Source organism: Marmota marmota, unplaced genomic scaffold (genome assembly GCF_001458135.2).
Source record: "Marmota marmota marmota unplaced genomic scaffold, marMar, whole genome shotgun sequence".
NCBI classification, from domain to species: Eukaryota; Metazoa; Chordata; class Mammalia; order Rodentia; family Sciuridae; genus Marmota; species Marmota marmota.
This window is the reverse complement of record NW_026000005.1, coordinates 32,998,176-33,070,264: the sequence shown is the minus strand read 5'-3', so window position 1 is coordinate 33,070,264 and position 72,089 is coordinate 32,998,176. Positions and strand designations below refer to the sequence as shown.

Below are 72,089 nucleotides of genomic sequence, written 5' to 3'. Positions count from 1 at the left end.
TGCATGTCCGCTGTTAGAAGTAATTGATTCTCTCACTAAAACCCCATCCTTTAATTTGTCCCACTGGCACAGTTTTCAAAAATGACTATGTTGTGGGAGATTCCTGAGCTTAGAAACCTGAGTTTGAGGATGTGCCATTGTTTTAAGGACTCTGTATTGTGTTGTGGTCTACTGCCCACTGTGCATGGCCTGCCTGTCTCCACAGAGAGCAGTGTCTGTGCTTGATGTGAAAGGATCATGCAGGGCTTCCATGGGCTTCTACAGAGCCACATCTAGTAGGATTAAGAGGCGGCTAGTCTCGTCGAGGGCTCCTGCTAACTATGGAGCACATAGGCAGACTTTGGGTAGGAAAATCTGAGAGATGTGACTGTTCCTTGCTCATTCCATTTCTCTCCTTGGCCAGTTGGGACTCCTATATACCCCTGGTCTTTATTAGTTTCCCTTTGATTTGTTTAAACAGTGAGGGTTAATGATAAGGGACCAGGGGAGCCCACATCTGTTCTTTACTATAATGCTCTCTCCCCATTTTGGCTGTACCAATAATTGCAGTTCCGAGTTCCTGGAACTTCCACCAGTGCCACTCTGACAGGCCTTACCCGAGGGGCCACCTACACCATCCTAGTGGAGGCAATGAAAAACCTGAAGAGGCACAAGGTTCTGGAGGAGGTTGTGACTGTGGGCAACCCTGGTATGTAAATTCACATGTGGTTTAGGCACATGCTCCTTGTTGGACTGCACCAGAGAAGGCTTTTCCTAGTGACTGTTCCTTTGTTGCTTGTTGCCTTGCAACTGTGGGAAGTATGCCTACCATCAATATGAAGTAAATGAACAACCTTAAGTTCATTTAACTTTAAGTGTCCTCACCAACACACATGCAGTGTTAGGATAACAGGCCTGGGAAGGGCTTCAGTTATTTAGCCCAAAAGTGTTGAATCCTTCCCAGTGTCTTGAGTTGATATGAGGCACTGGTTTCCTGGTATACTTTCCCATATCCCTTCCTTCCCACCATGCTGTGGTCCCCTAGAGTGATTCTTAGTACCAAAACTAATGGGAAGTTCTCCTCTGCAACCCATCTTTATCCAAAGAGCTTCCTTATTCTAAAGTTATTTCACTTTTTTTCTCCTGATGATATAGGTGTAAAACCTTCATAAAGGTTAAATGATCATTGACTTTATTGTGGGGTGGGGACAGGTATTGGGGATTGAACCCAGGGGTGCGTAACTACTGAGTTACATCCCCAGCCCTTTTTATTTTTTATTTTGAGATAGGAGCTTGCTCAGTTGCTTAGGGCCTTGCTAAATTGCTGAAGCTGGCCTACCTTAGCCTCCCAAGTAGCTTGAGTTTCCAGGCATGTGCCACTGTGCCCAGCAACCACTGACTCTTCTTTGTAGCACCTTGCAAGTCCTTTCAAGCCAGTAGCATGCCACCTGCGTTTTACTTTGCAGCAGCTGATGATATTCACCCAGGAACATGAGATAGGATATAATCAAAATCATGAATCCTGAATCTTCCCACTGGAAGGGTCTCCTCTCCACATCAACAAGGAGTGGTAACTCCTGTCTATGCCATGTGACAGAATTTCATCCTAGGGTCCAGTTATGTAATTTCAGCCACCTTCTTCATCTGACAGAAGACTACTATTTTACATGTGTAAACTTTGGAGAATTATAGCAGCTAACTGCTGGCAGGCTGGGGAGAGGTTCTTTTGTGTTTGTTGTTAGGTATTGCATTTTGTGATTTTAATGGCAAAATTGTTGTGTGAAAGGAATTTTTGAGAACATAAAGGTTTTTGTGCTTTTCCACATCTTTTTTTTTTCTTTAAAAGATTCCATCTCCATAACATTAGTTACGGTGGAATTTTAACTCCTGAATATTTTTGGAATAATGAATCCCCATTTAACAGTCTTAAGTTCTTCCTGTTTTTCTTTCCTACTCCTTATTCCTGGCAGTGGTGTTCTTCATGATAGCCAGGGTCTCTTGACTTTGAAACATTTCAGAATTTTTAGCTCTCTAAAATATATTTCCTTCTAGAGTGATGCCTTTTGAAATATTAGGCACTTCCAATATCTACTGGATTTGATTTTACACTGTTAAAAAAAATACACACAGTGAGATTTAAAGTCACAGTAAGTTATCATATTCAGTTTTTAGAGAAGAACTTGAGGCATGCTTTATTTGCAGATTGTTTATCTATCTATCTATCTATCTATCTATCTATCTATCTATCTATCTATCTATCTATTTATCTATCTATCTATCTATCTGTATCAGGGACTGAACTCAGGGGCATTCAACCACTGAGCCACATCCCCAGCCCTTTTTATTTTTTATTTTGAGACCGGGCCTTGCTATTTTGCTGAGGCTAGCCATAAATTTTCAATCCTTCTACTTAGCCTCTTGAGTTGCTGGGATTACAGGCATGTACCCAGCATGCCTGGCTTACACAAATTATTTAAAACAAGTTTTTCTAAAACATAAAGAGACAAGATCTTAGGTCACATGATGAGACTATTGCTTATTCCTAACTCATGTACTTCCCATTTGATTTCTCCTAGATGAAATAGTTGGTTTTATTAATAAAATCAGTTTTACTATCATAATAACTATTTTGCAAAATCTAGGATTTCCAAACTATTATGCAAAAAAATGCAATAATAAAAGTGAAGACTGTATTATAACAGTATATAAAAATGCTAAGACCTTTGCATTATAAGCAGAAGGTAGCCTCTAATAATATTTCTTAGTTTAGTGAGCACTTTCTACAGGTTGGCAAAGGGACAATGTGTTGGCTTCTTGGTCTTGTGAGAGAGATGCTAAGTAATTAGCTCAAGGTCACTCAGGTCCTGATGGAGAGGCATTGCTACCCTTGTTCTTACCTAGCTTAAATTGCCTCAAGGTCCATTCCATGTTCTATAAAGTAGGTTTACCAGAAATGATAATTTTTACAATTGAAGACAAAAGTGAAAGATGGGCTCCTTTTCAGATGCTGGTGGCAAGTGTCCATTGGCTACACCTTTACATCATTTATGAGACTGGCTGATGCATCCATAGAGCAGATGGAATTTTAGAGCTACCGGAATTTTTCTGTTAGATTAAGTCATTGTATATAATGTTCTGGTTTCTTCTTCTTCTTCCAAACCACCAATAATATGTCTCTTTTGCTTTTTCTTCCTTTTGCTCATAGGCCCAAACCAACCTATTGATGACACCTGCTTTGACCCCTACTCGGCTTCCCATTATGACATTGGAGACGAATGGGAGCGAATATCTGAAACTGGTTTTAAACTCACGTGCCAGTGCTTGGGCTTTGGCAGTGGGCATTTCAGATGCGATTCATCTAGTGAGTAGCTTGCTCTGATCATCCACTCTTCCTCCATCTCCTCCAGTTCCATACATTCGCATTAACGTACCAAGGAGTCATGTTTGGTAGACACAAGCTCTTCCAAACATTTGAGAAAACTGTTGGACTCAAAGTAACATTTTGCATCATTGAAAAATGATGGGAAATTTTACTTGTTGAATATTGCTTCATTTCAAGTCATATGCTAATACAACTACTGATTAAAGCAAGTTGTTGGTGATGCTTTTGAAATTTTCTGTTAAGTCAAACTCAGTGGAGTCAGTTCTCATTGAGAGTACCAGTCAGAGAAACCCCAATTCTCTTTTAATCTTTCGTGTTGAATGTGGTTCAAGGTGATGATTCATACTCATACTCATTTAGCACAGATCAAACATACACATGTACTACACACACACTCTCACATTATACACACACATCACAAATATACACATTGAATATATGCACACACACACACACACACACACACACCAGCCACATAGTTTGAATATTGCTAGTAATGTAAAGGAAAATGTACAGATATTCTACTTGTCCGTAATTTAAAAGCCACTTCACCAAAAAATATTTGATTTTCAAATTATAGAGATTTTAAAATTTCAAATTACAGTGATCCTAGGATTTATCTATTGTGCTTTGAGAGTTAGTATTAGAATTTATAACCTTTCACTTATCCTTTGATTTTAGGAGATATAATCATTATTGACCATCGGTTCATTTTTACAGGTGTTAACCATTATACCATTTTATAAACAAGCCTTTTATCGACTTTTACAGAAATTATATTCATGGAAGTAAAACAGAACAGATTTTTAAAGATTTCTTAAAAGTGTTTTAGTTGACTTGTATACATGAAATGGCTTAATCCAGATTGAAATTTAAAAGCCAACTGATTTTTACAGTGTAGACTTCTGTGTTTGGCCACCTGAAAATGGTATATAAAATTGGAGAGGCTGAGCAGAAGTATGGGCGTGCGCTGCAGTAGAGTTGGGTATGCTAACATTTGGCAGCAATGAGGTGATTGGTTTTTAACTTCTGAAAATGAACTACTTTTTAACAGTTTGCCTATTTTTTGCCTGTGTAAGTATAAGGTGCAATTGTGGGAGCAGAACTCTAAGGTTGTTTATGAGAGTCTTTAGATCAACTTACATATTCTTTGCTTGAATGTCATAATTGTTTAATGCCTTTTCTTCCAATTTGAGGAAGACTGAATTGTTGATTTTATAAATTAGAAGAAAAAATGCATTCTGATGTAAACTTCCTAAGTGTGTTCTATTTAGTATAAATCTCAGAGACTAAAAGTCATCTTTTACATATGGTAAAGGGATAGGACTTGTGGATCCTCTTCAGCACCAGGTCTCTATTTGTAGGGATGATAGCCAGGGTTTATCATTGTTTTGTCATCTATGTTTATTCTTTCTTTCAACTTACATGCAAGAGGTGATGTCAGAAAGAAAATGCTGATCTGTTTCATTGCACTTCTTTGTATCTAAGGTCTCTGCAAATCCAAAACTGATTTTTTAAAATACATATATATATATATTCATATTCCTAAAGACTACTCTGATCCTGCTTTCGTTCACCACAATTTTAAACCTTAATGAAAATTCAAATGGAAATCATTGACCAAGTTCTATGACATGATTACTGCAGAGTGCCTTAAAATGGCCTAGAAAATAATAAATAGTAGAAACTATATTTTTAAGTACAACTGAAGAATCAGTTCACAGTAGGGATTGTGACCTTTAACTTGTTATTCTTTCCAGATGTGTGGATTTTAAAATCCTGTATCCCAGTGTGCTTTTCTCTTGAGAGTCAGAACACAAATAACTCTGCCTGTGATTTTCCCACCCACACAGAATGGTGCTACGACAATGGTGTGAACTACAGGATTGGGGAGAAGTGGACTCGCAGGGCAGACAACGGCGAGATGCTGAGCTGCACGTGCCTGGGCAATGGGAAAGGAGAATTCAAGTGCGATCCCGGTATGTCATTGAGAAAGGTTTCCGGAGCTCTACTGGCACACCCACTTCCATTATGGGCTGTAACTCCCATTCACAGGATGGACTGGAGACTTTAGGTCCCCTTGAGGTTTGAACAGAGGCTTTGTTCATCTTTTGATTTGGAAAAGTGGAGGTGAGCCTCAAAAAGGAGTCATGATGGAATGTTATTACAAGCCACTTTAGCACTTTTCTGAGTATTTTGATCATTATCTGCAGTGAAAATGGTGGAAGAAGTCTCTATTGGTCTGTCAATTCAACTTTTAAAATATGATTTTCATTAAACCTATTAGATCTAGTTTGTGGAAATGCTGCCTTAAGATCTGAGGAGTAGTACCTCTCTTATGATGAATTATATAAATTTGTGTAATTTGGTCTTTGATGATACAAATTTAGGATAAAATAGAACCCACCCTTGTATCAAGCTGAGTCTGCGTTGCTGTTCTTGGTCTTACATGTGCTTCTGATTTGTGCCTACATGTAGATGGGACAACATGCTACGATGATGGGAAGGTTTACCAGGTGGGAGAACGGTGGCAGAAGGAATTTTTAGGTGCCATTTGTTCCTGTACATGCTTTGGAGGCCAGCAGGTAAGATGGGATGTGCCAGGTTCCCTGCAATTTAGATATGACACAGAGGAGGCTCCTGTATTTCCATGCTGTGTGCAAGGTGCCTCCGTGCCTCTTATGAAGAGTTGATAAGACTCTGGAGCATCCTCCCTGAGGATGGCAGACAGCCCCTCCCCATGCCTGCTCTTCTCAGGCTGTTCTGTTCTTCAGCACTGGGAGTGTTACCTGCTATGGAGCACTGAGTAGCCAGCTCTATGCTGATGGACAATTTCCCTGTGGCCTTGTTGTGAAATATTTCAGATAATACTTTGGGTCTAAGAAAATTCCACTTTGTGCCCTCTCTTAGTCCAAAAATATATCCTTGTACTAAGCTTTACTAATAAGCTAAGTAAATGGGACAAACAGGAAATGAGAAGTGGTCATGACTCTTACTTAATGATATAGTCAGAAATTAAATTAGTATGTATTTAAAATCAAGCTAATTAAGGAAGGTTTTTGAGTTGAGTCTGACAAATACAGTTTTGGCTAGACTGGAGTCAGCAAGAAAGGGTTTATGGAAAAGAGAAGCATAAACTGGCTGGACTTGGGATATCCCGTCTCAGATTTGGTTGAGGGAGCAGAAAGACAGTAAGCACACCCCCAGGGATAGGATGAACTGGCCCAGGTGGGCTCCAGTGAACCAAACCTCTGCCTAAGTGTCTTGTTGTCAGAAATTAGATGGCAAAAACATCCACTATTTAAGCCAGTACTCCTCAGCTATTTCTAATATATGCCCTCCTTCATTGTAACAACAGAATGCTGTGCCTTTCCCAAATAAGTGAAATTTCAAAGGGAAATGACTCTTGTAACTGGAAAGTAATGGAAGGTTATAGTCCTTCATTTTCAATGGAGACATGCCTTTCCTAACAGCGCTCCAAATTCTGATCCATGGGAAGGAAACATGCTTCCGCCCCAGGCGAGGTCCACAGCATGATATATTTGGCATTAACCAGTTACAGATGCACAAGAAGAAAATGAGCGTGATGGAAAATGTACTTTGGGGAGATTCATCTGGCAGCAGGGAAGCTTCTTCAGGGTTCTCTCTGCATCACCTTACCAAGGGACACAGCCCAAGGAAACTGATCTTATTCCATCCCTAGTGTGCGAAGGTGGTCTCTTTCTTTCAACTCCCCCTCTTTCTCTCATAAAGACTGATCATAGAACTCAGCCACTTGGTATAAAAATGTGTAAAGGAGAATTTATTGGGAAGTAGACATTGGTCACACTTCAGTCTCTTTGTTACTTAATGAACGTGAAACCTTTCCTCTGTGACCCCTATTCTGTTCCAAAGTGCTCAATGAACCACTTATGACAGGAGTAGGAACATTCCTGATTCTGTAGGTAGGCATTGACCTGTATTATGTTAGGTGTTATGGGAAGTAGGCTACAAAATGGAAAATGTCTAGAATATATAAAAGATATGAAAGAATGTATAAAATATATAAAAAAATAAGAAAGAATATATTAGTGTTCTTTGGGTTGCAAGAGGAAAGTCCTGTTCAAGTTAAGTGGGCAAAAATGTCTCCCATAATTGAAAAGTTCTGTATCTACCAGCTTTAGGGGCAGCTCCCACCATGGCATCTGGAGTCTGTTGCTCTTGGGCTACCTTTTCTTTTCTAGTAGATTCCCTGCTTATGGTGACATCCATGACCAGCTTCAATTTTACCGTCTCCCAATTTAGGAACAGAGAAAGAGAACTCTCATTTCCTCACACTTCAGGCAAAAATCTGAGAGAGCTTTACTGGTGTAGCGTGGTCTGTTCCTATGCTCCACTCCGTTGCTGGCCAGAGGCAAGACTTCCATGTTACTGGCCAGGGTGGTTTAGGAAGGGAGTAGCCATACGATGCTGGAAAGACCTTGGCTAGAGTCAGCCCAACTCCATGGTGGCAGCCCCAAACCATGGCCCATTGTGTGACTTCCCTCTCCCTCCCAGCAAGCCACTCCTCTCTTTTGGATCTCTATTTCCTTTGCTGTATAATGAAGATATGTGTCCATGTGGTCTCAAGTCTCTTTTAAAAGCTCTAGGATTCTTTGAAACAATGTCTTCCATCATCTAGTATATATTAAAAAAAAAAAACAAAAAAACATTGCTGAGGATGTCGGGACTGCAATCAGACTTAGCAGACTGAGTGGGATTTAGATAGGAAGAGAAGAGAGGAAATTCCAAGAGAAAGACAGTGTATGCAGAGACTAGTGTGAGCTTTGGTGATAAACCAAAATGTATTACAAGAGTTGCAAATGCATGAGATTCTCATCAGTGCTTCTTTAGTGATTAACTGCTTTTATTTGACCAACACACAAGAGCTGAAATTCTTAACTCAAGCACTAATTATGATGCCCTTGGGTTGTCTGTCATAAGCTCCATTTGTTTCATCTCTCTCCTCCAGGGCTGGCTCTGTGACAACTGTTACAGACCAGGTGGTTCAACTGTTCCTGAAGGCCCCTCCTCAGGTCACTCCCCCAACCAGTATACACCCAGATATCATCAGAGAACAAACACTGTAAGTCCATTTGCCCCTGAAGACTCTCCCTAAATGTAATTGGATGCATGACAGGGAATCTCTTTCTGTAGATTCCTTTCTTCTGAATGAACCAAATATTTGTTGTTGTTGTTGTTTGTTTGTTTGTTTTTTAAAGATCTCTTAAGTGACTTGTGTGGAATACCGTATCCTAAAGCATCCTTGAATTTTTGAACATCTCTCATTGCTCAGTATGTGGCTGGGCTCTTCAAACTAGAAAGTTTCCTTTCTATGAACAGTTGTCACAAGTCTTCCCTTCCCACCCACACCCCCCTATACTTTAGAGCATTTGCTACTGATTCTCTTCTTCTTCCATTAACAGAATGTTGATTGCCCAATCGAGTGCTTCATGCCTTTAGATGTGCAGGCTGACAAAGAAGATTCCAGAGAGTAATATTTGCAACCCAGCAGAACAAGCATCTATGTCTGCCATGGTCTATCCGAAGTCGAGTGATGTTAGCAGATCCCATCTTTGAATGTTTGTTTCTTTCTTAGCCTTTTGCTCTGGAGACTCCAGCTTCAGCTCAACTCACGGCTTCTCCAAGCATCACCCTGGGAAGTGTTTTGAGACTTTTCTCATAAATGAGGGCAGTATGTTGCCTGTTCTGCTTCAGAATAGTCAATACTGCTCAGTATTTTAAATGAAATGATTCTCGGTGTGATTTGGTTTGAATAATGTATCGAATAATGTCACCAAAATTTTAAATAGGAAAGTTGCCCAAACACTTCTGCTTTCATTTAATTGTCTGGCCCACAATACTATAGGAATGGCGTGTCCTTGCTACTGTGATATTTAAAATATCCACAGTATTCACTTCTTCCAAATGATTCTAACAGTTGCTTAGAAGTGTCTTTCTCTTACCTGTTATTTATCAATTTTTCTCAGTATTTTTATACAGAAAAAAATTGTATTGAAGACACTTGGTATGCGGTTGATAAGAGAAATTTGGTATAATTATGGTTGGTGATTATTTTTTATACTGTATGTGCCAAAGCTTTACTACTGTGGAAAGACAACTGTTTTAATAAAAGATTTACATTCCACAACTTGGAGGCCACTTCTTTTTATATCAGGTATTTGGGGAGGAAATAATAATCACCATGAATGTTCTTTTTCTTTTCAATTCATCAAACATTTAGATAGCTCTGACATGCAAGGCTCTTTAATTCTTGGGTTACTTCTGCACAAGGCTTTCTGCTTTTTGCTGCAAAAACAGATTCACTTTTGTCATTTCTCCACTCTTCAAGAGCAGAGAGATTTATGTTTTTTCCCTTAACAGATTTAAGTAGCCTCTCATCTTTATGAAACATGCCAGCTAGCACTTCAGAAGCATAATTGAAACAACCTTTAGTTGCTTTTTTCTAAGCATTATTATTCTTCCCTCCCTCCCTCCCTCCCTCCTCCTCCTTTCCTTCCTTCATTGAATAAACATCTTTTCAAATAGATTACTTGTGAGGAAAATAAAAGGATAGCTGAGCTGTTAGTACTTCCCTGTACTATACTATTCAAGTAGCTTTGTCTTAGGGAATCCCCACGGTATAATAACCTCATCCAATCTGTCTTAATTCATGTCAACTGACACTTTAGCATGACTTGATAAACTACCATCTCAACAGTTGCCTTACTCATGGTCTGCAAAGATCATTTCCTTTTCAATTTCACCTTGGGGAAGCAACAAAACTCTGAGATTAAATATGACATTCAAGGGAGGGGGTATAGCTCAGCGGCAGAATGCTTGCCTAGACTGCATGAGGCCCTGAGTTTGATCCTTAGTACCATGAAAAAAAAAAAGAAAGAAAGAAAAGAAAAGAAGCTGGGCATGTTGGCGCATGCCTCCAATCCCAGTGGCTTCAGAATCTGAGGCACAAAGATCAAGTTCAAGTCCAGCCTCAGCAATTTAGTGAGATTCTCTCTCACAACAAAAGTACTAGGTGCTAGGGATGTAAGCTCCGTGGTAAAGCACCTCTGGGTTAAATCTCCAGGAGAGAGGGAGGGAAGGAGGGAGGGACGGAGAGAGGGAGGGAAGGAGGGAGAGAGGGAAGGAGAAACCCTTTAAAAATCTCACTTTCAGAATAGTAAATCATGGCATAGGAAATAGTTGATTAATAATTAATAAAAATTCAGGAAGCATGTTTTTATATACACATTTGAATTGATTTAGTTTATAAAATGCTTTGACATTTAGTATCTCATTTTGGGGAGATTTTATAGAGACTACAGGTCAGATGAGTTTTCCTTAGCAATATACGGACCCAGACTCCAGATATCTATTTAATATCACTAATCTTTCAGCTTTACCAGTCTATCAGTTACAGCCTAGCTGTTCCATGTCTATTAAAACAACACAAAAAACACAGATCAAAGTGATATTAAATGCCTCTCAGACATAAGTGGGGTCACCCCTGCTCATGGAAGAGAAGACTAGGACCTAGGACCAACCTACACAGTGTACAGTAGGTAATTCTATCAAAGACGCCTGCCCAAGAGAAAGCAAACCCCCATAGGTGAGGGACCAAGCAGCACCTCGGCTTAAGCTTAAAAGGTATTTATATCTGAAAACAAAGTCTACTGGATTTTTTCTGACATAACTTTCCTATGTTCACATATAAATATACCATCAGTGAAACTCCACATCACATACAACCACAAGAATGGGATCCTAATTAAAACAAGTTATACTCCATGTATGTATAATATGTCAAAATACACTCTACTGTCATGTATCTAAAAAGAATAAACAAATATAAATTATTTTAAAAAACAATCTACTGGATTTTCAAAAGCAGTATAGTAAACTTATGAATTAAACTCAGAACAAATCAAGTAAATATAAATGCTCTTTTCTGTCTGGGCATTACAATGCAAGACATGTATAATAGTCTTTTTTTATTAACCATTTCTCGGCAAAATCATTCAAAATAAAAACTAAGTATTTCCAAAGATCTATTACAGTTTTTAATTGACTCATGTGACTGTTCCCACTGAGAATTCTCTAAGCAAGGCAGATCAAAAAGACGTAATTAAAAGACCAATCTGGATTTAGGCAACAAATGGGAAGAAAAACCAGGTGAAAGTAATAAATATTATCAGGCTTTAAAAAGAAAAATAAAGGTTTTTAAGTTTTACTGTGCCTTGCTGTGCTTGATTTGTAGTAAAATTTGTTGTGTATTAATATTGTTTTCAGATCTAATGACCTAAAAGAATTATGCAAATTACTTATAATATCACTATGTATGTAAGGCACACTTTCTAGGGAGGTGAATAGAGAAATAATCAGGTGGATATTACAAGTTTAAGAAATGACTTTTTCTATTTAATTATATTTCCATTGAAAATTCTATTCCATTTCTAGTTGTATGAAACTCATTAAAGTGATTAAGAAACATCATATCAGCACATTTAAGTGCTGAAATTGCTTCCTATTCAGTAAGTTCCCATTACTGTGGTAGGGAAAGTGGCAGGCTACAATTTTGAAAGTCTCATTTTCAGGGAATACAATGCTGTTGTTTTTTTAAAAAAATAGTTTCCTGTTGGGACTCCTCATGTTTGGGGATATTTTAAGATTGTCACAAGGACGGCAAAGCAGAAGCACGTACAGATGACCTTAGACTAAGAAAGTTCTTTTCAAGAGTGATGGCACTTAGATTTGCAATGCGAATTGTTTTCATGATCACATTGTCCCATTCCATAATCTCATTAAAATAAGATTCAATTTGAATTGCAAACAAAATCTATATAAATTACAAATAAGGAGAAGAAAATGCCTTGTGTAATAAAAAAGCAAGAGAAATGGTGCTTCAGAAGCTAAAAGCCCCAAATGGAAAATTCCTTTTTTAACATTCCTCAGTAGAGCCAGATATAGATATTAAAGTGTGTTTTACATTACCTTGAATTCTTTTTTTACTTACTCTTTAGAGACATACGGATTTTAACAATTCTAGAAGCTAAGTTTATCTCTAAAACTGTTTTTATGTGGAGTCTCCCAAAGGCTTTGCAATTAGCATTGGTTGGGGATGGCAGGAAGTCACAGGAAGCACTCTGCACTCCAGGGTTGGAGTCACCCGTCCTGTGTGCTGTGCACCACAGTGGGCTCCCTTAGGTCAAACAAATTGAAGATCAGGAATTCTTCCAAGGAGCTTGTTGTATGAGAGTACTTTGGAAATGGCCATTTCCTTCCAGAAAGGAGGCACTACTTTTGCCAGGTGACTACTAGTCAGGACTTTAAATGTAAACTGCCAGTCTTTGTCTCAGCGTTGTTTGCAAAATGCTCAACAACCAAATACTGTGTTATGGCTTGGCTAGGCGGTGTCCACCAAGAGCTCCTGTATCAATGCAGGGATCTTCAGATAAAACGATTATAGACTGTGAGAGCTGAAACCTAATCAGTGGATTAATCCATCTGACGGATTAGTAATTTGAAAGGAATACTGTCCTGGGTGGTAACTGTGGGCAGGCGGGACATGGCGGAGAGGTGGATCTCTGTGGTGTGCCTTTGAAGACTTTATCTTCTCTGTGGCCCCTTACCCCTTCTCCCTCTGCTTCTTGGCTGCCATGAACCAAGCAGGGCTGTTCTTCCACCATGCCTCACCTTGGGCCCAGAGAAATAGAGTCAGCCCTGGATGGACTGAATTCTTTTGAAACCATGAACCAAAATAAACTTTTTCTCCCCTAAATCATTCTTGTTAGATATTTGATCACATCAATGAAAAACTGACTAACACACACTGAAAAGCTATTTTGACTCAAAAGCATCCTGCTCTGGTGGAGGAACTGAAACCCTCCTACATTGCTGGTAGAAAGGAAAATGGTGCTGCTGCTCTGGAAAACAGTCTGATGGCATCTCAAAAAGCTAAATATAGACTTACCATATGATCTTGCATTTCCACTTCAAATACCCAAGAGAAATGAAAATATAAGTTCGGATCAAAACTTGTACACAAATGTTCACAGTGACATCATTCATATCAGCCAAAAAGTAGAAACAACCCAAATGTCTATCAACTGAATGGATAAACAAAATGTGGTGTATCCGTGTGATGGGATATTTATCTATGAAAAGGAATAAAGTACTGGTACACTCTGCAACTCAAAGTTTCAAAACATTATGCAAAGTGAAAGCTAGATGCAAAAACATTATGCTAAGTGACCCCATTTGAAAATGTCCAGCATAGGTCAAACCCATAGAAACAGAAAACAGATAAGTGGTGGCCTAAGGTTGGGGGAAAGAGAGAATGGGAGAGCATGAGTAATAGAAACAAAGCTTCTTTTTAGGACAGAGAAAATATTATGGGACTAGATAGTGGTGATGGCTGCACAGCTTTGTGAATACACTTAAAACCACTGAATTGTATGCTACAAAATGGTTAAAATGGTAAACTTCATGTGATTTTATCTTGATAAAGAAAAATATACTTAACAGAAAGTATCTTTTATATCCCTGTGCTTATTCTAAGAAGTAAAAAACAGAATAGATGAAGGTTGAAAGAACGCAGGAGCTTTCTGGTTACCAATCTGAAATGTAAGTAAAAATATCCAAAAATACACACTATTTTTGATAGTAATACCCATAAATTAATATCATCTCCCACTACTCCCCATGCCTCCATATACACAAAAACAATATGAAAAACAGCTTTTATCATGTCTCAGGTGATGTTCCAAGTGTCCTTAGTATTTTTTTTTTTTATTCCCTCTTTGGAGCAACCCTATAAAGTGAATATTGTAGTTACCATCATCCTATAAGTAGAAAGTAGGAAAGGCTAAATGAATTGCCTAAGGTCCCCATGGCTTGTGAGTCATAGAGCTGGGACTCCAAGCTGATAGATTAGCTCCAGGGCACATGCTTTTAACCAGAAGCTCTTCAGTCTCTGCAAGGAGTGAATCTATCTCCATTGTACAAAAGCAGCAAACTCCAAGAGGCTAAGGCACCCACCCATGATTACCCAGCTGCTGAGTGGAAAACAAGGTGGCATTTATCCTAAAAGACACACAGCTGATTTTCTGGAAGAAGAGGTGTGATCAAGAACAAAAATGTGCAGGGCTGTTGGCAAAGTTCTATTTCATGACCTCACTGATGATGAATGGATGTTTAAAAGGTACTCTTTACAGATTTTTCATGCACTTTTTCCATGTTCACTTACAATTTGTTTTGTTTTGCTTTGTCTTAGATAAATTTGTGCCTTGCAATGTTCAGCAACAATAAGGTTTAAGAATATCTAAATAGGAAAGGTAGTAGAATGAACCGGACCTAACTTTCCCGTGGATACATGACCACATTACTTTCAATCCCAAAAATGGGAAATTATACTCCGTATATATATATGATATGTCAAAATACAGTCTACTCTCATGTATAACTAAAAAAAAAAATTAGATTTTTTAAAAGAATATCTAAGAATGGAAGTCACTGGGGAGCTTAGAGCCCTTCAGGTTTTTGTGCTCTGAGGAAGGGACATTGATTAGGCTTCAAAAAGAAGGTGCTCCTGGTGTCATAGGACCAGGCAACAGACTGAGTGAAGAGCGGCTCCAATGGATGATACAAAAAATAAGGGGTGCTTCTCCCTGTGCCCCAGTACTCCCCCAATTTAAAGTTTATTGATCCAGGTTTATTTTATGGGTCTTCTGCCCCTCTTTACCACTGAAATAACAGGCATGAGGTCCTTAAGCTTTTCATTTAAACATCAGTCTTGAGGGGTTTGTTTTTATTCATCCCCTCTCCCATGCTGCGGAATTCAACCCAGAGGTATCCCCAGCCATTTTATTTTGGGACAGGCCTGACTAGGTTGCCCAGGCTGGCCTTGAATGTGTAATCCACCATCCTCAGGTTCCTGAGTCATTGGAATTACATGCTTGCACCACCATAATTGGCCAGTCTTGAGGTTTTGTTTGTTTGGGTTGTTGTTGTTGTTGTTTTTAGACCAGGGATTGAACCCAGAGGCACTTAACCACTGAGCCACATTCCCAGCCCATTTTGGTTTCTATTTTTAGATAGGTTTTAGCTAAGTTGCTGAGGCTGGCTTTAAACTTGCAACCCTCTTACCTCAGACTACCAAATTGCTGGATTACAGAGATGTGTTCAAGGTTTTTAATGTTTGAATAGCAGTAGAAAGACTAGGCTAATGGGTTCGGTTTCTTCACCAGGTGCACCCAACCCTCAGTCCCCTTCCTGAACTCTTGCTGACCAGGATGAGGAAGCACCAGTCACCCTGTCTCAAGCTCCAGCCAGAGCAGCCAGCACCATGGGGGCAATATGAGTGCAGGGACCAACACACCAAGACCTTTCAGGATAAAGTGGCTATGCAAAATAACAGTAGATTACAGATTCACAGAAATATTCATAGATGTGAAAAACGTAAATCTGGAAATGAACAGCTCCATAGATGAGACAAACAGCATATTTAAAAAGAAAGTAATGAAATGGAAGATCATGTATTGAGGGTGCAGCTGCTTCTCAGTGTACGGTGAAGTCACATCCCAGTAAACCCATTCTAAGTTGAAACTATCACACATTGAAGATGCACTTCATATACCTACTGAACACCACAGCTTACCAGCACAATACGCTGCAGAGGTCAGTAGTTTGGAGCCAAGATCAATGGCTGGAAGCTACAGATTGCTGTTGTTTCCCAGCTTGAGTATTGAAGTGCGTATGGTTCCTACTGAATTCATCTTTTTTGCAACATTGCAGAATTTAAAAATTATGACTTGTCTTTTAATACTTTTTGAATATTTATTGCCTAACCATGCTTACACAAATATTCTTAAAATAGTACTACAAAACACAAACACTGTTGTATAACTCTTCCAAGTTAATCCATTTCTCCTTGCTATTTTACATTTGCAGAAAAGAGGACTGTGTAAGAACTGAAATTCCATCATTACCATTCATATTACTTCCTAGGCTGGAGGCACAATACATAATTTTTAAACTCAAAATAGTAATGGTTGGTGGAATTACATGTGTAAGCATGATTAGGCAATATAGTGTTAAATAGAGCAAAAACTGTTTCAATAATTATATCTTCTGTGTGTGTGTGTGTGTGTGTGTGTGTGTGTATTATTAGGGACTGAACCTAATACTACATATGCTATACAGATGCCTTACCATGCTACACTTGCCCCCCAAAATGATGTCCTTAATATTAACCTTTGGTCAAGATAAAAAAAATAATCAGTAGCTTGGGAAAGAAAAAAATATACTTAAGGCCTGGGCCCATCCCATAGTGGCAGGCCATCCAAGACACTAAGGCCGAGGCTGCAATGTCTTATGACCTACCTGCTGAAGTTATGTATTTTTTCTGCAATACTCTTAGCCTGTGTCAATGGAACAGAGTACTACTAACGGTTGGAAGGTGAGTTAATATATAAATGATTCAAAAAGATGACCTTGAAGAATATTTAAAAAGTTCTAAGGGAATAGATTAAAGACATGAGAAATGGGTAGGATTTATCTATAGAGGGGAACAATGCCAAAAGATTTTAGAAGACCAGATGTATGATGTAAGCAAGCAGTGATGACCACTTGCAGGACACTTGCACACACCATCCTACCTGCTTCAGAGAGGCACTGCCCTCTCATAGCCCTAACCTTTAGTACAAAAGTAGAATGTTGGGTCTATCTGGGAACCAAAATATGGACTACGTGGAGAGTTTATTTTTGATGCTAGGGATTGAAGCCAGGGTCTCATGTATACTAAGAATACACTCTACCACTGAGCCACACTCTCAGACCTTTATTTTTCATTTTTTTTGTGGGGGAGGAGGGGACTAACGATTGAGCTCAGGGACACTGGACCACTGAGCCACATCCCCAGACCTATTTTTTGTATTTTATTTAGAGGTAGGGTTTCACTGCGTTGCTTAGCACCTCACTTTTGCTGAGGCTGGCTTTGAACTCGTCATCCTCCTGCCTGGGCCTCCTAAGCTGCTGGGATTACAGGCTTGCATCACTCAGCCCAGCTCTCTTTTGTTTTCTATGTCGGTCCAAAGGACAGAGGCCGCTAGGCACAGAAATGCACACCAGCAACCCCAGTGACTCCAGAGGCTGAGTAAGGAGGATCGTAAGTTCAAGGCCAGCCTCAGCAACTTAGCAAGGACCGAAGAAATTTAGCAAGATCCTGTCTCAGAGTAAAAATAAAAAGGGCTAGGGATGTGACTTAGTAGTCAAGAAGCCTTGTCTTCAATCCCTAGCACCAAAAAACAAAAACAAACAAACAAACAAAAAAAACACAAAACAAAGCAAAAAACACCAAAAAGAGGAGATCTTGGGCTCCTAAAATTATGGCCATCCTACATAACAGAAAAGTATGCACTAGCATTATCCACAAAGAGAGTCAACATAACTTAGTAATGAATTCCCTCTAAGGGTCCAGTTCTTCGGGGATAATTTGCTGATTATTTAGGAAGTAGAACACCATGCGACCTAGAAGCATGATAAAAAAACCATGTCTGAGGACTGGGGTTGTGGCTCAGTGGTAGAGCGCTCACCTAGTATGTGTGAGGCCCTTGGTTCCATCCTCGGCACCACATAATAAAAAAATAAAGGTATTGTGTCCAACTACAACTAAAAAATAAGCATTAAAACAACAACAACAACAACAACAACAAAAAAAAAACCGTGCCTGAGAGGAACCCCCCAGGGAAGCTTGAGGAGCAAGGATGGTGTCATCTGCTCACATGCTCAGCCTCTGTGGCTCACTGGCAGATTTGTTTCATTCAGGGAACCCTGTGGATGTGCCAAGCTCCAACAGGTAGGGATGCTCCTGTGCTCTGCACAAAAACCCCCATGCATAAAGTGCCAGTGTAAGAGTAGATTTAAGATAAATAAAACCCAACCATCTAAAACCATGGATCTAATCATTAAAATGTTTTATTTTCTAAAAAGGTATTTTCAAAGTTTCACACAATTATTCCCTTACGCACGAGCACACCACTGAGGTGTGACACAATCAGTGATGGAAGAGTCGAAGATCCGTATGAGCCAAGAGGATTCCCAGTTCATCGCAAGCCTCAATCACAACCTTGTCAGCAGCAGAACCAGAAGGGGCTGCAATGTACGCCACACCACTCTGAAGGAAAAATTGGTATTGATTTTCAAAACCAGTTTATGCAAAAAACAAAATCCCCCTCCACAAAGTGTAAGCCAATGAAACCTCATTCATACAGGCCAAAGAACAGCGTTTGGATGATCCACACATCAAATGGAGAAGTCCAATAATCCTCTCGGTAGTACTGGTTTATATCACATAGCCACAACTTTGATATGTAACTCCAAGAAATTTAAAAATCAGAAGCAGGACTTTGGAAATCATTTCTACATGATGCTCAATCCTATGCAAATGCACAATTCCTACTTACCCTTTTAGCTCTGTCAACATTATCCCTGAAAGGGAAAAAGGCATCGGAGCTGAGTGAAACGTCACTTAGTTTGTCCACCCACTCCTTCTTCTCTGCCTCAGTTAGTAACTCAGGGACTTCCTCGAACAGCGCCTGCCACTTCAGCAAATCTTCACCCTGGTGGGAGTGAGGACAAGTTAGTCCAACACCATCTTTAGTTCTAACTGAAGAAGAGCAAAGCAACAAGGCCAGAAACACAGTTGGGCATTTAAATGACACAACTAGACATATTTTAAGAATTTCTTTGATGTTTTTTAAAACATTTTCATTAAGGAAGAAAAGTGATTCTAAGTTTACCAAATATAGACTATGTCATTTTTACTTTCTAAATCAGTTTATTCCAAATATTTGCTCTCAAATCTCTTAAGTTAAATCCATTACTTTTTATCCCTGTACTAAAGCAAACAGAAATTCATTCGCAATCTAGGAAACAGATAACAGTCTAGCACTACATTTCCACACAATTTTAGACTCAGGTATAAAGTCAGATATAGACAAATCAAAACACCATTCATGTTGCTTAAATGTTTGTATAAACCCCAAATTTATTAGTCCCCAATACAGTGGTACTAAGAAGTGGGACCATTATGCCATGAAGGCTGTCATGAATTAGTACCTTGTGAAATGGCTTCAGGGGGCAAGCCCACCTCTTTCGTCTGTGAGGACACAGAATCTGTCCCACCACTGCCAGCGATGCACCAAAAGGTGTCATCACTGAAGCACAGATTAGCCCTCACAAGACACCAAGTCTGTCAGCAATTTAACCTTAGAATTCTCAATGCCCAAAATTATAAGAAGTTTCTATGGTATAAATTAGCCAGTCTGTGATAACGTTGTAGCAGCACAGACAAGACAGTTATTCAAATTTTAAAGGGTACTTCCGTTTTGACTTTAGCATATTTTTATTCTTATTCATACATAAAGATTCTTCCAAGACTGTTAGTAGGTGTTTGCTGGGTAATAGCAAACTGAAAATTCCAAGTAACAAAGTGAAAAAGAAGAGTGTTTTCAGTACTTGGGGCACAGTGTGCAACCTCTCTTCAATGACACTTGAATTGCTTCCTGGTCCTGAATGGACATTTTAGCATAGTCAATTCACCCATTCAAAAGAACACCTGGTTTTTGATTACCAGATCCATTTTCCATCCGATATTTTGTTAAGCACTTGCTGTGTCCAGAAACTCGGCTAAAATCCTTTCCTCTGGCAGGCTACCTGATGTTTGCAACTTAAAACCTCCCACATGCCTTCTTCAAAACAGAAGGCATTTAAAAACAGGAAAGACAACAAAACTATATGGAGCTGTTAATGCTGCTTGTTAGAAAGGTGCTGGGACAAGAAGAAAGCCACTAGTACCTGCTATCAGGTAATTGTATTTATTGCTGGATACACACCTATCATGCAGGAAGCCTCATGCTCAGCACCTCGAGATCGATAAAAAACAATCCTAGTCATGAAAAGCTTGTAATCCACAGAGGAAGTACAATCATCCAGAGTTAAACCAGTGGTTATAACTTAAAAAAAAAAAAAAAAAAAAAAAAAAAAACACAACAGTAGCTCTGGGGTTTCAAAAAAGGATAAAAAACAATGAAGTGAGCCAAGNAGTAAATTGTTATTAAAATATTGAGGCTGTAGAGGATTAACGAAAACAGACAATGAGCACATGGAGTATGTTTTAGAGGGGGAGACATAAATTTGGCAGCACTAGTTTCAAAAAAGGATAAAAAACAATGAAGTGAGCCAAGAACAGCACGCCTGCAATCCCAGCACCTCTGGAAGCTGAGACAGGAGACACTTAGTGAGACCCTGTCTCAAAATAAAAAACAAAAGGGACTGGTGTGAGGGGAGGGGGGAATAAAACAGGTAAGAGGGGGGTGCAAAAAATCGGTAAAAAGCTTCAGTTGTAAACAATACAGAATTTCAAGAAAAATGTCTCCTCTCTAGTGATGAAATTGAAGTCTATTACACATAAAAGGGTAAACAACAGTCTGATCAGAACCCAATGACAATCCTTTTACCTCGCCAATAGTGCCAGTCACATACTGATCGATGGCATTGGAGATTTCTGCTCTCTTCACGCCTGTTTTAAATTTCATTGAGAGCACTTGTGGATGGTGTCTAAGCCACCAATAGTTCGCTTTATCCCCTGCCAGGCGTGTACAGTGTATCCGAGACTGCTGTCCTGCTCCAATGCCGACAACCTGGGAAGACAGACATTAAAATGAGCACCTAGTGAAACAAACCTTTCTTCTCAAAGGATGTCAGCAGTGAAGCAATCATTCTGCATGGCCTTACTGGATTTTATCAGAATCTGAGTCCAAGACATCAAGAGCCACACCTTCCAAAATTGTTATCAGAGATTGGCAATCTTAACCTCTGGCAACCACTAAAGGATCTTTTAGGTCACATGTTAAGTAATATTCTCTTGCTCCTACCCTTCCTTGAATTTATGGGCCAAATAATTTAACAAATGTCAAGAGCCAAGCTGAAGACACTCTAAAAAGAAAGGGCTCCCCATAGAGCTGAAGCCACAGAAAAATCAAGTTCACCCTCGAGTTAGGAGAGACCTTAATGAAAAACCAGTTCAATCTTGTATTCTGTGGTTTGGATGCAGGGAAGTTATTTTAATAGTAAGAAATGTTCTCCTACTCAGGTAGGCTTGAACTGTGTTTCCTATTATGATTATCTAGCCCTAAGTAACAGATCTTCCCTACACAGAGGTTATGCCAATAGAAAAGTATTTTACAAAAGTCAAAGGGCATTATATATCTTAACTACTATTATAAGGGTATCTATGACATTATAAAAACTGTTACATTTACACTCCTGATAACTCTAATGATGTAACTAATATCATTAAAGATTCACATTCACAAATAGAGGCTGTGTCCTCACTGGCCTTGTTATGGGAACAGCTTCTTAGCCCTTGCACCTCCTGTTGAGAGAGTATTGGTTTCTGTCGTCATCATGATATTCACTGACATGTTCTGGATGCTCCAACATTTATTATGTATCCATCTCTTTCAAGCATTCATGTGTTTTTGTTTCTCTCAGAGAAGCACCCACCTCCCAGATAACTTTACAACCTGTTGCTTCCAAACCGAACTTTCACCAGGGACCCCCTGACTCCCCCAAAACATTCCTAAAAGGGAAACTCAGACTGCTTGCCCATGTTGCCCCCTCTCAGCCCCAAGCAGCCAGAGTGGTCATGGTCCACTTCCCCTTGTAGCAGTAAAGCGTTCCCTAACCAGAAGGGGACTGTGGTAGTTGGGGGGTGAGGGGCAAAAGGACAGTCAGCTTTGGTAATGAATGATTGGGTCAGGAAAATGAGGGCTGATTCAGAAGGAGATAATACCTCCAGAGCACTTTCCCTTCCCCCAACCTGTTGACAAGGTTATCTGCCACTAGGGAACTGTTCCTCCCTTCAAGGAGATGTTAATGAGCAGCCCCTAGAGGGCTTCATTCAGGTCCTCAGATCACTCCACATTTTGGGTCATTTAGGCAGGATGGGAAGACAGGGCATGAGAACAAAGCAAATCTAAAGTCTATAAAGGGCAGGACATCCCCACTCCCTCGGGCAGCAACTTGGCCCCCCTCCTCTGTAGAAGAGTCTGTCTCCCTCTCTGTTCTATCCTTTAAAAATAAATAAATAAGAAATGTTCAACATAGATGCTCTTCAACTTATAGTGAGCTTATATCCCAATAAACCCACAGGAAGCTGAAAAGATCTTAAGTCAAAAATGCAGAGGCTGAGGCAGAAGGATTCCAAGTTTGAGAACAGTTTCAGCAACTTAGCAAGACTCTCTCTCAGAAATAAAAATTAAAAAGAAACTGGGGGTATAAGGTGGTTAAGCAGCCCTGGGTTCATGTCCCTGTACCAAAACAACAACAACAAAAACAAGAACAAAGAAAGCCACTAAGTACACCTACCCTACTGAAAACCATGGCGCAGCATGGCTACCTACCTCACATGCTCAGAAGACTTACATTAGCTATAATGGGTAACATCATGTACCTGAAGCCTATTCTATACTGAAGTACTGAATATCTTAGTTTGTACAGAGTGAAAAACAGAAGGTAATCTGGGCATGCTTAACACCCTCATCATCAAACCCCCAAATCCTAAATGCAATTGCTGAATGTCTGGGACCATCTGCATCTTGACTAGGGCAGTGGTCACACAATGGTACACCTTGGGAAAACTGGTCTAACTACATTTTAAAAGGATTGAGTTTTACTGTGTACAGACCACACCCCAATAGACCTGAATTTAAAAGCGTCCTCTCTAAAAGTGTTTCTATACAACAGATTTTTGGGAAGATATTATAAAAGGCTGAGGATGTTGCTCAGTGGCAGAGCGCTTGCCTTGTACATGTAAGACCCTGGGTTTCATCCCCATTACTGCAAAAACAAACAAAAAAAGAAAATAGGAATGTGAAAAATACCCAGAAAGCTGCAAAAATTGAGCCTGCATGGTGCCCAGACCATTCCTTCCATCCTCTCCACTGGAAATACTACAGTGGGGGAAGGGAAGTGAAGGAACCAGATTTTCAACAGCTCACTGATCCCACACATTCTAGGCAAGAAGCACCACAACTAATTTTAGTACTTGGTTCCAAAACTCCTTCTTAATCATCATTAGTTTTAACAGTCTACACCAAGGCGCGGAGTAAATACTGACAAATCCAGAAGAAAAAAAACCTGGCAAGCGTTCCCTTTCAAGCTGTCCAGTACCAGAGGCAGATGGATATTTGAATATCATTTTGTAAAACAACAGTTCCCCTGAGGTGGATCTGATAGCCTGGTTACCTGCCCGTTCTTGGCATAGCACACGGAGTTAGACTGAGTGTACTTGACAGCAACGGTGGCCACGATGAGGTCTCTGAGGGCAGACTTCGGCACCTGAGACAAACACAGGATGGAAAAGTCACATCAGGCTTTTAAAACTTACCTTTAAGCTTCTTCCATGCCAGTTAAAGTAACAGACCTTTAATGTAGTTATGCCACTCAAATGGCAGAGTGAAATTAAATGTCCTGGCTATCCACTACCATGTTTTACTAAAAGGATCAACTATTTAACATATTCATGGCAGAACTTGGCACAAGCCCAAGGTGTCACAGATGTAAACTAATGCCATTTTGCGGCAACTCTGGATTAAGCTCATGTACATCATGTGAGATATGAAATACTGTACTCCCAAACTGACAAATGATATCTTCTTGACAAGAATACCTTTCACTCTCTGGAGACATGGTAAAATTTATGTTGAGGAATATGGTTGAGATTAATTTTCATAGCTATTATAGACCTTTGTGGTGCAACAGCCAAAGCTGTTCCAGGAAAATCAAACAGGATCCTTTTCTGCTTTGCTGAGAATATTGTGGGCAGAACTATCCGCCCTAATGCAACAATATGTACCACAGTCAAAAATGCCACCATCTTTAATAGAAAGAGTTAACAAGAAGTGAAAAAAAGGACAGCAATCTACACTGGTAGGCTAAGTGGACACAAGATATGGCTGCAGCTTACTGAAATATTAGTGACTGAAAAATGGAGAGTTTGATTTCATCAAAGTCACAGATTCTCTTTTGCAAAAGACCATTAAAAGGATGAAAACAAAAACTAAAAACTCAGAGAAAGTACCTGCAAACTATACAACTGGTTAAGAACTGTAAAATATTAAAAAATTTTTCAAAGCTCAGTAACAAAACAACAAGCCAATTTGATTAGAAAATGGGCAAATGATACAAAAGACATTTCGCCAAAAAGGTATACAGATGGCAAATGAGCACATAAAAAAATGTCTAACATCATGAGTTATCAGGAAATGTACATTAAACTTAAAGTCAGTGGTAAAAAGTGACACCAAAAGTTGGTAGAAACTGAATCATTCATCTGTTGTGGGTAGGAAGGTGAAATGGTATAGTCACTCTGGGAAACGCTTGGCCTGTTTTTAAAAACTAAACCTACAATTACCATGCCACAAAGCAATTAACCAACAAAATGAAAATTAAGTGTACGGGAAACCCAGCACACGAACGTACAATGAATGAAAATTATACAAAGGGAAAACAGATTAGCAGTTCTCCAAGGTTAAGGAGGGGTGGACACAGCACGAAAGTGAGTCTGGCTTATAGAGGAGCAGAAGGAGGGACCCTGGTGGTAATGGCAATGTTCTGTATCTCAACTTTATGGCTATAGGTCTGGACTACATGTAGTTCTGCAAGAAGTTATCACTAGGACAAAGGGGACACAGGAACTCTTTCAACCATGTGTGGACCTACAATTTTGTTTTTAAATCTCAAAATTAAAAATTTGATTAAAAACATTTTTAGAATTTATGAAAGATTTATTATTCTAAGATTACTAATGTTATATGACCTTTCTTATCTCTATCTGCTGTCTGAGTCACCAACTACAAATTTGATTCTTTAGGTTCCAGGAAAGATTAATAATGAGAGCCAGCCACCGAGGTGTCTACCTTCAAATATAACCCTGCTTTTCTGAGTTAGAGTCAGGAATATGAGAAAATGAGAAAAAGTCATGGGAGTGAGGGAATCTAACAAACTGAAGCACTTCAAGAAAAAATGGGAAAAGAGAAAATAATTCAAACATGTTCAATATTAATACACACTCGTTCCACTGTCCAGCTCTTGCAGGACTGAACCTGTTCCAGACCTAGTAGTAAAGACTAATGATTCTGAAGCAGAAATGTTAACAAAATTTGCTGTAAAATAAGGGGGACAGAGAATGCAGAATATAAAGAAAAATAAAACTATCACTATTATCCTTAAGCTTCCAAATTGCTACTAAGAATACTTAGGAAAAAGAAAAAAAAATTGGCTAAGAAATTAAGAGCATACCCTCCACCCTTGTAAAAAATACTCAGACACAAAACCTATCAAAAATTGCTGAATTATTAATCAGTCCAATACCTCTGGACCTACAAAAAAAACAAAACTTGAAAAAGTGACACTCTCAACAGGAACAACTGCCAACATAACTACCATGGAATCTAGGTCCATACCCTCTCAATGTTTTAAAAAATACATTGGATTAGGATACAAGCACTTGCCTAGCTTACAAGACGCCCTGGGTTCCATGCCTAGCACTGCAAAATAAATAAATTTCTTCAAAAAAATTAACCAACCAGGTCAATAAAGTGATTCAAAATTAAAAAAAAAAAAAATGTGAGCCTCTAATGCTAATGCAAAATACTGTTTCTATGTGGAAATTGCAGAACCTAACAGACCTGATAAAGAATGAACTCCCAAGGGCTCAAAGATATCCCTATGTACAATGTCTACATGTTTCTTTGCATTGAAGCAATGCTAATTTTTTAAAAAAAAGGAAAAAATATACATTAAATCAATAAAGAAAAACAAGAAAGATATCTTATTCACCCCATGCTCAATAGACAGAACTATCCTGATAAACACTTTAAAGCTTATTTTCATTCTAGGTGCAACCTCATGAATGAGAACTTCTTCTTCTGCCTTAGTAAACAGCTTGCAAAAAGACCAGTCCTTTCCCAGGAATGACAAAAAGATGGACCCAGAGCTCAGAAACAGCAAATACTGACAGGCAAAGATTCTATAGAGATTGGAGCAGGAAAAAATAAGCCTGACAACCTATGCTTTCCCCTCAAGGCACTTTCCAATAAGCTGGGCATAGATGCTGCCAGCTTTAGAGCTAAGGACACACTTGGAGTCCAGAGGAGAGGATACTAATGGATACCCATGCTTCTGCAGAGCAGAGCTGACCCATCAACAGACCAGTCCTCACAAACTGAAGTCCACATTCCAATCAGCTCAACTCCTGACAGACATCTTTTACCTGCCTGCCAGAAGTATAAATTGGCCTTCTGGAGCAAAATGAGACCATCGAGATCCTCAAAATCTCTCTCCAGTTTTTCATACCAAACCAAACCAGAAAACAAAGCAGTGATACCTTTAAAGCACTAGAAAAGCCAGGCACTGTGGTACACACATGCTTAGGATCCCAGTAACTCAGGAGGCTGAGGCACAAGGACCCCCAAGTTCTAGGCTTGCCTCAGCAATTTAGTGAGACCTTCTCTAAAAGTAAAAAGATAATATAAAAAGGCCTGGGAATCTAACTCAGTGGCAAATCATCCCTACGTTCATTCCTTAGTAACACAAAAATAAATAAAGTAAGCAAATCACTGGAAAAAAACAGTACACACAATTTTAGATACAGAAAAATATCCTTCCAAATTGAAAGCCCAATAAAGATTTTTTAGTGTCCGGGGGGTGTAGTTCTGGGTTCAATTCCTATCACCAAAAAAAGAAAAAAAGTTATTTCATGGGCTAGGGTTGTGGCTCAGTGATAGAGCATGCATGAGACCTAGCATGCATGAGGCCCTGGGTTTGATCCTCAGCACCACATAAAAATAAAATAGATATTGTGTCCACCTAAAACTAAAAATTTAATATTTAAAAAGAAGTTATTTCAGAAAACAAATAATAGTTCATCCACTTTCCTAATATGTACGCTGGGCAATTTTTTTTTTTGGTGGGGGGTACTAGAGATTGAACTCGGGCAATTCCACTGAGCTACATCTGTAGTCCTCATTAAGTTAATGATGTTGTCTCTGAACTTGTGATCCTCTCACCTCAGCCTTCCAAGTTGCTAGAATTACAGGTGCATGTCACTGTGCATGCTCACTTGAGCACATTTTAAAACTGAACCTAATGTCACAATTATGTGATATTTACAAGAGATGACAGACATTGCCCCTAGTGCCCTGAGATTAAATGAGATAAAATACATAAGCCTCCCCAAATCACCATTATCCTAATACATTCCTCCTACAAAGAGTCAAGCAGTACAAGTATAAAAACCATCTACACAATGACACTGATCACAGCACTGAGAACAAGCACTGAGAAGCAACCTAAATATCCATCGCAGTACAAAGATTATATCCATTTGCATACAGTTGCAGATATGGCCCTTAATGTTAATTTATAAATGCTAAAAACAGACCTACTAAAGTTACTAGCATTCAGTTGAGATATTTTCAAACTTACCTCTTTATTCTTGGTAACAACATTGCTAAATAATGATTTGTCGATGACACCATTATTTCTCTTCTGGCTTAAACGAAGACCAAAGAGAGTTCGAACTTCATTCTCATCTGGTTTGTAAGACTGGTCCATCTAAAACACAAATTTAAAAAGTTAAAAATATTAGATCCACATCTTTAAATTTTTGCATTTAATTTGTGTTTAAAAGATTTCATCCTACATAAAATTACATTCATTTTCCTAATGCAAACATGAGATTGTTTTAATATAGATATAATACTACACCCAGGCATCAATATTTTGCTCCAAAATGTTTAGGTATTAAGTTACAACTTATATACAACATATGAAAAGCAATTATTCCAAAATGGAAGGGAGACTAGTAGAATAGAGAAAGGGCACAAGGAGAGGGAAAAGGGGAGTGGGAGGGGGAAAGGAGAGGTACTAGGGAACAAAACTGACCAAATTATATTGTTATATCATGTGCACATACAAATGTTAATGAAATCATTATTTTGCATAACTGTAGAGCACCAATTAAAAAAGTGTGGGGAATGTATAAATAAGAAAAAAAAATAAAATAAAATCAATTATTCCAGGAAGCGTGTGTTCTCAGTTACATTAACTACTGTAGCAAAAATATTACATTCTAAGCCAGGCACGGTGGCACATGCCTGTAATCCCAATGGCTCAGGAGGCTGAGGCACAACCAACTCAGACCCTGTATCTGAATAAAATACAAAATAGGGCTGGGGATGTGGCTCAGTGGTCGAGTACCCTTGAGTTAAATCCCCGGTAACCAAAAAAAAAAAAATTACATTCTAGTTTTTCTTTCTTTCTAAAAATCTATTACAAAATACCTAGCTAACATTGGAATTAGAAGTTAAGTTGGAGAAAATAGAACTGGCATTCTGTGCCTTTGCTGTCTGGAAGGGATCTTGTCATTTACTGTGATCTTCTCAAATTTTGAACCCTTTGTAAATGGAGTTGAGCATCCTTGAACTTTGGTATCTGATTCCTGAAACCAATCCCCCTAAGATACTCAGGAACAATAAATTGTACACTTAGCAACTTCCAGCATATAAAGTTGGGATTCTATAGATTTTCTAATAAGACCTTGTGGGAAATTGTATTATGAGTTTTTACTTTCATAGGCTGATCGTACTGATACAGAAGAATTCATAAAAATCAGTAAGGAAAGACCTCATAGAAAAACAGATATAGAAAATGAATAGTTCATTCAAAAAAAAAAAAGTAAAAATACTCTTAAATATGAAGATGGTCACTCCAAACATAATGAGAAATTAAAACTGCAATGAGATGCTACATTCACCTATCTGTGAAGATTAAAAAGTTAAAAACATACAGTGTTGTCAATATACTGAGAAAACAGGCACTCTTACAATGCCCATTAGCACATTAAATTGGTTATACAGCCAAGTGTGGTGGCACACGCCTGTAATCCCGACAGCTCAAAAGGCTGAGGCAGGAGGATTGCAAGTTCAAAGCCAGCCTCAGCAACTTAGCAAAGCTTTAAGGACTGTAGTGAGACTATCTCAAAATAAAAAACAAAAAGGGCTGCAGATATGGCTTAGTGGTAAGCACCCCTGGGTTCAATCAAAAAAAATAAACATATGAATTGGTTGTGTGACCTCTAAGAGGGGTAGGATCTATCAGAATCATCAATATATACAACCTATGATTCAGTCCTATTTCAGCTTCTAGGACTTTTTCAAGTTATTCACTGAAGAGGTGTGTGCAGAGGTGACTGGTGACTGGCTAGTAAGTTAAGATGTACAGAATGGGAAAAACTCCTAACTCAGAAGCAGGGTATACCTGTCTCAGTAAGAAAACAAAAAAAGAAATGCAAGTGCTATTGTTTGATGAATATGTATATGCTATTTCAAGAAAGATAAGCAAGAAAGTTACTTCTAAAAAAGGAAATACAGTAGCAAAAAAGGATGAGGAGATTTTCTCATCCAACAACACACCCTTTGAACAGGAAACCACATCAAATTCTTAAAAAAAAAAAAAAAAATCATGAATAGAAAGGAAGTTATATCCTTACCTTAAACCCCAAAATTAATAAGAAACTGCAGGATTAAGGATAAAGATGTTACAGTGGAGAAGAATAAATTAAGGTGTCTGCATAAAGGAAAGTTAAACAAGGGGAAAGAGAAACACAAAATAAGAGCAAATAAATGTTTCCAATTAATTTCACTAACCTGGAGAACACAGTAGTTTCCATTTTTCTTTTTACAAAGTATTTTCAAGGCTGCTTCTTCGTATCCTGGGGCAACAATACCATCAGACACCTAGAAGTACATTAAATGTTAGTTTCTATGTTTTAAAAAAATGACTGAAAAATCTAGCAAAAATTATTTGTCTTAAATATTATAGCATTTACAAGTTTCTACCAACAGATAATGCTGATACTAAAATTCTTTAAACTTTATTTTAATAGAATTATTTTCTACAACTGACCCTATCTCCTTGCTTTTCTTGTAATTTTGTTGTTGTTGTTGTTGGCTAGTTTTCTTCAGTTTTAACTAAGTACATGAGGGTTTGCTCTACTACATGTACCACAGGAAGAAAACTCAATTCTTACTATTCTTTTCACAAGGTGATGTTCTACACTAGGTGCAGCAGGTTCTAGCCCAGGCTCTGTCAGGACCTGGTTCAAGAGCATCAGGTAAAGCCTGCTCTTCCACAGCAAGATACACAGACCAGATGCAACCAGAGATATAACTTTTTCCTTTTCTGTTTCCCCAACACCAATGGCAACATCACCTTTATGGAATGTTTGTTAGGTATTCAAAGCAATTTATATTTTTTTCCCATTATGGTCTCTTTCAGGATCTACAAAGGTATTTCATTATTTCATTAGCAACCAAGATGGCCCGGCTCTTCAGAAACAGCAACTTTGGCAATAATACTCACTAGAGAACTTAAAAGAATTACATAAATAAAGAAAAACTACCCAAACATCAGATATCCATTTAAAATCAATTTACTACATCTCAAAATTAGAAAAATAAGCATTCATGCACTACATAAAATATATGAACATTCTACATGATATACTTCGCTAATTTATAGCATGTACAAATACAAATACTATATAGGTTATAGCTTCAAAAAACACTATGAATGAATAATTCTTTACTCAGTTACACACAGATCAAAATACATGAATGTCCACTTACTTCTCTGGAGATAATTTTCGCAGTTGGGACATCACAAACATCAGATAATGCAACAAAATCACCAAAAGAAGACATCCTATCAGCCCCTGTAAATAAAAATTAAAATAAGGTATTCACTCAAACTCACACAGAAAATTACATTTAAAACATGCCTATATGATCATATATAAATCTATTTTTCTTATTGTTTACGTAAGACAAATAACAGATCCATCAATGTCATTTAATTGAAGCAATCAGCAAGCTTTCATCAATTTTACCTTCTAGAATGGCACTGAACAATTTTTCTGTGAAGGGCCAGACAGTAAACATTCTTTAAGCTTTGCATTTAGTGTTCTCTATTGCAACTACTCAGATCTGCAGCTGGAGTTCAAAATCAGCCACTAAAAATACACAAAAATGCATGTGGCCAGGATCTAATCAAACATTATAAATATAGGAAACAGGCTGGATTCAGTCTGAAGGTTATAGTTTGTTGACTCTGCTATAGATGATAAACTACAATAGGTTTCTCAATAATCTTTTATACAATTACAATAAAATCCATGTTAATAAACTCAAGAATTAGATATTTCTGATGTATATAAAACAATATAATTTTATAGTTAAAGTAATATATAGTTTTATCATATAATAATCAAAATGCATTCAATGTCAAATTATATATACAAAATTCCATTTATCACATTAAAATCTAACATAATTTTATGAACAAGTTTGTTCCAAGGTACTCATACTCATTCTTAAGTATTAATAAAAACAAATATAACTTGAAATTTTATACTGAAACAACGACATCACTATTTTATTCTGTTTAGGATAAAATATTGCTTTTTCTCCCCCCAAAATAAAAATCCTATTAGTCTCACCTCTTGCTCTTGCATATGCAGTTGATATGGGTGTAAGGGTTTTATACATGTCATAGACCATGCAGACTTTGGCCTCATCTTCACTGAGTGGAATTCCAACCGCAGCTCCTATAGCGAAAACCACAAAATAATCAATAAACTTAAAGCCTCAAGTTGCTAGTAGTCAACTCCTAAATCAAGACTTTTTTAAACGTCTAGTCTATGCAGCACATTTTTTACCACCTGTGCCAAATAAAATTCTACTTATCCACAAAATTAAACACCAAAAATAGAGTTGCTGGGGGAGCCAAGGCAGCAGGAGGGTAGGGTTGGGGCTTTAATCTCCTCTCTAGCCTCTGCAAACAGAGCCACTGAAACTTGATAGCACCCAGTGTGTAGGAAGCTGGGCTACTTCCTTATTGACTCTTTCTGTTTTGCTTGGTAACACACACTAATTATTTCTTCCCTGCTCCTATTGCTTTAACAAGTAATAAATACTGAGAAATAATTATATGTTGCACTGTCAGCAAAGCTGGTGATATGTGTGTGTATCCATATGTATATTCTTAATTCTATAACATATATATATACACACACAGAATGTGTGTGTGTGTGTGTGTGTGTGTGTGTGTGTGTGTGTGTGTATGAATCAGGGTTTAAATTCAGAAGCAAAAAGGTATCTCATACAATGGCTATAAAAAGTTGTAGTAGTGCAGGCCTGTAATCCCAGCAATTTGTGAGACTAAGGCAGGAGGACTGCAAGTTCCAGGACAGCCTTAGCATCTTAGTGAGACTCTGTCTCAAAATAACATTTAAGCAAAAGGGTTGGGGATGTAACCCAATGGTAGAGTGCCCCTGGGTTCAATCCCCAGTATTGGGGCAGGGAGGCGGGCGGAGCTACAGATAAAGTGTCATAAGAACTTCTTCATGTTTTATTAAGATTCATTTTTAAACATGGAAAAACATTTGATTGATACAATCATGCTTACACAGCAAAAAAGGCCTGATTTTCCTATCTCATAATACTGTCAAATAATTATATGTGTTATTTTATGATATTATTATATTGATACTATTATCACTAGACTCACTGAAACCTTCACAGAACACCTAGATTCACATTAGAGCATGTGAAGTGTACAAAAGCATATAAAAGGATCTTAAAAGAAACACATTGAGAGCAGCTCCAGAGCATTCAGGAACACAGTGCTTTACCTGCTGGGCTAACGTGTTTGAAAGAGGCCGCGGCTGGAATGCCTAAAGCTTCTCTGAGTTCCTTCACCAGCTGCCATGCATTCAAAGCATCACACAGGTTTATGAATCCAGGCGCTCCGTTGAGAACTGTATACAAACACACATACACTTTACAGTCCTTAAAAAATAAAACTTATCAAGTCTACACAAATGTTTCAAGTAAAGTACAATTAAGAGCGAAGAGACACTAACATATAGGAACTTGACAAAGAAAAACAAAGCAGCTGAACCTGAGCTCATACACCGGTGCTAGGCACACACACTGCTGGAGGACCAGATCCAGCCAGACTAGACATCAATCAACAATAGAGTTTCAGGTATAGAAGGAATCGGGACAAGACTGGAAATCAGTCAGAGATCCATGTAAATTCAGAATTGAGATAATTGTTGTAATTATAGATAAAGAGTACATATTGACAATTTTACAATTTGTCAATTGAAAAAATTATACTACAAGCTAAAGCAAGAGGTGCAGGTGGGAGGAAAGGAGAAGGAAAGAAGAAATTCTTTTGCAGCAGAAGCAGTAGATGGCCTAAAGCTAAATCGCAGTTAGGAAGAGCCTGCAACTTCAGAGTCTAGCATTAACTATTTTCCTACCTTTGGCATGAGCTAGTATCTCTCATGAATAAACATAAGATGTGCATATAAGCAAACAGTGAGCCAGCACTAACTAAAAACAAAGCTGCATGATTTTAATTTCCCTCATGTTATCTTGAATAGTAGAGACTTTTTTGAAAAAAGTAAAAACCTTGCACAAAATGTTTGCTAACTGCCTACCACATTAGTGGCTGCTCAGGCACTTCGGATACATCAGTGAATAAAGGACCCCTTCTTACCTCTCCCCCATATCATTGTCTTCAGTAAGCTTATGAGGGAGGCAAACAAACTAAGCAATGAAAGGAAACAAGCTATTAAGCCATGAAAAGACGTGGATGAACTTAAATGCCCATGGCTGAGGGAGGTATTGGGGTTTAAAGCCAAGGGTCCTCCACCACTGAGTTACATCCTCAGCACTTTGAATTTTGAGACTGAGTCTTGGTAAGTTGCCAAGGCTGGCCTTGAAGTTGACATCCTCCTGCCTCAGCCTCCTGAGTAGCTGACATTACAGGTGTGTACCACCTGTGTTTTATCTCAGATACTTCCTCCCTGTAATTTATAGTCCTCATTTGGGTTCTGAGGCAAAAAATATCTTCATGTACTTTCAGTTCTCGTACTTTCCATTATCAAAAGCATTTTCACTAGTACAGATATAAAAGTCTTGATTTATTGTTCCCTTATTTTAGTGTGTGGGGGTATGAATGTTTGTTTGTTTGTTTGTTTTCTTCTTATGTTTTATGGTAAATATGGCAGAGGTGGCTCTGGGCAAATAAACAATGATTTACTGTAAGAGACTCATTGAATTTCTCCCAAACATATGCTTATTTTCACAACAGAGGGGGCATTTTGCTTTATCATATGGTTTGAATGTTTTTGACAGTGATTTCATTACAAGGTAAATGCTTGTTTGTGTGTCTGGAAACAAAACTGAAGCAAGAGTAAAGATGGAATTGTGTGTATGATTGTAATGACTAGTTTCTTACGACTAGAAATGAGACGATTTCTATTTACTTAGCTATTTACTAGATTCAGAACTTCTCTGCAGAACTTTCTGTCTGACCAATTATTAGTGTCTTTAAATATTCGATATTTGAAGGGTAACTGGTACTCAAATCTTGAGATGTTTCAAAAACCAATTATTCTCTCACTCGTGACACAGCTACTTTGTCTATGAAGCAAGGGAGATGAGGAGCTATACACAGGGTGCCTCACTTTATTATGAATCATTGTATGTCTTGTGAAATATTTTACTTTTACAATTCATTATTGTCTAGTTTGTTTCTTCTATGTCACTCACCTAAGTTCAAAGAGTACTATATATATAAATGTATACTGTTTATATATAATATATTAATATGTAAACATACAAATACATATATATATAGAATAAATATACATGAATATATAAATATGTATTCATTTATTATATATTTGTAATATATAAAATACATATTTATATACATATATTTACTATATATACTTATTGTATATGTAAGTATATATATATATATATATATATATATCTTTTGGGGGAGGGAGGCTGGGGAGACTTTTTAAGTATTTTTTAGGGAGCGGGGTGAGGGCGCTGCAGAGGAAATAGATCTGGGCAGGTGCTTGAAGAGGGAAGGCTGAAAGGGGTTTCAAGCAGGTGTGACATCATCTGCTGCACATTTTTAAGATTCTCTGTTGTTGAAACAAGAAGGCCAAGAGAGAAAGCGGAGATCAGTTAAGACAGTCGTGTCTGTTATGGAGTGAATGGGGACATGAGTATTGTTAGACACAAAATGTACCTGAGGTAGAATAAAAACAGATAGTGAAAGAATGTGAAGGGTAAGGAAAAGAGCATTTTAAGTTATCCTGCTCCCTTCCACCTCTCCCCAAGCTGTTGAGACCAACAAAGAAAGCTGACACGAAGGCCTGCTTCTTCCCACCAGCAAAGATGTCAGCCTGTGGGCTCTGGGCGTGCCCTTGTATTGTGAGCAAGGCTGCTCTTGCTCTATCAGTGCTTGGTCTCTGAAGCTGCCACACCTATAATTCTCTCTGCCTATTCTCCACTCTCCCTAATCAAGGACTTGTTCCAACAGCCCACATCAGGAACACACTGAAAACCCTCTTTTCACTCTAGAAACCAATGGAAATCCTAATTTGTTTGAAGAATTATGTATCATTATTATTTCCGAACCTCAAATTTATGTTCTGGCCCACTTCAAATGGATTCTAAAGCTATCATTCCAAGGACACTGCTCCTTGAATCACTCCCCAAAAGTCCTTCCTCTATTCTAAAGCATTCCACCTCATCGAAATGTGTAGGTTTTCCTCCACTGGTCCCTCCACTACTTTGCCACCAAGTGGAGAAGCACCCCAAGGCTTGTCTTGACCCTCCCCTGTGAAACCCAGGCATCCCATCCTATCCCGCATCTTTACAAATATCCATCCACATAGGAAGGACATTCCAATCTGCATCTCTAACTTGACCTCTTTGCCACCCCAGATTTCTTCGACATTTCACAAGTCCAACTGGTATCCCAATTTTGGATAGTTGCAAGAAGTATTATGTAATTTATCTTATTTTCTAAATGTGACTCATATCAGGTACAATGCAGAGAAAGCCACACAAGTATCCAGACACAGCACAGTCACACAACACTAGGCTTTACCTGTGATGGGAAGCCGGGGCTTCAGTGTGTAGAGCTGGGCAGGAGTCTGATGAGGGTTCATTCCATACCTCAAGGGCATCTGAGACACTCCTTTACTGTACTGCTTCCTGAAGTAATCTGAAATTGCTTCATCATATTGTGCTGTGTGAGTAAATGCCTACAAAAGGTGTAAGCTTTGTGAGACACTAGCAGCAGGGATAAGAGAGTTTTAGGCACACAGCAAACTGCATACCTGGTTCCTGTGCATGAGACAAACACGGCACAAACAACGAATAACTCTACAAATGATCCCTTCCTGTTGTCTTTCATTCTTTTTGGTAGATTCTATTTTTAACAAAAGGATAGCAGTTCCAAACAAAGCCTTGTTAGGTGATATATCTAAGCAAGAACTGAATACATTTGGTTTGGCAAACACTGCACTCGATAAACATCACTTTTTTGGAGGTATCAGACATTGAACCAAGGGGTCTTAACCACTGAGTCACATCCTTAGCCCTGTTTATTTTCCATTTTGAGACAGGGTCTCACTAAGTTGCTTAGGGCCTCATTAAATTATTGAGGCTACCCTGAAACTTGCGATCAATCCTCCTGATTTTAGCCTCCCAAGTCACTGGGATCACAGGCTTGCAACACCATGCCTGGCTCAGATGTAACTTTAGTGCATCCCCCACCTTCAAGGCCAACTGGCGTCTCGTCTCCAAGGAGGTGTCCTTACTATCAGAGCTCTGCATCTCTGTGGACACTGCCACATAGTCCTCTGGTTCACACACAACTGTCACTCGGGCATGATTTTTGGCTGCGGCCCTCAGTAAGGTCACTCCACCTTTCAAGAACAACAACAAAAAAATATCTTTATAGTCACTGTACACAAAGTTCTCTTTAATTCTTGACTTAAAAAGGAAAACAAATAAGGAAAAAAATACCTAAATAAAACTCCATACCACAAATAGATAATAAAATAGATAAGTTATAATTATCCCAGAAGATAATCTTGGAGAAGTAACTATCTTTGTTTCATTAATAATGAAAAGAAAATCTCATTAGAATTCAAATAATCCCCTCCTCAGTCAGTCCTCCAAATGGTTTCTCTAACTTACCAATATCAATTTGCTCAACAGCCTCCTCAACAGTTACATCTGGAGAAGCCACTGTCTTCACAAAGGGATACAGATTACAGGCAACAACTCTAGAAAGGAGAGAAGCGAGCATCACCGAAGACTCAGCTTATGTGGTTTACAGCTTATCTAGGAAGAAGTCAGTACTAGAAACGTGATCAAAGCCAAAAAGATCCAAATTACAAACTGTGAGCCTGACATTCAGAGTTCTAAAAAGTTCTAAAAAGTTGTGCTAAAAGGTCTACTTGTCCAGCTGGTATAGTCAGCTGCAGCTCTGATCTGGTCACACACTGGTCCCTCCAAGGACCAGTGTCCTGCTTGGGTAATCTCATCAGGCTATCAGAAACTTAAAACACTTCAACAGAAATGGAAAACACCAAATTACAAATAACACCCTCATTTTAGACTGTGATCACTTTTATCTAGGATGTTCAAATTTAGATTCACTTACCAATGGACTGTGCACGGTGATGAAAAACAATAGAACATTCTAAAGGTGAAATACTTGTTTTGCCTTCAGAGCGGTCACAAAAATGATGTTAACAGGAAGGCCAAAAGAATAACTTAAAATGCAGAAATAATTTTAAAATGACTAATGAAGTAGACTTCCACTCTCTGGACTTCAAATTCCTGTGGGCAGGCTCCTGAGCCAAACATGTTTAAGTAGTAAAAATGATCAAAAACTCCGGGAAAATAGGAGATTGAACCCCCCAATTCATTCTATTGTCTATTCCCTGATACCAAACCAGATAAACGTGTCCCAAGAAAACTACAGACCACTACCTCTTATGTATGTTGACACAAAAAAATCCTAACAAACTGAATCCACAAAAATAGAAAAAAAATTATACATCATGGCAAGTTGAGTTTAATCCCAATAATGTGGAGTTGGGGTAAGTATCAAAAAAAAAAAAAAGAGTTAAGGTCTGGCGCTGTAGCTCAGTGGTAGAGCGCTTGCCTTACACTGTGAGGTACTGGGTTTGATCTTCAGCATCACATAAAAATAAATAAAGATATTGTGTCCAGCTACAACTAAAAAATATTCTTAAAACAGAAAAAACAGTTAATGTAATGCTAACAGAATAAAGAACAAAAAAATATCTGATCATCTCAATAGATGCACAAAAATGCACCTGACAAGCCAGGAGCGGTGGCGCATACCTGTAATCCCAGCAGCTCAGGAGGTTGAGGCAGGAGAATTTAGAGTTCAAAGCCAATCTCAACAACTTAGCCAGAACTGTCTCAAAATTAAAAAAATGACAAGGGGATGTGGCTCATTGGTTAAGTGCTCCTGAGCTTGAGCCCCAATACTTAAAAAGAAAAGCCTTTCTTATCACTAATATTCAACATTGTGCTAGAGGTTTCCGTCAGGAAAACTCACCAAAAAAATAAAAGGCATCCTCAGGATTAGAAAAAAAAAAAAAAAAAAAGTGAAGTTACCTCCACACACAGATGCCATGATGTTTTATATATACAGAAAATCCCAAGAAACTCACAAGAAAACCTAGTAGCACCAATAAAAAAAAAAATGCATGGAGGTTGCAGGATATATGATTAATAGACAAAAAGCAACTGTATACATTAGCAAGGACCAATCAGAAACTGAAATTCAAAAAACAAAACTACTTACAATAGCATCAAAAAGAATAAAAATATTTAAGAATAAATTTAACAAGCATATAAAACTTGTATACTGAAAAGTACAAAATAATGATGGAACAAAGTGAAGAAAAACTGAAATGAATGAAAAGACATCCCATGTTCATGGGTTGGAAGACTTAATACTCCTGAAATGGCAACATTTCCCAAATCACCTATTGATTGAACACAATCCCATTACAACTACCTTTTTTTGTAGAAATGGACAAGTATTCCTCAAAACTATGTGGAAATGCAAGTGTCCCTGAATGGGAAGTCATTTTTTTCTTTCTAGAACTGGGGATTGAACCTGCAAGTGCTCTAAACTGTATCTCTATCCTGGTTTGTTTTACTTATTTATTTATTTATTTGAGACAGGAACTGGCTAAATTGCCCAAAGCTGGAGTGGAACTTGCAATCCTCTTCCCTTAGCATCTTGAGTCTCTGGGATTACAGGCGTGGGCCACTACACCGAGCCCAAAATAATCTTGAGTAAGAAAAACAAAGTTGGAAAACTCAGCTGATTTCAAAACATAAGACAGAGCTACAGTAGTGAAGTAGTGTTGGCATAATGGAACATAGAAACACAGCAGACCAAGCCCACCCAATGACAATTTAAAAAATCTATTCAACAAATAATGCAGGACAACTGGACAGTCACATGCAAAAGAGTAAAGCTGAACCCCTACCTCACACCTATATATAAAAATTAATTTAAAATGAATCAAAGACCTATACCTAAACTAAAAACCCTGTAAAGAAAATATACAGGGGCTGAAATATGAAAAGTCAATGGTTGAATAAAGGGTTGTTTTCTCTCATATGTGGAAGGTAAAGAGGAAAAAGAAAAAGAAAGGTGAGGGGATCTCAGGAAAACTGAAGAGATATTAGTAGAGGAAAGGAACCAGGGGAAGAGAGGAGGGGAGAGAAAGACGGACTCTGCAAGGGCTTACAGTGAAGGGAAAAAAAAGCGGGTGAAGAACATCAGGTTGAGCATATTCTTTGTCTTTGTTCCTTGATGTGTTAAAAGTTCAACTTCGGATTTTTACCTTATAAGATTAAAATCAAGTCTGGCCATGTCAGCATTATCTTCTGGGATATTACGAGCCAGGATTCCTAATTTAACAAAGTTAAAGAAAGATTAAGTTCAGAAAACAAGAAGGTACTTATTTTAATGTAGTCCCATCAATCAAGTTAAATCCTTTAATGCTCTTAATTATATGAATACAAAATGCAGTTTAAGAGTTATTGAGCAAAAATAATAGTGAGTATATTTAAAAATCTCTTGGATCAGTACCTAATATACTGTTCTTGAGTAACAAAATGTAAAAGCTGTAAAACAAATTTTTATACCAATTGTGTCAAATCCATCACAGTTCAGGTGTTCCCTAAATCAACGGCTTTTCTGATGATCATTAGCCTTCCAGTTTTTGTTTGCCCAATTTTACTGCGACTAACAAGGTAGCAATATACTATTTATTACAATTTTTGTTTATTTGCAATTAACTGTGTCAGGCAAATGAATAAAGCACTCCAAAAAATATCCTTTAAAAATCAGGTATTTGGGGGGCTGGGGTTGTAGCTCAGTGGTACAGCATTTGCCTAGCATGTGTGAAGCACTGGGTTCTATCCTCAACACCCCATAAGAATAAATAAATAAAATAAAGATCCATCTACAACTAAAAAAATATTTTTTAAAAAAATCAGGTATCTTCTGATCTTAAAAGTCTATACTTTATACTATAAAAACTAAATATTTTCAGTAACTCCAATAGGAAATACAACACTCTAAATTAGTAGTTATTAAGACAAGAGTAAGAACAAGCAAAAGTAAACAATCTGAATTAATCATGTAATAAGGTAAGGCAGATTTTAAACAGGTTCTAATGCAGTGTGAAATTTGACAGCTGATGTGACAAAACCAATATAACCTAATAAGCAGTAATTTTTTTCAGCTTACGACTTGCTTTCTTTCTCCTTTGTTCTATAAAGTTTTAAAATATTCTTGTAAACCATTGATTGTTTTAAACTGAAAATATCACTTACCCGCATGGACTGCAGGATGCAAGGTTTTCACGCGCCCCCCTAACATTTCAGGAAATCCAGTTATCTCAGAGACATCTCTGAAACAGATAAACAGAATATTAGGACTATTTCTGAACTGTCAATAATCCAAACAGCTCCCATCAAGTCTATCGTTCTCATTTCAAGAGATTTTTTTTCACAGCCTGAATTGAACAAAAAAAAAAATTATTCCAGTGTCCTAAGTTTCTCACAATATTCGACTTCTTATTTTTTGGTACCAAGGATTGATTCCAGAGGTGCTTAACCACTGAGCTATATTCCTAGTCCTCCCCGAACTTTTTAAAATTTTTAGACAGAGTCTCACTAATCTACTTAGGGTTTTGCTAAATTGCTGAGGCTGGCTTTGAACCTCTGATTCTCCTGCCTCAACCTCTGGAGACACTGGGATTCCAGGAGTGCACCACCTTGGCCAGGTACATTTCATTTCTTACATAAAATTCTATTAACTTTCCAAACAAATGTTATTCTATTTTTTAACTGAAGTATGTTTGGGGAAAACCAGTATACTAAAGCACTAATTTTACATTTTTTTTTCAGGAATTCAGAAATTGAATCATAAACCATACTAATTAAATATTAAGAAATAGATTCAACCTGAGAAGCAATTTGGCAGTATCTAATAAGAAGCATTAAAAATATTCTTATCTCAGAAATTAACCAAGTAGAAATAAGAATTGAGTTTTATGATTAAAAAAGCATAAAAGTGGCATATCAAACAAGTGGAAAAAGAAGCCTGTTCTGAAAAGTGAGGTAAGGCCTGATGTGGCAAGACATGCCCCAAATCCTAGCTACTCTGGAAACTGACACAAGAGGATCACAAAGTCAAGGCCAGCCTCAGCAACTTAGAGAGGTTCTCAGCAACTTAGTGAGACCCTGTCTCAAAAAAAATTAAAATATGATAGGACTGGAATGAAGCTCAGGAATAGTGTACCTCTGGGTTCAACTCCTCATACCATAAAAAAGGGGGAAAAGAAGCAGTGTGGGTGTTATACAAAACGTCATTAAATACTATGTAAATGTTAAAACTACATAGAAAAACGATAACAGGGATCATAAAATATAAAGGGCAATTTTAAAATATTAACCCACATCAGTCAAGCTGACCTCCAGAAAGCTACACACATAAACATTCTCTGGCAAAATTATAAATTGTAATGATGTGGGAAAATGCCCATAATATATATAAGCAAGGGCAAAAAAAACAAGAAGCAAAACTGTATCTTCTGTGTAAGCTATGAAGTAAAGTAAATGCTTATAAAAACACTGGAAGAAAGACATTAACATGTTGAGAATTATAAGCCTTTTTACTATCTTCTTTATAGATTTCCACACTTTAAAAAATTTTCTGCAATCAACATATATGGCATTTATAGGAAGAAAATAATAAAATTTTAGAACAGCAAATTCTGAAAACAGGATACAGATTTCCTGAGTACACTACACAGGAATAAATTCAGTAAATAAAATTCAGTTCTTCCAACTAAAGATTATCACTTAAAACAGAGATAGCAGATTTATTCCTAGAAATAAACATGTGGGGTTAAAAAGCTTGTTATTCCTTTGTACTCAAGAATTTGTCTGTAACACATGTAGTCTTCAGAAACAATTCTCTATTTACTATTGTATACTCTGAAACCTCACCAGTTGACCACACAAGACAACAGTTACCTTTCTGGGAAAGATCCTGGCCTCTTTGCATGCTACATAAACACTCTATCACTGACTTACACACCCAACCCCCCTACAGATTTCTTTGTAACTCAGTTTTCTTAATTGCCTAATAGGGACAATATTACCCACACCAAAAATGTTACTGGGAGGACTATATGAGTTAATATACATAAAACAGCCCTCAGGTAGGGCATGGTGGCACATTCCTGTAATCCCAGTGGCTTGGAGGCAGAGGAAGGAGAACTACAAATTCAAAGCCAGCCTCAGCAATTTAGAGAGGCCCTAAGCAACTAAGTGAGCCCAAAATAAAAAATAAAAAGGGTTGGGGATGTGGCTGGGTAGCTAAGTACCCCTGGGTTCAATCCCTCGTACCAAAAAAACAAATAACAAAAAAACACCCCTCTCACTTGTCTTACTCCATTCAATGAAGTTTATAGTGCTGGGCTCTATGTAAACCATTCATGGAGAACATTCTCACCCTTTAATAGCATAGAAACATATCTATCTTCTCAATTAAAAAAAAAAAAAGAAAAGCTATCATCATAATGGGGGTAAGTGAGGAGTAGGTAGAGACAGAAATAACAATAACACTGGAAAGTTGATAACTATTTAAACTCGATAGCACACACATAGAGGTTATTATTACTTTACACGTTATACTCATTTTGCCTGGAATGTTTCCATAATACAAGGTTTGAAGGAGAAAAAGGTGGGGACAGATGAGAACTGACCCCAACTCAGCCCAATGGAAAGAAGACATATGGACTCCATAGTCTCATCCTGCTGCTCTTCAGAAGAATGGACCTGCCAGCTTTCTGTGATTCTCACAGACCTCACATAAGAGAGGAAATGCTTATAAAAACACTGGAAGGAATACATCAACATGTTGAGAATCAGAAGCCACTTTTACTACCTCAGTGTTAAGATGTAAAAAGGCTTTGAGAAACAGCAGGGTGCAGAGGTACACATCTGTAATCCCAGTTACTTGGGAAGCTGAGGCAGGATGATTCCAAGTTTGAGGCCAGCCTGGGAAACCTTAGTGAGACTCTGTCTCAAAATTTTTTTTGTAAAAAGTGTGTGTGGTGGGGTAGGAGGCAGTAGGGAGCTGGGAAAGTAGCTCAGTGGTAGAACACCCTTGATTCAATTCCCAGTACTGGAAAAGGACAAAAAAAATTTGAGAGAAAGCATTTATTTAATAAAGCTTTCTCTTGGCATCTGAACTTGTACATCTAGGGAGGCTCTGCTCATGCACCACAGAATTACATGAAGAAAAAGGTGGATAATCCACATCAACATGGTCTGTAGGGCCAGAAGTGAACTTTCCACACAGCAACAAAGGCAGTTTTCATCCCTTTTCTAAAATCTCTCTCAGAGGTTGATATGGCCTTCCTCTGAACTCTCACTACAGTTATTATATCTGTCCTTTTCACTTTCTGCCTTTCAGTGGCCTTCCCTCCTCTCCAGCCATAATGCAAGCTCCTTGAGGTCTGGAATGGCCTCCTGCTTTATCTCCTGGGCATCTCCTTCCACTGCCTAGTAAGGTAATAAATGAGCCAATGAATGACTTGTTCTCTCTTTCATCCCCTTAGGGGAGGTGCCAAGGGGAAGTAAATGTGATTCTTCAAAACATGTAAACAGCTTTATTAAACAATTAATCACGTGAACAGAGGAAATTATAACTTTTGAGTTCATCGTGCATAATAGATGACCCACCTAAATTAATGTGGGGTTCTGAAACTACCTGGGTTCCAATCATACACCTTACTTGACCCTAGATCTGTTAAGTTACTAAACTTCTGAGGCTCATTTTCCTCTTTCATGAAGTGGGTGAGGAGTGCACCAACCTTGCAGGGTTACTCAGTATAAGGAGTTTTATTCATGGTTCCTGGATTACATTCTTTTCTGGATGGATCACTTTCTGCCTGGACTTACCTTAAAAACTAAATTGTCCCTTACCTGACTGCCAGGCCAGCATCTCTGAGAGCTTTTGCAGTTCCTCCGGAAGCGACCAGATTCAAACCAAGAGACGTTAGATTTCTGGCAAATTCCACAAGGCCAGTTTTGTCAGAGACACTGAACAAGGCTGAAAGAGAAGGCATTTTTTGCTCACTACTTGCAGTACGTTACACTGCTTCTCCAAGGCCTGGGGGAGGAACCTCACGCGTGAGGAGGCCAGCGTCTGGGCCTACGACAGGCAGGCCCTGCCCCGAAGCCACCCGGGTCGCAAGCTGGCGAGCCCGGGGAAGGAGACGCTGCGCGGGGACAGGCGGGCTCTGGGCACCGATCGCAGCCCACAGAGAGGTCCGCAGCCCAGCCCAGCCCGGCCAGCGGTGGCCGCCCGGCCACAGCCATGGCGGGACACCGAGCTGCGAAGCAAGCTCGCAGATGGCGCGGCTCCGCGAGGGCCTCACCGAGGTGGCCAGGAGCCATGGCTGCAGCGCCTAGTCCGGGAGAGCGCGGCGGCTGCGGGGACACCACGTGCGAAGGAGGAGGCGCGGCCGGGACGGTCCGGTGCAGGAAGCGGGAGGGTGGGACGGACACGGTCCTGTCACATGACATAAGCCCCGCCCGGGTCCCGCCCAACCTCGGAAGTGCAATTGGAGCCTCGGGCTGAGACCCGAGCAGGGTGGGGCTCCGGGTGGCGCCTCAAGACCCGGAATTTGAACTGGAAGGGTTCCCGCCTCGGATCCCAAAATACCGGCCAGCGACACTATCTGCCGGTGTCCCCGAGAGTGCGGCCACTCCACAGCCTCTGGAGCAAACTCCTGGTGCCCACGGTAGCCTGTCTCCAGAGGCTGGAACGTAGATCAAAGTGACAACGCACGATGCTGAACACAAGTGAAGGAACCTCAAGGGACAGTTCTTCAGAGTGGAAAAGTTAGAAAGGATTTTGGCAATCATCTAACAACGCTCCTGTTTCAATAGGTTTGAAAAATGAAATCGAGGTCTACTTATTAAGTGACTGACTGGAGAGTGCCCAGATCAGAGCCAAAAAGAAGTGAAACTGACATCCATTTGAGTATTGGCTTATTTCACTTATAAAATTGCCCGAAATCTGCATAAATAAAGATGCTGTGTTTCTTGCAAATCTGTAAATGTTGTTTTGCTCCAAGCCTAGAGGAGAGGAATGATACTGGTTAAATGGGGAGGGAAAAGACCTTAATTCATTTAAAACAGGAAAATTGAACACATTTCGTTTTTTGTTTTTTGTTTTCTTTTTGAAATAACACATTTGCTTAAAATAAATACACAAGATAGGCCGTCCACACAAGCCTATTTTAGAATTTTTCTTTAGAATTGTATTAAAAATAGTAGCATGCCCTTTTGGGGAGTGGGGAAAAGTGTACTGGCGATTGAATCCAGGGAGATTTACCTCTGAGCAACATACCCAGCCCGCACTCTTTTTTCTTTTCTTTCTTTCTTTCTTTTTTTTTTTTTTTTTATTTTGAGGCAGGTGCTCGCTAAATTGTCCAGGTTAGCCTGGAATTTGCCATCCTGATTCTTCAAAATATAAACTATAATTTATTATATCTGTCCTTTTCACTTTCTGCCTTTCCTCCTACCTCCACCTCCCCAATCACTGGGATTACAAGTGCATGACACTTCACCTGGAGCCTTTTATTCTTAGCCCTGAGGCTCACATTAGGTGGAAAGGAGTCTATTTCTTTCCGTTTTTTCTCTTCCTCTAATGCTTCTGGCTGCTGCTTTTAATTCCCCAAATAAATACTTATTGGCTAGAATAAAGGTTTATTTATTTATTTAGCACTGGGGATTGAACTCAGGGACTTTTTACCACTGACCTATATCCCCATCCCCAGTCCTTTATTTCATTTTTTAAATTTCTGAGGCTGACCATGAATTTGTGATCCTCTTGCCTGAGCTTCCTAAGTCCCTGGGATTACATTCCTGCCTCACCATACCTAGCAAGAATTCTATTTTCGACCTCTAAATTTGTTTGACTCCTTATTCTGAATTTTCCAAACATTTCAAAGAGAAATGTTTTAAGATTACTGCAGTACCTTCAGAGTGTCTCAGAGTGTGGTATTTTTCCCCTTTCTTTTTGGTTTTTGTGTGCCAATTTTGAAATTTAAAAGACGAGATTTGTCACCAAGGAATAGAACTATAGACCAATATTCCTGATGAACTGAGATGCAAAAATACTTAATAAAATATTAGCAGATCGTGTTTGGCAACATATTAAGAAGATTATACACCATGAGCAAATTGGTTTATTCCAGAGGTGCAAGGATTGTTTAATATATGCAAATCAATAAATATAATCCATTAAATAAATAAAATTAAGAACAAAAATCACTTAGTCATCTCAATAGATCAGAGAAGGTCTTTGACAAAATATAGTACCCATTTATTATAAATAACACTGAAAAAACTAGGGATAGAAGGAACCTATCTCAACATCATAAAAGCTATAAATAAAAATCCCAAACCAAACTCAGGGTAAATGAGGAAAAACTGAAAGCATTTTCTTTAAAATCTGGGACAAAAAAAGGACAGCTACTCTCACCACTCCTGTTTAATAATATAGTGATAGAAATACTAGCCAGAGCAATTAGGTAAGAGAAGGAAATAAAAGGGATAGAAATAGGAAGGGTAGAAGTCAAATTATCACTGTTTACATATGATATGATCCTATACCTAGAAGATCCAAAGAACTCCACTAAAAGACTACTAGAGCTAATATACAAATTTGGCAAAGTAGCAGGTTACAAAATCAACATAAAAAATCAATAACTTCCCTATACACCAACAATGAATCTGCTGAGAAAAATATCATGAAAACAATTCCATTCCATTCACAGTAGCCTGGGGGAGGCAGGGGAACAACTAGAAATAAATCTAACCGAGGAGTTGAAAGACCTCTACAATGAAAAATATAGAACACGAAGAAAGAAATTGAAGAAGCCCTCAGAAGATGGAAAGATCTCCCATGTTCATGGATAAGCAGAATTAATATTGCTAAAATGGCCACACTACCAAAAGCAATACACAGATTCAATACAATTCCCATCAAAATACCCATGACTCTCTTCACAGAACAAGAAAAAAAGAGTCCTAAAATTCATTTGGAAGAATAAAAGACCCATAATAGCCAAAGCAATTCTATGCCAAAAAAGCAATGCTGGACATCACAGTAGCTGACTTTAAATTATACTACAGAGTTACAGTAACAAAAATTGCATGGTAGTGGCATAAAAACAAGATACATACACCAGTGGTACAGAATAGAAGACACAGATACAAACCCACACAGATATAGTCACTGATCCTTGACAAAAGTGCCAAAAGCATACACTGGAGAAAAGACAGCCATTTAATAAATGGTGCTGGGACAACAGGTTATCCATATGTAGAAGAATGAAACTAGACCTTTAGCTCTCACCTTGCACAAAAATCAACTCAAAATCGATCAGACATAGGAATTAGATCAGAAACTATACAACTCCTAGAAGAAAATATAGGGTCAACATTCTAGCATATAGGCACAGGAAATGACTTTCTCAATAGAACTCCTAAAGCTCAGGAAATAATGCCAAGAGTTAGTAAATGGGACGACATCAAATTAGAAAGCTTATGCATAGCAAAAGAAACAAGAATGTGAAGGGAAACCTACAGAATGGAAGAAAATCTTTGTTAGCCTATTCTACTGACAGAGGATTAAGATACAGAATATATAAAGAACCAAAAAACTTTACACCAAAAAAAAAAAAATCAAATAACCCAATTAATATGTGGGCAAATGAATTAAACAGACACTTCTCAAAAGAAGAAATACAAATGGCCAACAAAGATATTCAAAAATGTTCAACATCATTAGCAATTAGGGAAATCCAAATCAAAACTATACTGAGATTTCATCTCACACCAGTCAGAATGGCAGTCATCAACAATACAAATAATAAAAAATGCAGGAGAAGATGTGGAAAAAAAGGAACACTTTTACACTCTTGTGGCATGTTAGATTGTACAACCAATATGAAAACCAGTATGGAGTTTCCTTAAAAAGTTAGGCATGGAACCACCATATCACCCAGCTATACCACTCCTCAGTATTTACCCTGAAGAACTGACGTCATCATGCTACAGTGATGTATGCATACCCAAGTTAATAGCAGCACAATTGACAATAGCCAAACTATGGAAGCAGCCTAGGTGTCCATCAACAGATGAATGGATAAAGAAATGTGGTATGTATACACAATAGTGTTTTATTCAGCCATAAAGAAAAATGAAATTATGTCATTTGCAGGAAAATTATTGGAACTAGAGACCACAATGTTAAACAGAAGAAGGCAAATTCAGAAGGTTAAGGGTCATATGTTTTCTCTCATATGAGGAAGCTTGAGAGGAAAAGAAAAAGAAAGATGGAGACAGATCTCATGAAAATCAAAGGGGGATCAGTAGAGGTAAAGAACTAGGTGTGGAGGGTGAAAGTGCTAGAAGTGATATTGGTCAATTATATTTTATATTTCATATTGTGTGCATGTATGGATATGTAACAACAATTCCATTTGTATGTACAACTATAATGCACCAGCAAAAAAATGTGGGGAAAATATATATCAAATTTTTTAAAAGGCAAGATTTATACCCAATAATAAAGGAAATTTCCCTGGTCAGTCACCATTAGGTTTCTATAGGAAATAAAAAGTGGAGGAAGGAGAAAACAATGCTGAGATCTACTGATAAGAAGAAATAAACAAGCCAGGACATTGGACCATACCTATAATCCTAGTGGCTCAGGAGGCTGAGGCAGAAGGATCACAAGTTCAAAGCCAGCCTCAGCAACTTAGCGAGACCCTACACAATTTAGTGAGATCTTGTTGCAGAATAAAAAAATAAAAAGGGTTGGCGATGTGGCTCAGTGATTAACCACTGTGAGTTCAATCCCTGGTACCAAAAAAGAAAAAAGAAAGAAAGAAAGAAAACAAAAAGAAACAGTGCTTGGATTCTAGGCATTTTCCCTTTATGTAAATTACAAATTACTATTCAGTTCAATAAATATTTATGAAACCCTTTCTGCCCTAGTAACAGAAATACAGTGTCAAGAAGACTGAAACAACAAATTGCTATCTTAAAGGAGCTCTGGGTGCAATCAAAGTGAGGACTTATAGCTAGAAACCACTAGAAAGTACTAGTGGAAAGAAGAAAGAAGGCATTAAACTGGCTTTATAGAGGTCCTTTGTTACAGAGCAAGACACATTTCTTTCATTTAAAGACATTTCTATGATTGCCAGGCCTGGTGGTGCATTCCTGTTATCCAGGATCCTTCAAGGCTGAGGTAGGAAGATCAAAAGTTATAGTCCAGCCTGGGGAATTTAGTAACACCCTCAGCAACTTGGTAAGACCCTGTCTCAAAATAAAAAGGACTGGGGATATAGCTCAGTAGTTCTCAGTACAAAACAAACAAACAAAAACTCTTTTTGGTGCCAGGGATTGAATCCCAGCCCTTTTTATTTTTATTTTGAGACAAGCTCTCAGTAAATTTCTAAGGGCCTCACTAAGTTGCTGAAGCCGGCCTTGAACTTGCAATCCTCCTGGCTTAGCCTGCTGAATCACTGGGATTATAGGCATCATGTCTGGCTCAAAACAATGTTTTTAAAATAAAGAATAAATAAATAAATGATACATTTCTAAAAATAAAGCATGTTTCAATATCTATGATTAATTCTCCCATCGTTTTAGAATCCAAACTTGACAGTTTCTCCATAATGGAAAGAAGAGTAAATAACTTTTTTACTAGCTCTGTGATCCCAGACAAGTCTCTGAGTGTTTAGAGGCCCTTATTGCCTTACTTGAAAATATGGACATAATATTTGCTCTGTATTCCTCACCATAGTGTAAGAACTAAATTAATTAATCTTTTGAAAAACAAACAGTAAAGTGACTAATAAAAATAATGCAGAAGTGTAATTTCCAGTCAGGTGCTGTGATGTGTGCCTATAATCTCAATAATTTGGGAGGCTAAGGCAGGAGGAATACAATTTTTTTTAATTAAAAAAAATAAACAGGGCTGGGGATGTAGGTCAGTGATAAAGCACCTCTGGGATCAATCCCCAGCCCAAAACCCCCAAAACCAAAAAAGGTATAATTTCCTTCTTGGTTCATTCTCTTGATGCAGTTAACTAATTGGGTATCTTTTCAAGCTTCAGAACATGTCCTTAAAGATGCCAGACATAACTGGGCCCAGGCCTACAATCCCAGCTACTTGGGAGGCTGAGGCACGGGGATTGCAAGTTCGAGGTGAGCCAGAACAAATTAGTGAGACCCTGTCTCAAAATAAAATTAAAAAGGGGATGGGAATGTAACCCAATGGTAGGATGCTTACCCAGCATACACAAGACCTCGGGGTTCTATCCTCAGCATCACCGAAAAAAAAAAAATGCTGGTCACAAGCAAGCATTCCCACGAAGACACGGGTTCATCATCCACCACCAGCATTGCTGTTTCAGACAGGAAAAAAAAAAAAAAGTATATGCACTATAATGATTATGTATCTATTTTTTTTCTTACATACCCCTCCCAAAGGAAGGGTGTGGAGTTATAGTACTGTGCTTAAAATTTATATATATAAGTTCCTTGAATGTGGTATAATCTGTTTTTGCTTCCATGTCATTAGGTTCCTTGTATAAATTTACCCTTCTTCCAAAATGTGTCTATGTCACTCCCAAATCTGGGATCACCTGCTAGACTCTAAAGACTAATAAAGCTGCTCTGTCTTGGGTCGACATGCTTCAGGAATGTGTCACTCAAATGGATGTCACAAGAAATAACTCCCAGGAGCCTGGAGTATTGGATGGTTACTATAGTAAGTATCTCCTATAAAATCCTTCTCTATTCAAGAATGTTAACATATTAAGAAACTTGAGTATTTCCTCAAAGGTCCTGAAGATGTTTGGAAACACAAAGTTGGGAATAGTATAAAGAATGAATTAGAATAGCTGGAACTAGATAAACCAGGGAGGAAGGTTTTGTATGAACCCACTGTGAAGCTGAAGTTTTATGAAGAAGGCATGTTAGGTATCATGTTTTCAATTCTTCGAATATTTCAGTGCAGTCAACACAGGGGTATTAAAATAGGTTGGAAATTACAATCTAAAGTTTCTATTTATTGTATTATTAATAATTATTAATTATATCATGTTATGCTTATATAATCATTTTATAAAATTTTATTATATTGTATAATTATATAAAGAATAATTATAAAACTATAATGTTGTATGTAAAAATAATAATATAACTATATAACATGATTATAATATAATTATGTTATATATTATATATTATATTAAAGTTTTCATAGGTGTTCCTTATCTGGGACAATTGTACAAAATGGATCAAAGAGCCTGCAAATTATTGGACTTTGAGTAGAAGATGGTGATTGCAGAAAGATAGAATGTTGTGTGTTTACAGCCAAAATTATAGTGGACTGTATTAAGCCCTTTAGAAAAATAACCATTTACTTTTAACCTTTGTGTCTGACCTAGCATTCTGTGATGAGGGAGTAAACCTCTTGGGATGTATAATATTAAGCCTAGCAGGACACTGGCCTTCATTAAATCTAAAACTAAGAATGCTATAAAACAGCCTAATGTGGTGGTACATGCCTGTGATTCCAGCTATTTCTGAGGCAGAAGCAGGAATATCTCAATTTAGGGGCTGGCCTCAGCAATTTAGCAAGATCCTGTCTGAAAATTTATAAAGGGTTGGGTTGTTCCTGAAAGGCAGGATGCCCCTGGGTTCAATTGCTAATGCAAATTAAAAAACAAAACAAACAAACAAAAAAGCCAACAAAACTGTGATATCTCTGTGTTTTGCCTATAAAATTCATGTAACCTCTTTTTCTCTTTCACTATCTTTTATTGCTCTATTTTTTCTTTTCTTTTTTTTTTTTAAAAGCAGAGTTGCTATTTTATATTGACTCCACATGTAGTCTTTTTTTTTTTTTTGGACTGAGGATTAACCACTGGGCCACATTCCCAGCCCTTTTAATTTTTTTATTTTGAGACAGAGTCTCCTAAATTGCTTAGAGCCTGCTAAATTGATGAAGCTGGCCTTAAACTTGCAACCTTGCTGCCTCAGCCTTCTGACTTGCTGGGATTATAGACATGTACCACACATACTCTTAACTAAAGATCTGAGAACATGGAAAAGAAGAAATCGATATGAGATAAAAATCAGGTAAAATCAATATGACATGGGGATTGACTGGATATGAGAAATATTGACAAAAAAATAAAGATACATTCATCATTTCTAGCTTGCTCAGATGAGTAGCTGGTAGGGCAAATAACCAATTGAATTTCTACCTATTGATTTGGAAATTTAGATAATGGATGGACACAGTTAAAAATCATATAGCAAGTCAATGAAATTACAAATGCAAATTGGTAATGGAAGTGAGACTCAAGGTAAATAAATTTGGAAAGTTAATGACACTGAAGCAGTAGGTGAAGCCTGGAAGAAGATAAGCTTGCTTCATTAGGTCTAGCAAATAGACTGAACCAAAAAGGAAATTTGTTCAAAAGTATTTAATGTGGTGAGTATGTATGTGTACTTTAACCCGTAAGACTTCATATAATCAAAGTGAGGTGTGATGGCACATTGAGATACTTGGAAGTTGGAGGCAATAGGATCACACATTCAAAAGGCAACTTAGTGAGATACTGTCTCAAAATAAAATTAAAAGGAGAGGGCTGGGAATGTAGCTCAATAGTAAAGGCTTACCTGGCATGCCTGAGGCCCTGGGTGCAATATCCAATATTTCATATAATTCATCTGGGGGTTGGAGTAATAAAAATGATATTCTGGCAGGTGTTTATATAATGATTTTTTTTTTGAGAACATCACACATTCATTCACTTATGGATTAATTTTTTTTAAAAAAAAATTATTCTTAGCAAGGCCTTTAGCACTTTAAATGAGGCCCTGCCAAAAAATAAAATAAAAAAGCATTAATATTACCAGCAGGAGCCACAATCAGGTCTGAGTTCCACAGAGTTGAAGAATGAACACCACTAATGCCAAGGTAAGCAAGAAGCACTTTTATTAAAATGAACGTGAGCCTAGTGCCGTGGCAAATGCCTGTAATCCCAGCAGATGGGGAGGCTGAAGCAGGAGGATCACAAGTTCAAAGTCAGCCTCAGCAATTTAATGAGGCCCTAAGAAATTTAGCAGGACCCTGTCCCAAGATGAAAAAAAAGCAGGGGTGTGTGTGGCTCAGTGGTTAAGCACCCCTAGGTTCAATCCCCAGTACCAAAAAAAAAAAAAAAAAAAAAAGAAAGAAAGAAAGAAAGAAAAAGTGGGGGAGGAGGGGGCTCAGAACTCCTGGTGCAGAGAGCCCATGTGGGAGAGGCAAGAGTGCTGTTCAGTCTTACAGTATTCTTTCTTTTAAAAAGGAAGTTAAAGGCTGCTCCTGATTGGCTCCTTACTGTTGCTAGGGCTGTGTGCTTTACTGATTGGTCCCTGATATTGCAACTCTTCTACTGCTTTCTGAGAAATAGAAACTTTTCTACAACATAGTCACAGTGTGTTAAGATGGCTGTTCTCTTGCTTTGTTGTCCTCTTGTTAACCTCTCTTTGCCCTTTCCCTAGTCTCAACTACCTTTTTCTATCTCACTAAGGATGTAGCTTGGTAGAGTGTCACTGGATTCAATCCCCAGTACCAGGGAAAAGGAAAAAAGAAAAAAAAAATATTGATGGCCTGCTATGGTCCATGGCAACATGGATCAAATCAAAATCCCTGCCCTCAGGGCATCTATAGTCAGGAGGAGACAGAGGGTAGTCCAAAGAAATGCATAAAATAAAGCAGACAACAGGGTCAGGGCAGAAGGCAGCTATGATTTTAATTAGGCTTTCCAGTAGGAATTTCTGTTAATAAGGTACTTTTGAGTAAGAACTGACAATTGAGGGGAGTGGGGAAAGTAGCAAGCCACAAGGGTATTTGGAAGAGAATGTTCCAGCAGAGACTACCAAGAGCAAATCCCTACTTAGGCCGTATCTAAATGCAGAATGGCTGTAACACAGAGCAAGACTAGGGAATGGGAAGTGAACGTGGGCAGTAGGATTGGACTGGGCCTTAAGGGCCAGTTGTAATGACTGGTTACTCTGAACGAGAAAGGAAGCCTTTGGAGAACTGAACCCCGAAGCCCACCTGGCCCCAGGTGCTGGGGATAGAACCTGAATCTTTGTGCTTCCTAAGCACAAAGATTGTGCCGCAGTCTGGCTGGGCACAATTCGGGAGCCACTTGTCAAAAGAAACGAACTTTATTTTTAGAACCACACACGCCAAACAAAACCGCTCCTCAGGAAAAACCCTCAGAGCCCAACTGCCACCACCGGCTTCCCACAAGCCTCTCTTGCTTCAGACGTTAACATTCGGGGTGAATTTGGATCTGATGGACCTTTTAGGATATCAAATAAAGGTCCCAACTCTCCTGTTGGTATACCTAGATAAGGCCTTATCCAATTTATGTCTGCTAATAACTTTTGAAAGTCATTAAATGATTTGAGTTGATCTACTCGTATTTGAATTTTTGGTGGATGGACCATGGTTGAGGATAATAGAACTCCTAAATAATTAATTGGAAAATTTAATTGTACTTTATCTATTGCTATCTCTAGATTATAATTTTTTAATAAGTTTGTAAGTGTGGCATAACACTCTAGCAATGTGTTTTTAGCTTTGTGTGCTAATAAATAATGCATAATCCATATAGTGAAATATTTGTAGTTCAGGATTTTGATTTCTAAGTGGCTGGATTACTTTGTTAACATAAATTTGACACATAGTTGGGCTGTTAGCCATCCCTTGAGGGAGTACTTTCCATTCATATCTCTGATCAGGACCTTCATGATTCAGTGCAGGGATAGTAAATGCAAAACGTGGACTATCCTCAGGATGAATTGGAATTGAAAAAAAACAATCTTTAATATCTATAACTAAAACATACCAGGTTTTTGGCAAAGCAGACAATTGAGGAATCCCTGATTGAGCAGGTCCCATAATAACCATCTCATTATTAATGGCTCTTAAATCTTGCAATAATCTCCATTTACCAGATTTCTTTTTGATGACAAAAATGGGAGTATTATGGGGAGATACAGAAGGTTGTATATGTCCTTCTGCTAATTGTTGTTTGACCAGGTCATGGGCTGCTTGTATCTTTTCTTTAGTCAGGGGCCACTGAGGCTAAGCCAGTGTTACCACTGAGCTATGGCCCAAGCCCTTCCATCAGAAGTTATGAGAGGTAAATGAATTCCAGATATATTTTGAGGGAGAGCCAACAAGGTTTACTGATAAATTGGAAGTGAAGTGTGAGAGGAAGAGAGGAAGAAAGGATAACTGGTTGCAAAACCAGAAGAGTAGACATCAGCTAGAATTGGGAAGGACGCACATGTAGCAGTCATGGAAAAGGTTAGAACATTAGACGCCTATTAGCCTTGGTGTCAAGTGCTACTGAAAAATGAATTATGAGGAGAACTGAGAGCCATCATTAGATGTTGGAATGCCCTTTCCAGGATTTAGGGAAGTAGTAGGGACAAGGGTCTAGTTGGAATGGGAAAGAAGGAAGGAATCAGAAATGTGGAATCAAGAAAACTCAAGATTTGTCAGCCTCAGCTCTATTGACATTTTTAAACCAATAATTCTTTTCTGTGGATCCTGTCATGCATTTTGAGATGTTTCACAAGACTAAACCAGAGCTTCAGTCCAACATGGTGGTGCATGTTGGTAATCCCAGCAACTCTGTAGGCTGAGGCAGGAGGACCAAAAGTTCAAGGCCAGCCTCAGACACTTAGCGAGATCTTGTCTCAAAAAATATAAAAAGGGATGAGGAGGTAGGACAGGGGAAGAGCCTGTGTTGGATCCTCAGTACAAACCCAAACAAACCAACAAACCAGGGCTTCTACCTACTAGAAGTCAGTAGTATCTCTTCTCCGTTGGTGACAACCAGAAAGCTCTCCAGACATTGCCAAATGTCTCCTGGGGAGCAAAATGTTCCCCAGTTGAGGATCAATTCTCTAAAAGGAGCAGTAGGGACATAGGACAGAAGCTATTGATAGGAGCAGGTTCAGAGAGGTTACTGATGATCTGTTTTATTTTAATCAGGTAGAATAAATAATCATATCAGTATGTGGATGGGATTGATTCAGTAAAGAAGAGGAACTCTAACAATAAAGACAGAATAAAGTTTATCATAGAGGAACCTATCTAGACAGTGTGGGTGAGGTGGGGCAAACTTGTTGAAGGAAGTAATTTTTGAACTGATAACTTTCAAAACAGCAACATGTGGGAGTGAAGAGACTATTTTAGGAACTGAAATCAATATGTGCAGAGGCCAAAAGGAAGAATACAGTGAATGGAAGAGCTAAGAGCAGCCTTGTGTATCCCAAGTGTAGAAAGTGAGAGAAGCAACGTAACTAGGGTATTGGAAGGAGGCTATTCAAATAGGGCCCCCGAGGATTTCAGTCTTAATTCTAAGAGCATGGTAAACCCCTAAGGAGTTTTAAGCACGTGATTAACAACAGATTTGCTTTAAAAACAAAGTGGAAAAAATCCTTTCTGTGCTTGGAAGGAAGCAGAGTGGATATAGGAAAGGATTGCAAGAGAAAATGTTGGTATTTGGGGTTAGGGTGGTGATCATAGTGCTAGAGAAAAGTAGAAGGATTCCAGTAAATGGTTTAGAAGCAGAATCTACAGGATCAGTGAATGACAGGATATGGTGAGTGTGGGAGAAGGAAGAGTCATAGCTAATACCATTTTTCTCTTTTGAGTAATTGCCATTCACTATGATAGAAACCTGGAAAAGGGGTAGGTAAAGGATAGTGGGAGATAAAGACTTCCCTTTGGGCACTTTAAATCAGAGGTGGCTGTGAAACTTGTTAGGGGTGATGACTCAGCTACATATTATCCTGGACCAATATTGTCCTCTCGTTCCACTGGTCGTAGCAGAAATCTCCTTGATTGAGGTGACATGGGCAAGTAGTTTACAGAGGGAGAGGTGAGTTTAAGGCCACATCCCAGGAGTAGCTCAGGATATCACAAATGCCAAAGGCAGAGGGTAAAAATGCAGGCAAATTTTTTGGTATTGTTTGGAGGCAATACCACACCCAAAGAGTGATCACTGTAGTTAGCAATGTTGTCATCATCAAAGTCATTGGTGGCACCAGTAAGACCAGCTTGAGTGGAGTGGTAGCGGCAGAAGCCAAACTAGAGGAAGATTGCCAGGCAGTCTTTAGACCCATCTGAGGTTGTTGGTGATGAGTTGGAATTGTCCTCCGGAGGCTCAGTGGTCCTGGTACAGACACACAAAAGCAGATGGCTCTATTCATTCAGGATTAGGGTTCTGCATGAGACGGAGGGGAAAAGAGAGCCAAGGGATTTCAGGATTTGAGCAAGTGTGATTGACTTGATGGGCTACGAGAACTAAGCAGGAGAGGGAGGAAGTAAAAAGCAAGAGGTGAGATGTCAGCCTGGAGGATGAAGAGAAATTATGAATTATGGCAAACTGAGAAGATGGGAGTTGTTTTAGAGAGAGGGTGCTTTAAGGGTAGAGCAGTCTGATCACCGGAGTGGGAAGCTGAGGTGGAGTGCATGGAGGTTATGGGTGTGCCCTGGACACTGTCACGGTTCGTTTCCTGTCCCAGGGTACTTGTTAACAGGACCAAATTCTACTTTCCAACGGGTTCTTATTTGAACAATAACTTGCATAGTTCAAATGGAGTTTTGTTGATAATAATAATTTCACGAATAAAATATAACTCGGTATGAAATACTAATTCTAGGAATATATTAAGTAGGCATTTCTCAAAAACAATTCTAATGTATTATGTCCAGATGTTGGTATCAAATTTAAGATTTTGAAGTATGTTTTTAATTTTGGTATTACTCTAGTTTCCCCCAGGCATTTAAAGAACTTAAAGTCAAATTATCAGTATTTAATGACCTTCACTATAATACTTGATTAATTTTGTTATTATTATGATGTTGGTGTTGGAGATTGAACCCAGGGCTTCACGTATGCCAAGAATACTTGATAATTGAAGCTTCAGCTACTGTGTTGTGTCTGTATAATGTACATTCTGGACAAAGACTTTTTCTCTCTCCCTCTTCTTTATTTTATTTTATTTTTTCTGGTATTAGGGATTGAACCTGGGGTACATAACCACAAAGCCACATCTCCATCCCTTTTTAATTTTTCTTTTGAGGCAGGGTCTTGCTAAGTTGCTTAGGTCCTTGCTAAATCGCTGAGACTAGCCTTGAACTCTTGATCCTCCTATCTCAACCTCACTCAGATTACAGGTGTGCACCACCATGCTCAGTCTGGGCAAAGACTTTTTTTAAAAAAAAGTCTTCAACTTTGCTTTCTAATCTGAAGTTCTTTTGCCAACCTTGCACCAAGTAGGCCTGGGACCAGGGCCCTGCTTTTCCCTCTGTCGCTCTCCCTATTTCATTCTTCCCTGACATAAACTGCCTGGATTTTCAGATATTTGCTAATGCCAACATCTCCCTGGCCAGCCCCACTAAACTATGGGATCTTCTGCCACTTATCTTTTGTCAACCCTTTGTCACAGGTGTGGTTAGAGGTTACTACTTAACTCTAGCTTCTATCGTGTTTCACACCTGGCTGAAGAGCCACTATCAATATTAATAGTTGGTTTTTCTTCCTCAGCTCCCAGACCCCTGCTGCCTGGGTTTCTACAAATCAAATACCAGAACGGACTGATCCCAACATAAACAAACAGTTCTTATGTTGTCTTTCCATCTAAAGGCTCTTAGACCCAAATTCGTAGAGACAGTGGGTTAGCTTTCCTGGAGGTTCATCTGAAGTCAAATGATTTATTAAGCTAAGTGTGGTGGCAGGCACCTGTAATCCTCACTACTCAGGATGAGTAGGAATTTGAGGATATACAGAAAACACTGAATCACAAAAAATCGCTCATGAATGGTTGGATGCAAAATAAGCAGCTGGTGAGCAACCTATGCCATTTTCTTGTGCCTGTGTCCTTGCTGATTCACTAAAAAAAAAAAAAAAAATCAATATGAGCCATCTGGAGGAAATCCTCCTTCAGGGAGACTTTGGAAACTGAGAAATGACCCTCATTGTAACAGTAAGATGTATGCACTGGATAGAGATTTGAGATGCTAATGAGACAGGCAATATAAGGAGGTAGCAAGATTCCAACATGGGAAGGTAGTGTGAAAGTGTGGTGAAAATTGCTGTGAAACTGCACAACCCTGCCCTGACTCCTCCTCTCTCCAGCCTCCTAGCAACTCTATAAAAGTTAAAACCACAGACCAAGATGGTGTGACTCACTCTCTCAGATGGATGCTCCCATCCTAGACTGTGTATTGTTCCTTTAAGCTAAATCTCTTGCTGTTACTCAGATATCTGGCATGTCCTTAAATTTCTTTACACAACATGGTCAAGAACATGGACAGTCCAATGAATGGCCCCCTGTGCTGTTGGAGAATTCCTTGGACCCTTGTGTGATGAAAGGAAGGCTGAAGCAGGAGGATTGTAAGTTCAAAGCCAGCCTGGAATAACTGAGTGAGACCTGTCTCCAAATATAAATAAATAAACATATAAATAAGGTCTGGGGATGTACCCTAATGGTAGAGTGCTCACTTATCATATGCAAGGCCCTGGATTTAATCTCCAGTACCACAAAAATTTATTTATTTATTTATTTATTTATTGAGCCCTATGGAAACTAGCAAGAAAGAGACCAAGTCCTGGAATAAGTTCTGCCACAAGATTAGATAGTAGTTGAAAAATGTCCACTAGACCTAACAGATAAACACATTTTTATAATGAAAGATTCAGGAAAGAATGCATAAATTGTTTACACTGAACTTGGGTGTGGGAAAACTTGAGGTGGGAAGGGTTTTGAATAGGAAGGCAGTCCATAGAAGACTTGTTGCTTCTGGATTTTGTGGGGTTAATAGCTTGGAAAGTTTATATATAAATAGCGGGCAGTAGCACCTGGAGGTCAGCCATCGAGGGGGTTTTAAATAGAATTTTAACACATATTCAGGAATCTGAAACAGTCTTTTTATTTATTTATTTATTTATTTTTATTTTGCCAGTACCTGTTAATTGATTAATTTTCCTATCTCTTCCCCAGTTCTACTCTTCTGCCTTTGTAATTGAACTTAGAACATTTCAGAATTTTTCTTCTATCAGGGCTTCTTTTGATATCTATCTATCTTACCTATCTATCTATCTATCTATCTATCTATCTAGATTGATAGATATTATTTTTTTGGAGGGGGATGCTGGGGATTGAACACAGGGGCACATTATCCTTGAGCTAATTCCCAGTCATTTTTATTTTTTATTTTGAGACAGGATTTTGCTAAGTTGCTGAGGTTACCTTAAACTTTCGAAGCCCTGACTTGGGCTGCAGAGACAGGTGTGGGCCATCCCACTGGTTATTTATTGGTGCCTGACCCCTCCATCCTGACATGGTAGATTGATTCTTTTCTCTCCTTTGATCCTCGAGCTTACTTTAATTATTCCACCTATGTCTTTGTATTGCACTCATTTTCTTATAAAGCTGTCTACACTATTATATTAAATTCTTCTTTACGGGCAGGAAATGTGTCTTATTTCTGTTTGCTAAAAACCTAATATAATAATTAGTAGATAACTTACACTAGTGGTAGAGGATAATAAGATCTATCTCTACTACTTTCTGCTCCTAGTCTTTGTCACTTCAAATTCCTGAACACTAGCATTCATTTACAGAGAAGGTGGCTCCTGGTTAACAGTCTTTTTTTTCTGCCTCAGTTTCTTTGATTTTTCTTGGTGAAGTCAGTTTGCCCATTTAATGATATGTTCAGTACCCTAGCTTTTTAGTACTTTGTTTCCCAGAATGAAAAAGGCACTAAAAAACTTCACAGCAGTACCAATTTATGGGCATAATTTCTCAAAATTGTCCTGAGATATTCTAACATATCATTAGAACTGGAATTCCATGGCTCTGTTATCCCAGCTACTCAGGAAGCTGAGGCAAGTGGTTTGCAAGTTTGAGGCCAGCATAGGCCTGTCTCCAAAACAAAAATTGGGGCTATAGCTCAGAAATAGAGTGTTTGCCTATTGTAACTGAGGCTCTAGGTTTGATCCCTAGTAGCATCAAAAAATAAATAAAAATAAAAGTAAAAGGTAAAACTGTGTTACTTTTCACTTTTCCATCCATCATCAGAAGTGGATAAACATGAACTATACTATCCAAACCAGGACAAATAAGATAATCTTTAACTTCTAATTGTATTGTTTAGTCCATTCATATTTAACGGACTGTTTGATATATTTAAATCTATGTCTGACATCCTTCTTCTTCTTCTTTTTTTTTTTTGTATGTTTCATGTCTTTCTCCTTCTTCTGTACAAATGGTCTATTTTTCCAAGAAGCTTTTCCTATTTCTTAGAAAGGGGCTCAATGAAGAAGCAATTCCTTTCTTTCCACTGGATGTGATTCTAGGAAGCAGGGCAGCCATCCTTTACTCTGAGAGAATCACCTGAGGCTGAAGAATGATGAGGGGATCCTGGGGCTCCGATGCCATCAGGAAGTCTCTGAATTAATCTAGTCCCGAGCTACCCTACCTTCCAGCTTCTCGTTATTTCAGTAATCAGTATCACTTTTGCTTAAGGCAGTGGATCTGGAATCTTGCACACAAGTTGTTTAAAACACTCTAAAGACCTAAAAATAAATAAATGTATTTGTTTCAGAAAGAGACCAGCAAAGGATAGGATGGACCTGTCTTGAACTGTTGGAGCCTGTTCTCTGTCATGGTAGCCACTAGTCACATCTACTGACCCCTTGAATTGTAGCTAGACTGAACTGAGAAGTTCTGGAAGGTACAATAAACTCCAGATTTTTGTTTATTTATATGTTTGTTCATTTCTGTCAGTGCTGGGAAACGAACCCACAGCCTTGCCCATGCTAGGCAAGCATTCTCCTCTGAGTTATATCCCACCTTGTATGTTTTATTTTGCCAAATTTCCCAGGCTGGCCTCAAACTTGCAACCGCTCTGCCTCATCCTCCTGAGTTGCTGGGATTGCTGGCATGTGTCACTATACCCAGCTACTGGCATCCTTTCAAGTAGAGGGAGAGTCACCGGGAATGCATTGCAGAGCAAAGGACACGTGAGGACACAGTGAGAAGGGAGCCATCTGCAAGCCACCGTGAGAGAGGTACGAAGAGACCAAACCTGCCAACACCTTGACCTTGGACTTCTATTCTCTAGAACTGTGAGAAAGTCATTTTCTCCTTTCAGGCACCTAGCATGTGGGCTTTTATTACACCAGCCTTTGTAAAACTCTGGTAAAACTACAGTTGATAGAGACTCTCCTTGCATTTCTATGTCTATCTCTGAGGAGGTGGGTAAACCATGCCCTTGCCTTCGTGCTTGATGACTTTTTAGTGATTACCATGCATAAGTATGGTTTTTCATAGGTTTGCTCCCCAAAATGTCCATTTTATAATTTTAAAAATAAAATAGTTGAATATTTTATACACACACACACACACACACACACACATGTATACCATGCTGAATATCTGGAAAAGTAAATTTCCCAACTTAAAGATCAAAGAACCCCACTTACCTGCATTAATTTTGAAGTAACTGATTTATAAGGATTTATATTAATTTTATATAACTTCATTCAACCAAATACATTATACTGATGTCTAGCAATGTAGATATGCCCATTACAAATGTTTAGCTATTCTAATGCTCACATTCCCATTATAAATACAGAGCTAACAATCATATATCATTTACTACCCACGGCACACTGTTCTCTACACTTTATCTAGATGAACTCATTTAATCGATGTATTTTCTCAGAATTTATTTGTAAAAAAAAATCAAATCTTTAATAATGCATCATACTTTCAAAACTTGAAACCAATATCCTAAGCATTTGGAGAGACAAGTTCAACCTGGGAGGTTAAGCTTAGATCTTCAATCTAATATTTGGAAAAGTTCCATATAAAAATCAATAGCAAAAGAAAAATAAGAGCATAATAGAATACTTGGTTGTTTTCCATGGAGCAAAAAGCATGTCATCCTTCAAAAGTAGAGAAAAGACTCCATATGATCATTTATAAGATGAAACAGGATTGTCATCTGTCTTGTTTCCTTTCCCCCCAAAGAATCTAACAGGGGATTAAGATTAACTGTCAGATCCAAGAGACCAGACTGCATGTGTTTGTTATTGAACCTGGATGTCAAAAGATCTTTCAAGCAAAAGCATACTTTGGGAATAGCGTAAGTATAATTTTTCATCATATTTTATCATTAAATATTAAGGGATACCAAGTGTAAATAAATATTTTTTAAGTTCAAGGGTTTTTAAAAAAATTTAGTTGTAAATGAACACAATACCTTTATTTTATATATTTATTTTTATGTGGTGCTGAGGATTAAACCCTGTGCCTCACCCATGCTAGGCAAGCACTCTGCCACTGAATCACAACCCTAGCCCCTTAAGTTCAAGTTTTTTGAAACCCCAAAAAATAATCTATTTGAGCTCCTTAATGCTGATTTTCCAATCCATGTTTAAGAATGTGTCTATTTATTTAATTTTTTTGCATTGACTCAGCCCAGATATGAGTAGCAGGAGAGTTCAGAGCAAGGACTATGGCCCTCAAGTAATGTGATAAAGAATAAGTATACTTTTTGCCCTCAGGAAAAAAAAAGTTTGTGTTGGCCCAAAGTGAAAGGAACCTTGAAGAGCTATATTTAATTTATATTTTATTTTTATGGATAGTGAAAGGTAGAAAGGCGCCAGCATACCTACAATTAATAGGACCTAAATATGAGCTGGCCAAGTGCTCAGAGAACACATTCACTTATAGGCCTGCCCCCACTCACCCCAAATTCATGCTTACAGAGATGTTAAGGGGAAGGAGATGGGAATGGATACAAGGAGGGTATTCAGGACGCTGGGCTTCACAACAGTAGAGAAATGAGAACTTCAAGAAGGGACAATCACAGAATAATTAAGCCTTTCCCTGCTTGACTTATTCTCTGATTCCCCCCCCCCCCGCACATTTTTTATTGGTGCATATAGTCATACATATATATATTGTGGGATCTGTTGTTACATATTTGTACACGCACACAGTACAATATGATATGGTCAGTATCACTCCGACGCTCTTCTCCTTCCCCACACGCCACCCATCCCCTGGTCCCTTTCCTCTGTTCTACTGATCTTCCTTTTATTTTCATGATATCCCCTACCCCCAGTATAACTTTCTTTTCTTTTTTTCTTCTCTAGCTTCCACACATCCCTACATATTCTTTGTTTTATCTTTCACATTCACTCATCAGTGCATTTGCCATATTATTTTATTTCTTGATTCTTCTGTATAGATTTTTATATTTTCCCTATACAATTTGACAGTAAATTTCTGCCATCATGAAACTTCCCTTTAAAAATAAGCCACTTATACATTTCTGTCTTAATTTAAGGCTAAAGACATTTTTCTGTGTAACTGTCCTGCTATCACTCATGAACTAACATTCACTAGTCATGTTGTGTAATAGTCTGTGTTAGTCCCTTTGCTGCTGCTATAACAGAAAACCAGAGACTGGGTAATTTTTTTTAACTTTTTAATTAAATTATTTTTAAATTTTAATTTATTATACATGATGGCAGAATTCCATTCAGTTCATATTACACATATACAGCACCCTATATATTCCTTTAAAATTTTTAAAATTTTTTAAAAAAATGTTCTTTTTAGTTATACATGACAATAGAGTATATTTTGATATATTTATACAAACATGGAGTACATCTTATCTAATTAGGATCCCAGGCTTGTGGTTGTACATGATGTGGAAATTCACTGTGGTATATTCATATGTGTACCCAGGAGAGTTAAGTCATATTCATTCCACTGTCTTTCTTATTCCCATCCTCCCACCCTTCCCTTAATTCCTCTTTGTGTAATCCAGTAAACTTCTACCCTTTCCCTCCCTCCCCTCTCATTGTGTGTATTAGTATCCATATATTAGAGAGATCATTCTACCTTTGGTTTTGGAGATTGGCTTATTTTGCTTAGCATAATATTCTCCAGATCCATCCATTTTCCAGCAAATGTCATAAAGTCATTCTTTTTTATGTCATAAAATACACATATATATGTATGTATATGTATATCACATTATCTTTACCTATTTGTCCATTAATGGACAAGTAGGCTAGTTTTATGGCTTAGCTATTTGTGAATTGAGTGCTATAAACCATTGATGTGGCTGTATCACTGTAGTATGCTTCTTTTAAGTCCTTTGGGTATAAACCAAGAAGTGGTATAACTGGTTCAAATTGTGGTTCCATTCCAAGTTTTCTGAGGAATCTCCATACTGTTTTCCAGAGTGGTTGCACCAATTTACAGTCCTACCAGAAATGTATGAGTGTACCCTTTTCCCCACATCCTTGCCAACATTTATTGTTACTTTTATTCTTGATTCTTGCTATTCTGACTGGAGTGAGATGAAATTTCAATGTAATTTTAATCTGCATTTCTTTAATTTCTAGAGATATTGATCATTTTTTAAAAAAAAATTGTTGACCATTTGTATTTTTTCTTCTGTGTCTGTTCAGTTCCTTTGCCCATTTACTGATTGGGTTATTTGTTTTCTTTGGTGTTAAGTTTTTTTAATTCTTTATATATCCTGGAGATTAATGCTCTATCTGGGGTTCCAGTTGCGAAGATTTTTTCCCGTTCTGATTTTTTTCCCATTCTCCCTTCATGCTCTTAATTATTTCCTTTGTTGTGAAGAAGCTTTTTAGTTTGATACCATCCCATTTATAGGTTCTTGGTTTTACTCCTTGCACTTTAGGAGACTTGCTGAGGAAGTCTATTTCTAAGCTGACATGAAGGAGTATTGGGCCTACATTTTCTTCTATTAGATATATGCTCTCTGGTTTAATGCCCAGGGATCCACTCTGAGTTGCATATTGTGAATGGTGAAAGAGAGGGGTTTAATTTCATAGTTTTTTTAAAATTTCTAGTTTTCCCAGCACAATTTGTTGAAGAGACTATCTTTTCTCCAATGTATGTTTATGGTGCTTTTGTCTAGTATGAGATAACTGCATTTCTGTGGGTTTGTCTCGGTGTCTTCTATTCTATTCCATTGGTCTTCATGTCTGTTTTGGTACCAATCCCATGCTGTTTTCCTACATATTCTTTTTTTAAAAAATATTTTCTAGGGATTTGTAGCTCAGTGGTAGAGTACTTGCTTTGCAGGTGTGAAGCCCTGGGTTCAATCCTCAGCACCACATAAAAATAAATCACAAATAAATAAAGATATTGTATCCATCTACAACTAAAAAAAATTTAAAAAAGAAATAAATTTAAAAAAAATTTTTCGTTGTAGATGGACACAATATCTTTGTTTTATTTATTTATTTTTTTATATGGTGCTGAGGATCGAACCCAGTGCCTCACAATGCTAGGCAAGTGGTCTACCACTGAGACACAACCCCAGCCCTTCCTACATATTCTTTATTCAGTGAGAGTATGTGCAGTTTTTCTATGTAAAATATCAAGCATATCAACAGAAAAGCATCTTCTCAAAGTGTAATAAAAGGAGATGATCTGTTTCTAGGGAGTGTGCTCACTCTCCACTGCCATGCACAGGTGTTTGCCTGTAATTCCAGCAACTCAGGAAACTAAGACAAGGATCTTAAGTTTGAGGCCAGCCTGGGCAACTTAGTAAAACCCTATTTTCAAAAGTAAAAATTAAAAAAGGGCAGGAAAGGTAGCTCAGTGGTAAAGCATCCCTGGGTTAAATCTCCAATAAACACACACATACACACACACACACACACAATACCACCTCCAGAAACACTTGGGACATCAGCCTCATCTAGAGCTTCTAAGTCAAGGCTAGTCAACTACACTTGCACAAAGCTTTCCAGTTGATGAAGTGCTTCTGCCACTCATTTTCATTAAAACCCCCAAAGAACCTTCTATTCGCAGCCTCATTTTTCAGATACAGAAAGTAAAGACCTGAAAAACTTCAAGGTCACAGTGCTAGGAAGTGGTGGGGTAGAGAGCTAGTGATAACAAAATACCCTCCTGGAGCACAACCTTCAGACAACCAAGGAAGAACCACTGAAACCTTCAATTCTAACCTGTACCGGTGACTTTATATCAGTGTTTCTATTATTGACTAGAACTATTTTGTTGTTATTGTTGAGGCAAGGTAAAGAGGTGTATCTGACTTCAGAAGATTAAAATCTAAAAAAGAAAGTATGTCAAAAATTTAAGGAAATAGTGTGTATAAACGAATTGAGGATGCCTCTAACCCCTTTTCATTTGCAATGCTGGGGATTGGTCCAAGACCTTACAAAACTAGGCAAGTGCTCTGCAACTGAGTCACACCCTCAGGGTCAAGTGTTCAATGTGTGTGAATGTGGGCATTGACGACCTTGTAGAGAAAGTGGCACGGTGGGTGGTGAGCCTATGCTTTTATCATCCTTGACTTCCTAATTTTCCCTCTTTGTATCCATATTGAAGTGTATTCATCTTATAACTCATTGCTTTATGGCCAGTACTTACTTGAAGTTTCAGAGTGAATTTTACTGCCCTTCTGTGGCATCCTTACAAAGTGTCACCTCTTTCTTGCCACATGTATGTTCTCATCACCCAGTGATGATCAGATTTACTTTTCAACAAGTAAAAAAATATGATTGCTGTGATAGCCAGCATTTTTCAGGGTCAGGAAATCATGGACTAATATTGAAATGAAGGATAGGATTAGATCAGCTAAAAGGTTTATTCAATCAAAGACTATTTTTAGAACTTCTATTTTGTGCCTTGTTTATAGGTTGGCTATGGGAACATTAAGATAAGGAAATAGTTTTCAGGCAATAAAACTTTCCAATGATACCTGGTGAGCTCAAGGCAGTGCCAACATGAGATGCAAAGAGGTGTCAGTAGCTTGGCAGAAAATCCTGTTTCCTGACTTCCTTACACAGGGATGCAGTAAAATGAAACACCCTTAACAAGTGTTTCATTATCAATTCTCTTGATGGCACACAAGAACTTATTGTTCAGAAAAACATGGAAATTGATGAAACCAGGCATTTTAGTCAGCTTGTGTTGTTGTTGTTGTTGGGAACCAAAAGACCCGACATACCGTCTGTGGGCTTGTGGATTCAGAGTTCTCAGTCCCTAGACAGCTGGCTCCATTCCTGCAGGCTCAAGGTGAGGCATAGTGGAAGGATGTGACAGAGGAAAGTAGCTCAGGATATCACAAAATATAAACCAAATATAAACAAGGACAAAATATAACAAGGACAAAATATAAACCAAAGGCACGCGCCCAGAGAACCGCCTCTTACAACCACATCCTACCTGCTTATAATCACCACCCAACTAATCTCTATCAGGGATTATTTCACTGATTGGACTAAGGCACTCACAACCCAATCATTTCACCTCTAAACCTTCTTGCATTGTCTCAGACATGAGCTATTAGAGGATATCTCACTTTTACACTATAACACTGGGTTTATCAGAGTCAGCCCCCACCAATCGTCCCCAGTGATACCCACCTTCCTGTCTTCTCACTTTGTATCCCATTCCATGACAGAGACCACACTGCAGAAATGATGAGGTGGCTTCCAGCCTGAGCTCTGACTTGCTTTACCTCTCACTTTGATAACTAACTCTGGAGAAGCCAGCGGCCATGGTGTGAGCAGGTCCAGGTGGTGACCAGTGAAGTTTCCAGCCTGAAGCCTGGACAGCCGTGAGTGAGCTTGGAAGTAGATTCTCCAGCCTCAGTGAGTCCTTTCAGTGGCTGCAGCCTCATCTGACAGTTCAGACTCAACCTCTTGAGATGCCCTGAGCCGGAACCATCCAGGTAAGCCATTCCTGGACTTCAGACCTACTGAAACTGTGAGGTAATGAGTGCTTATTATTTTAAGCCTCTAAATTTGAAAGTAATTTGTTACAGAGCTAATAGAGGTTTGAAATGAAATGTGCTTTTAAAAAATCAGACTCTGGATATAAAGAAGTTTTAGATCCCAGCTGTATGTGGTTTATTTACAACCCACACTTGTTTAACCTAGTCTAGCTAGTTTTAAATATTATTCTAAAATAGATATTAGACTTAAATAACTTCATAATAGGAAAGGTAAACCAACCCCCTATTTTCTACCCTTAGCATCTATTTTCTGCTTTCTTTTTCTCTACTTTCTGTAACCCTTGTTTTCTAAAACTTTTTGATGAAATTGATGAACTTAATAATGTTCTAATTTTTTAATTGCACATGTGAGGGCTTTACAGCAATGAATGATGTAACTAATAAAAGAGGACATTTTAGGAACACCTTAACTAATTTGCTTTGCTTATCTTCTCCTTTTTATGTATGCACAAGAGTGTATGAATTTTAAAAAATCATGTCTGAGTAATTCATAGATAAGTGATAAGAAAGCATTAATCATATTTCAAATGGCTATGCTTTCCTTTTTATTAGAGCATAAAATAATGGTGCATATTACAACCAGTGGCATTTTTGATTAGATAGAGAAATACAATTTTGTGTGGTATTGTGCTAGAAGGATTTGTGAGGAGTCATTTTAGATCTAACTATTTACTATTGCTGTGAGGAATTAATTTTACCAACCTAGAGAAACAAACAAATAAACAAGAAAAAAATGTAAAAAGTAGGGACAGGTTGTTTCAAATTCATAAAATGGTTAAATATAGGGGTCTAGAATTTGATTTTAACTTTGCAGGTTTGCTAGCCAACAGAGGTGATAGTGGGCCGGTGTGCACATTTACAGACATGTCTGTTTAGGGGAATTTGGCAGAAAATTATTGATCCTCAACACTTATTTTCATTCCCCCCAAAATGCCTCCCATAGCTTTTACATCTAGTCGGTGGCATTTATATCCAACCACTTGATCAGGTCAAATAATCTTGACATCTCCTTGAACTTCTTTTTCTGTAATGGTCAGCAAATCCCATTCATTGTGTCTTCAAGAGTGTGTACAAAATCTAACCACTTTGTACTGCCACCCACCTGGCCAAGTCATTCTCATCTCCCTTCTGGATTCTCACCTGTTAACTAGCTTTCCTGTTTCTGCCCTTGCTCCTTGCAGCTTATTTTAAACAGAGCTGCCAGAGAGTGGTCCTTTAAAAAGCCATCCACTTTAAAAAGCAGATCCAATCATGATGCACCTCTGCTCTAAAACTTCCAGTGCTTCCCCTCTTGCTCTGAGTAAAAGCCAAAGTACTCACAGAGACCTAGGGACTGGATGCAGTATCTGGCCCATACTTCCCTACGCTTCCACTGTTGGCCATGTTGTTGGCTCCACTGCAAACTCAGTGGAACCCACTGCTTCTTCAACTTTCCAGGTCTGCTTCCCCGTTCAAGGTTCACCCCCTGACCAGCTTCACATCTTTCCTCATTATCAACTTTTCAGAGAGGGCGTCCTGGACCACACTTCACATTCGGTCTGCATCTATTAATTGAGCACTTACTCTGTGCCACACCATAGTCTAGAATCTTGGGAATAAAACAAAGAGACAAAAATTCCTATCCTCATGGAAGCAAATAGCAAGGAATACATATAATTATGACATAAATGTGACTCTTTGAGAAAGAAAAAGTAGAACATAATATGGAGGGTCAAAAGTGATATATCTCAAAATAAATCTGGTTATCAGGGTGGCCTCCTTAGGATGATATTTCAGGGAAGGCTTGAAGGAGAAGAGGGAGTGAGCTACTCACTTCCAAAACCCCTTCACATCCTTCCATTCTTTCTCCCCCTTCCTTGCACAATGTCATTTATATAAAGCCTTATTACCATCTAACACTTTACAGTGTTATATATAAATGAGAAGGTGATTTGTTGACTTGTTTTATCTTCTCTAATAAAACTAGAGAGAGAGTTCAATTTTCTGTTACATGGTTTTTGTTTGTTTGTTTGTTTGTTTGTACTTAGGATTGAACTCAGGGGCATTTCACCCCGAAGCCACATCCCCAACTCTATTTTGTATTTTATTTAGAGACAGGGTCTCATTGAGT

General features: G+C 38.3%; 2 protein-coding genes across 11 annotated transcripts in view; one reads left to right on the top strand and one right to left on the bottom strand.

Moving 5' to 3' along the window:
* Window positions 1–9,530, top strand: part of Fn1 (fibronectin 1) — a 64,621-nt gene extending 55,091 nt beyond the window's left edge. For 9 of the 10 annotated variants that reach the window (XM_048808512.1, XM_048808509.1, XM_048808510.1 and 6 more), the window contains 6 exons: window positions 550–688; window positions 3,185–3,340; window positions 5,215–5,340; window positions 5,840–5,946; window positions 8,352–8,465; window positions 8,806–9,530. In XM_048808512.1, coding sequence (XP_048664469.1) covers window positions 550–688; window positions 3,185–3,340; window positions 5,215–5,340; window positions 5,840–5,946; window positions 8,352–8,465; window positions 8,806–8,877 — 714 coding nt within the window. In that variant the 3' untranslated portion in view covers window positions 8,878–9,530. The remainder of the gene's footprint in view (window positions 1–549; window positions 689–3,184; window positions 3,341–5,214; window positions 5,341–5,839; window positions 5,947–8,351; window positions 8,466–8,805) is intronic. The other variant, XM_048808513.1, reaches the window with a different exon arrangement.
* An 8,804-nt stretch (window positions 9,531–18,334) lies between these two features.
* Window positions 18,335–45,559, bottom strand: Atic (5-aminoimidazole-4-carboxamide ribonucleotide formyltransferase/IMP cyclohydrolase). The gene is made up of 16 exons (XM_015481336.2): window positions 45,408–45,559; window positions 44,953–45,079; window positions 41,287–41,363; window positions 40,290–40,356; window positions 37,585–37,673; window positions 37,159–37,310; window positions 36,488–36,644; window positions 33,195–33,320; window positions 32,001–32,108; window positions 31,132–31,217; window positions 30,151–30,240; window positions 27,929–28,057; window positions 23,687–23,779; window positions 20,896–21,078; window positions 18,841–18,996; window positions 18,335–18,551 (listed from the first exon to the last, which is right to left on the bottom strand). Exons 1-16 carry the CDS (start codon window positions 45,553–45,555, stop codon window positions 18,432–18,434), a joined length of 1,908 nt encoding a protein of 635 aa, XP_015336822.2. The 5' UTR covers window positions 45,556–45,559; the 3' UTR covers window positions 18,335–18,431.
* Window positions 45,560–72,089: the final 26,530 nt, after the last annotated feature.

Coding starts and splice junctions, on each gene's coding strand:
- Atic (XM_015481336.2), bottom strand. CDS start 45,555: ATGTCATGTGACAGGACCGTGTCCGTCCCACCCTCCCGCTTCCTGCAC. Junction 37,311..37,584: donor TGTTGAGCAAATTGATATTG/GTAAGTTAGAGA, acceptor TGTTCTTGAAAG/GTGGAGTGACCTTACTGAGG. Junction 18,552..18,840: donor ATGTTGACAGAGCTAAAAGG/GTAAGTAGGAAT, acceptor TTTTTCCTTCAG/AGTGGTGTGGCGTACATTGC.